Here is a 72,089-nt window from a genome sequence, read left to right as displayed (position 1 = left end):
TTAGAAATTAGATTTCTATCTTTTCTTTTGTTCTGGCACAACAAGGAGTAGCATTTCTAAAGCAAACGAGTCTTGAATTGAAATCACAACACTAGCAGATTAGCAACGAAGAAGATTAGTTCTATTTGTGGCAACCTCAAGAAATTATGGGCAAAATTAGGGTTTATGTGTTGGTTGAAACAGAGCTTTGTGGTTGATCCTGTGGGTTTGATGTTGGAATTCGTGCTTTGTGGCTTGATCCCCGAACTCCGTGACTTGTCTGTGGGGAGTTGTGGTGAAGTCCAAAGGTCTGTGGATTGATTTCGCTCAAATCAGAGGTTTGTCATTTAATTCTGTGTTGGAAAATTCGAATTTGTGGATGAGGGAGACCCCCCGAAGCTGGGGCCATTTAAGTGTGGGGACATCCGAGCTCATAGAGTGGTGAAATACCTCTGAACCAATCATGTGGACATCTATTCCTGTAGCAGAATCTTCTTGAGGCTCAAGTCGAGGTCAAAGATAGTAGAGGGAGGGCGAAGTAAATTCCTGAAGCGGACTTGGTAGACAAAGGGTGGTCGAGGACTATAGCACCCTCAGATCAAACATAGCAAGTAATCTAATATATGTCTGAAGTTGTTTGGCAGAATTTACTTAGGTTATTTTAACTGTGGAATTTGGCTAGGGCATCAATCTATTGACCAAAAGCCTATCATTGTAATGTATGGTTTATATCTATTCTGGATTGGACTACGAACTATATGAGATTGATCTTTTTGGGTTTACCACGTTCTTGAATAATACAGTGTCTCGCCAAGGATTTTTCTGTATTGTCATTTATATAAAATAGAATTGTTAGATGGTATTTTGTTCATTGCTTCATTAAAAAGTTGGGTTGTTCAACAAGTATATTGAATTGAGCTATGTACTAGAGAAGGAAATAAAATTGCTACAAGGAACACTAGGGTAGAATTACCCTAGCCTACTACAGTCCATGACATCCCCTTCCTATGGCTTGGGTTGATGACATGGGCTAATTTTCATGTTGACATCATGTTGAGGGAACCTTGATGATTGAACAACTTCCTGAGGAGATGTGGCTTTTGGGATGAGATGATCATAAATGGCACATTTTGATGAGAGACACCTTTTAGAGGATGACATCACCCTTGGAGGCCTTTTATATCACGTGGGTTAAAAAAGGCTTGTTTTTATGTTTTATCATTGAGTTGCCTATTTTTAGGAGTCAATCTGTGACCTATCCAACTTGTAATCACATTTTATATTATTTTTAGGGCTTTAGTCTAATTTTGTAATCATAACTAGCGAAGGTGTTCTTGGAAGTTACAAGGGTTCCCCTCGTTAAAAGAATAATAGTTCGAGGTTGGCCTAACAAGAGTGGGATAGGGAGAGGAGAGGGATTAGCTAGGAGGGAGGAGGAAAGAAGGGCATGGTTAACTAAGGAGATAGGGGTTACTAGGGAGATAAGGTATAAAGCAAAGCAATGCTTAACTATTCATTACCTAATCTAGCACAGTGACCTCCCACCATGACCAAGGCATGTGAAGTGGCTACAATTTAAGAACAGAAGGAAGTCGTTCAAGATCAAAGGCTCATGTTGCACAGAGTGCTTTCCATAAGTTGTACGAGGCCCCATAGCATCGTCAAATGTCTAGTGGGGTCCAACAAAATTTGGAAATGTCTTCTAGATACAAAGCACAACCTTGGACCTATTAACACCAAATCCATCTACATGAATCCAAGTGCCATCTTTTATCATATGTTTGTCGACATTATACGTAATGGACTCAACATTACAATGTTTGTCATTTTTCATCGACAATCCATCAATACCTTAGCCATATAGGTATTGTTGCCGTAAAATCTAGCAGGCCTAGTGCAAAGCCTCACTAAGCAAATCCAGACCTCAAAGCAACAAGAGATCGGCTACCACTATCACCTCAACAGCGTTTCTCTAGCTAATTAGTGGTGTTTAAAACCACAAGGGAGGGTTTCCCATAGATCACTTAAAGGATATTCAATAACCAAAGTTCAAGGTGATGGGTAAGCCTGAAACGTGTCCTAGAAATAAGGTTTCAGCATGCAATAAATGCTATATTTTACTTTTAGACAATTATTTAATGCAATTCCTACTTAGAGATCAATGACATGTCAAACAAAATTAGTTTTTTAACAATATTTCATAGAAACCCTAACCCTAACCATAGATATCTAGAATTTATGAGGGAAGAGGGAAAATTTAGCAAAAGTAAAGGCACCACCTAGACTAGTGCCTTGATCTAAATGGGCAATGGAGTCATCTAGCACAAATTCAATGAGGATGGCTTTGTTGAAGAGGGTGAGATGGCAAAGACATCTACTTACAAACCCTAGCAACGTCCTTTTCAGAGATATTTTAAATTTAAGAAATGTACAACTCGGAGTTCTCTTAAAGGATTCAAGGGAAAAAAGTTTGCATACCATAGAGCAAGATTACTAGATAAATTTAGCGATTTTAACCATGGCACATGTAGAAACCCTACTTCAAACAATATAACATGTAGCCTATAGAAAATATGTAGTACACAAGTACACTAAATTCAATGAAGATAGATTTGTTGAAGAGGGTGAGATGGCAAAGGCATCTACTTACAAACCCTAGCAACTTCTTTTTTAGGGATATTTTAAATTTAAGAGGTGTACAACTCAGGGTTCTCTTAAAGGATTCAAGGGAAATAATTGTGCATATCATAGAGCAAGATTTCTAGATAAATTTAGCGATTTTAACCATGGCACATGTAGAAACCCTACTTCAAACAATATAACATGCAAACTATAGAAAATATGTAGCACAAAAGTACACTAAAGTGGCGCCTTCCTCTTCTAGAATTCATGCACCCTCTTTGAAGAGCCTTCTTTGACATTTAGGGAGATTTATTCTATTTTGAAAAGCTATGTTACCTTGCAGACATTTAGCCCTGCTCTATAAAGGCAAAAAGGGTAGTGACGAAAAGGTTTGGATCTTATTAATGGTGATTGTTTTCTCCTAAGTTCTCGTTGGATCTTATTATTGGTGATTGTTTTCTCCTGAGTTCTCGTTTTCACACCCCCATCATCACTGGAGTGAATGTGAAGGTCCATAAATTTTCAGTGAAAGGTAGTTATTCCCAGTTAGTTCATGTGAATCCATTCCTCAACTAGGTGTGAGAATGTGCTGCAGAAGAGATTTGACACCCATTGGAAGTTGTAAATGGAGTTTATATTCCCCCAAACTTTATACTTGCAAATTGGAAATAAAGTAATATCTATTTGGCGGTCATACATGACTAGTTGATTATGTATTTCAATTTACTTCAATCCATGAATCAGTTAACATCTGATATTAATCCCTCTTAATCAATTTTCTAACTCTATACCCCATAATATTCAATGCACTGCAGTCATCATTTATAATTTCCATCCTTTAAATCTCTGTTTTTTACATTCTCACATGCAGACCTATCCTTTCTAAGGAGGATTTCTGTGTCCTCTCCACAGACATGCACATTTCCCAACGTAGAAATTTGTCCCTAGGGGTAAATCTGTGATTCTGTTTGCTCTTTTAGTGTTTTACAGGTCTATTATTTCAATTTACAGCAAGCAATTAATACAGTATAGCAGCATTCCAGGTACCTTAACCTCACAGTTTGCTTCGAGATTGCAGAGGGATTCTCCCGTGGTGAGAAAGCACTACTGTGAAGTGCAGAGAGGTTCCATGAGGTGACAGTGTGCATTATCTAGCTACCTTGGAACCCTTCCAATTTCTAGCATTAGGACTGATCATGAAAAGGAAGTTGGCAAGCTGTGGTGCATGCATTGAAATTATCAATGAGGATATATCGCCCATCATGAGAATTGAATTATGCCAACTTACAAGTCTAGATAAGGGTCCCAAACAGAATCACTATAAATGGCAAAATAAGAAAATGTTGGGGACAAGTAGCAAACTATAGGATGTTAGTAGAGCGGGAGAGAATGGCCTCGAACATGCAGAGCTACTCGAAAACCCTTGGCAGGGACAGCAAGAAATCGATAGTGGACATCAATTTGTATGAACTCGGTGGTGGCATGAACATTTCCCGTCAACGCGCAAGGATTTACTATGATTTTGACAAAAAGAAATTCGCTCTGGAAGTTTTGGAGAAAAATGGTTGTTATATCGAAGGGGTACTGTATCTTCCAGAACACCATCCTATTAAGCTCGATTTGCAGGATTTGTTGCAGATTGGGGACAAGAAGTTCTATTTCCTGCTTCCGGTTAGGAGTACTGTGAATCCCCATGGCAGCGTTCATGCAGGTGCTTTTACTCCTCATGTTTTGATCCCCGGTCCCATTGTTGTGACTGTAATGGCAAAGAAGAGACCTAGGAGGCCGAAAGGAGTCGGCGACGAGGACAGAATCAACCAAAAGTAAGGTAATGGTGTGGAAGGGGTGTGGGCGGTGCCTAGTAACTGGCCTTCACATGAAATGGCCTACAATGCTGCTAAGCAAGTGTTTGCTTTCCGGAATGGCAGCCCTGTCCGGGAGGTTACAGCGCTTGATGGCCAGGTGTTCCTCATCAGGCCTGCTGGATTGAAAGGTCGTCCGCAGAAAGGAATCAGCTGAATGCTAAGAGATTTGGAAAATGGAATTTCAATTTTAGAAGATTTGTCGCCTTTTAACCAGAGCCCGGATGTGTACAGCTATGAGCGTATATTTGGGGTTTCGCCTTCGTGGGGGGCTCCAAATGAACTTGTAATTGTTGTTCTTGGAACCTTCAACAAGGGGGAAGAGACGCTGAAATTTTGTTGCGTTTCCAGAACGGCTCTGCTTACTGCCCTATTGAACAAGCTCGACACTGTCAATGGCATTGATCTGCTCATACATAGGTTGGATCTAGAGTCATGCCTATCCTCTAGGTTATACTCTAGACCAGATCTCACTGCTAATATGAATATGGCCTTACAACAAGGGGATCTGTTCTTGAATAGGCTGGCACTAAAGATCTGCATATATTCGAACATATACCCAGGAAGGGTTTCATCTATCGGCATTGAGGAATCCCTATTGCCATCCCAACAGGCCGAAGACAAGAAGGGGACAAGGAACACACACAGACCCAAGAAGCAGGGCAATGTTGATTCACCACTGCAACTACAAGAAAAGTATTATGATTCGGAACACATAGATCCAACAGCTTCAGCGCCCCATATAGCAGATGGACCCTCGCCAAGAACAGCTCTATCCACCACGGACTCCGATCCAGATCTAATACAAATCTTCATCAGAACTCTGTCAGGAAGAACTATTTGCAAGCGAACCTAGAAGGGGAGGCTGATAAAAGATATAAAGTATGAAATCCAAGCACATACAAGCATATCAGCAAGCATGCAAAGCTTGATATATGCAGGACAAATTATGCATGACCAATACACAGTACAGGACTATGGAATTGTGTCAGACTCAACCATCATCCTAAACACGAGACTGAGAGGTGGAAGCTTTGGATCTAGCTCAAAGGGCACAGGTTCTTTCAAGGATGCAGTCAAAGGGAAGGGAGAAGCCAACACCAAACCAGCACCACCACCAGATCTACCTGGACCCTACATTGTGGAGCAAAAAACGCAGATTCCAGTACTAACAATCTCTCTGCCTGAGGTAAATGATTTTTATATTGATTTTTATACAAAGGCTATCATATGCAGATTCAATGGCTTTTGGCCCAAATCAGATGCATTACAACAATGGATCTACTCCACATGGACAACAAATTGTGACATCCATTTATGTTCCAAAGGTTTTTTTATTGTCAAATTCGACACAGTCAAGGAAAGGGAATATGTCCTCCATGAGGGACCATGGTTCTGGGGCAATGCAGGACTCTTCATGATCCCTTGGTTCCCAGGTTTTGATGCCACTACTATGGTGGTTTCTAAAATGCCTGTTTGGGTCAGGATACACAACCTCCCACTACACTTCTGGCTACCCAAAGTCTTTGAAGGAATGGGGAATGCGATAGGAAAATTCCTCAAGCTAGACGTGGAAAGAGTCTCAAGAGGCATACACACCTTTGCCAGAATTTGTGTAGAGGTAGATCTTAGTCAAGGCTTACCTGACAACATAATTCTGATCCATAACAACACACAGTGGAATCAACCACTAGATTATGAGAATACGGCATTCTGGTGTCGTGGTTGTCAACAAACAGGTCACCTTCTTAGTACCTACCCACAAGCCAAAAAAGACACCAGAAGAAATAAGAAACAATCACAAAAACCAAGAGGCTGGCAACGCACAGTGAATCAATATGAAACAGTAGAAGATGAGGAGACAACAAAGAACAATGTAGACATCACGGAACAGACTGCACAAATCAATCCACAAAGGGACATCACAGAGCACAACGCTGCCCCATTACAGCAAGACAACAACCTTCCGCAGCAGCATGAGCAACATACAACAGGGAATGAAATTAGTGGCAGCAAACAAATCCATGGATCAGAGGGATCGGATTTGGATAAAGAATATCTCACAAACATCAATGAGAACCAAATGTCTATTGTAACTCCCACTCCCAACACTGGTGGTTGGCGAAAAGTGGAAAAGAAGAAAGGTAGAAAAGAATAGTTTAGGCCTTATGGATCCTGAGAAATTAGGACCTGCTATTACTGCATATGTGCATTAGCATCTACAACATGTAATTTTGCTCTTTTTGAATAAAATTACGATATTTTCAAGGAGAAAAAAAGTAGCAAACTATAGAGTAAATGTCTCTGGAAAGAAGAATTAAACCATTGGTCTGAATCCAAGTGAATCTCGCAAACTTCTCAGTAGCTACCATAGTGACACAGCCTCGAAGAGAATCTCTAATTAAACAAGCTATCCCATTTGGACCTCAAATGCCACCACAACACTTCATCACCTATCTGCAAATAGAAAACTAATGAAACCCAAGAATGCTGAGAAGCAGTGGGGACTCGCATGGATCTCATTAACAAAGAGAATATCTAATGGACTTAGTGCACTAAATATCATTCCCAATGATGACCAAAAGACCCCATTGCCATTTCAACACCCCACTAAGATTCAAGTGCCCTGCCTCCTCTCCCAATGGGTCCATCATTTGGAAAACCCCAGAACAACACTTCAAGGAAATGGCTAATTGCATGCTCCAATCGAAAGATAGTAAGTCCTTATTTCTGGAGACTATCAATTATGACAACTACATAGGTAGTTGCACTCTCACTTGAGATTTTAAAAATATAGCACCAAGCAAAGCATGAAGAATCATTAGAAAGGGCTCCTAATGAATTCTATCCCCCTCATTTGCTACATCACATTGATGGGAGGTCCATCAAATCAATGCTAAATCCACTTTCTTGCACGGGATTTACAATAAAAAATTCATGAGGACCAACCTCTTAGATTTGTTTAGAGTGACTCAAGTCTTGTCCCCTGCCTCAAGAAATCCCTCTATGGCCTCAAGCAAGCTCCTCAAGCTTCGGATGAAAAAATGGACTGATTCCTTCTAGATGCCACTTAGACCATAATATCTATACCAAGTGAGTCAGAGACCATATTATCATATGTTTACTTTATGTTGATTACCTTATAAATAGTGACACCAAGCTTATAACCCATGTGAAATTTAGCCTCAAGAAGAAATTTGACATGACAGACTTAGGACACTTGCATTATTTTCTTGTCTTCTAAGTTTTGCAAACCCATAAAGGGATTTATCTTTCCCAACCCAAGTATAGATGTGATCTTCTTTGCCTCTTTAAATTTTCTGCCATTTAAACCTCACCCAGAGTGGACATCACTTTGTATAACAATTAGTTGGTAGACTTTTATATTTAACTCATACTCACCCTAACCTCTGTTGTAAATTTGCATCCACATGATACACAGTTCTGCACTCAAAGAATTTGTCCTACAATTAAAACAGAGAGACTGAAACATCACACAATGCCTTAGATCTGTATAAACAAAGGTGTTAAATGGAAGAGTTAGAAGTGTTGCCACAACATCAATAGATGAGATCAGTCCTATGAAAGATGGAACTCTGATGTAAGAATTCTGCAGCATGAATATAATGGACAACAAGCTGGAATTCTGTAACAGAAACCATTATCTTCTCATTAACAAAATATAAGGATTACAATGCTGTCAAAGACGGACTACAATGGCTTCTCTCAAGCCTCAACACTCTCACTATATGTTTGCACCTCTCACATGTACGAAAATATAACCCTAATTAGTGCACCCTCCCTCATCTAATCAAACTTCACAAGAGGGAAAAGTGGTTACAGATCTTCACTGCTAATTATAACTCTTACACATTTTTGCATGAAAGGAATCTGTCAAAACTGTACCATAACGGTGTAAGGAATCTGTAATAAAGTTGTCCTCATTGTGTAAAAGGAATCAGTGAACTGTCATAGAATGTCATAACCTTACATTGACCAAAAGTAAGATGCCAAACTCAATAGTGTAAGGAATTGTTAAGAGGGGTGTAAGGAATCTCTCCTGCACAATACACCCATTCTACAAGGAATGACCTCTAACACTCATGCACCCTCTTCCTATTGATGTTTGTAACATCAGACAGGAACTTCCGCACAGGTCTAGTGTCCTATTGATGTTTGTAACATCGGACAGGAACTTCCGCAAAAGTCTAGCATCAAACGTGTGAAATTCATCCACATAGGACCATTCTTACCTTTGTAATTCACTCTATTAAAGTGAACAGTCATTTTAATTATTGCATTAGAAAAGTCTAATAAACTGTAATTTCATTACATTAGTGATTTAGACGAATCTCAAACATTGATCTCCAGTGGGATGAGATTTAATCTCAGTTGCCAATCACTTTGGAGATTAGGGTTAAGAGATTCAACACAATGCTATAAAAGAAGACAAACTGAAAGGAAAAAACATTGTGATCCATAGAGAGTGTTAAGAGTAACACAGTTGAGACATAAAGAAAGTGACAAGGATTTTCACTCAGTGTGCAGGTCCAATGAAGGAAACAAAAAAATAGTAGCAACAAAAAAAGATTAACCCAGCTCCCAAAAATTGAAGGGGACATACACAGCAGGTGCAAAGGCAACTTTAGGAGGCCGCAAAAAAAGAATATTAATTCAGCTCTAAAAAATTGATGGGGTTGTACACAATGGATGCAAATGCAACTTCAGAAGGTTGTATGACCTAGCAAAAGAGAGGGACGATTGTAGAAATTTTGGGGACAAATCTGGGTAGCAGCTGGAAGTTTTGGCAAGGTTGTACAGGTCATACAGCAACAGAGAAAGCTCGTGGAACGTATAGCACTATGCAAGTCGTGCAGATTGTATGTGGGTCCTACACTTTGTACAGCAAGGAGAGAGGCCACAGTCATACAAGATCGTACTATCCCATTAGGTGACAGCAGTAGTAGGAGGGATTTTCAACAAAATTTGGTAGGGTTGTACAGGTTGTACAATGCACCAAATCAGTTAGGTTTTGGGTGTAGCTTGTAGTTTTTATATTTTCTCAAGGGGCTATTTTCCCAAGTTTGGAGCCCTTATAAACTTGGAGTCATTTTTAAAGAAAAACTAACAGTTGAAGGGCAGAAATTTATGTTTGCATTTTCAAAATTGGTTCACTATGCTTCCACTAATTTTTTATTTCCAGTTAAATTTCCAGCAAGTCTATTTTATTCTATGAACTGAAGAATTCAATTTAAATTATTTACCTCGATTGTTGGAATATGGATTTTAACATTGTATCAAATCTTGGACTCTAAAAGGGAAGCCTAGTTCAATTTTATAGCAGATATTCAAACCCCTATGGTAATGTTTTTCTGGTGCTTGATGGACTACGCATATTTCTTCCATATTGTGCTTGAAGGACTAAGCACATTTCTTCTGTATATTGTGCTTGAAGCACTAAGCACATTTCTTCAACATTTGGTTTAGATCTAAAAGACTGGCGCATCAGGTTTGAAGACAGATTGGTTGAATCTTCAAAATTCCTTCCCTGGAAACCAAGGGTTACTTTAGAAGGAAAATGATCTTTGGGAGATTGTTGACAAAGTATTTCCTTCACTGACAGATCCACATCAATTGGCAACCCATGAGAAGGAGATCATGCAGTGAAGGATCATTTGATTCCTCAGTTGTCCGAGAAGAAGATGACTAAGGAGATGTCCACTGCCTTTGTAAGTCTCTACAAGGGCAAGAACATAAACAAGATGGTACTAAGGAATAAGCTCAAATCTACACAGACGTCCAAATCAGACTCAATTATCAATTACAAAATCACCCAAATCCATGATAAGCTTGCAATATTTGGAGAGAAGGTGACCTATGCAGAATTGGTAAATATGACACTGAATGGATTCTCAAAGCCTTGGGAACCATTTGTTAAAGGTACCGGTGCATGAGAGAAACTTCCCATTTTTTAGAGGCTTTGGGATGATGGTGTCCAAGAAGGGACTTAGGAGGAGGAAGGAGATGAGAACTTGACCCTTGTCATTGAGAGGATTGACGGCAAAGGAAAGGGTTTCAATAAGGGAAAGAGTGGTGAGTCAACCTCACTGTCGGGGAAGAAAAAAGACTTAAGTAAAATCAAGAGTTTCATATGTCATAAGCATGGACATTATGCATCACAGTGTCCAAAGAGGAAGAAGGGCAAAAGGAAATTGCAACAGCAGAAGGTAGCAACTTTAAAAGAAACTTAAATGAGTGAATTTTCTATGAAATTTGTGAAATATTTCTCATTAGTCTATTACATTTCTACCAGCTTATTTCCAGGAGTGCATGGTACATAGAAAGTGGTGCATCTCACCATATGGCATCAGCATAGGAGTTGTTTACCAATATGACAAAGTGGGGCTCAGGAGTACATGTGGAGCCTGGTAATGATGCCAAGTATGCAATAAGAAGAATCAGGTCAATCTCGCTTCAACTTGAGTCAAGTAGCTCATTGGAGGTGAAGGATGTGTTGTATGTTCTAGAGCTCAAGAAAATCCTGCTTTCAGTCTCTGTCACAGAAGATAATGGCTCTACCGTTGTGTTCCAGAAAGGTCAAGCACACATTAGACCAAAAGGATCTAACCCTAACACAACACTAATAATTGAGTTTACGTAGGGCAATTTATATAGGTTACGGGGCGAGCCTGTTCGAGCCTTGATTCATAGTAGTGACAACCTATGTGAGTTGTGGCACAAGACATTGTCTATTATAAGGGAGATTGTCATTGGTCTTCTAGATCTCAGTATTGGGCAGTCGAGGGCGTGCAAAGGGTGCACACTTGACAAATATGCCAAGGCTACTTTCACAAGCAGAGAATCTAGATCCAAGGATATTCTGGATCTAACACATTTGGATGTATGTGGGCCAATGTCAATAGCATCAATACAAGGAAGCATGTACTACATGTCTTTTAATGATGACTTCTCTAGGAAGACATGGATCTACTTCATGAAGACCAAGCATGCGGTTTTCAATCGATTTCAAGAGCTCAAGACTAGAGAACCAGATAGTGAAGAAGATCAAGGTCCTCAAGTCAAATAATGGGAGTAAGTATACCTCTAATGACTTCAAGAGGTTCTGCATGAAGGTAGTAATTAAGAGGGAGGTGACAATATCTTACAACCCATAGCTGAATAGGGTTGCGGAGAGGAAGAATTGATCAATCATACAAGCTACTAAGGCCATGATCCACAATCAAGATTTGCCCATATTCCTTTGGGAAGAGGCATGCAATATGACAGTGTGCATTCAAAACGATCCTCACAGGATCTTGGAGGACAAAACACATAAGGAAGAATTCACTGGTGTGAAGCCAAAGGTGATCCACTTACGTATCTTTGGCTATCCAGCATACATACATGTACCAGAAGAGAAGAGGACCGAGATGTAGCCCTCCAACACAAAGCATGTGTTTGTGGGATACAACGAGACTTTGGAGGCTTACAAGATTTTCATTCCAACACAACGAAAGATTGTGGTGAGTCAGAGTGTGAAGTTCAAGGAGGACGTTGCATCCAAGAAGTCACATTAAGAAGAGACGAGGAGGGAAGAGCCCCTTCTAATTCTGTCAGGAGACCTCGATGGTTCATGCAAACATTGAGGGATTCTCAAGAGCATGTTAGGGGTCTTAGGGCAGCGTTCAAAAAGAGCAAGCCTTCAAAGAAGTTTCCAAACTATATGGCACTAATGAGTAGCATTGTTGATTCTGAGGAAAAAGCAGAGCAACAGGTTTGGGGGGCATGCCATGGTGGAGAATTATGTGTGGGACACTGTGCCAAGACCGAAGGGAAAGCCAATCCCAAGTGGTTCCTCAAGAAGTTCCTTCTCCACTAAGAAAGATTGTTAATGTTTATAGTATCAAACAGGGACTTCCGCACAAGTCTAGTGTCGAACATGTTGAAGTCATCCACAAAGGAACTTTCTTACTTTTGTAATTCACTTTATTAAAGTGGAGAGTCTTTTTAATTATTGAGTTAGGAAAGTGTAACAAAATCTAATTAATTGCATTAGTGATTTGAATGAATATCAGCCATTGTTGTCAAGTGAGATGAGATTTAACCCATTTATCAATCGCTTTGGAGATTAAAATTATGAGATTCAACTCAATCTTATAAAAGAAAGACAAAGTGAAAGGAAAGACATAGTGCGATACAAATAGAATGTTAGAGTAACACAATTGAGACACAAAGAAAGAGATAAAAGATTTTCACTTAGTGTACAAGTCCTAAGGAGGAAATAAAAAATAGTAACAGTAAAAGAAGATTAAGACAACTCCCAAAAATTGAAGGAGTCGTACACACCGCAAGTGCAGAGGCAACTTCAGACCCAAGTGGTTCCTCAAGAAGTTCCTTCTCCATTAAGAAAGATTGTTAATGTTTATAGTATCAAACAGGGACTTCCACACAAGTCTAGTGTCGAACGTGTTGAAGTCATCCACAAAGGACCTTTCTTACTTTTGTAATTCACTTTATTAAAGTGAAGAGTCTTTTTAATTATTGAGTTAGGAAAGTGTAACAAAATGTAATTAATTACATTAGTGATTTGAATGAATCTCAACCATTGTTGTCAAGTGAGATGAGATTTAACTCATTCATCAATCACTTTGGAGATTAGAATTAGGAGATTCAACTCAATCTTATAAAAAGAAAGACATAGTGCAATACAAAAAGAATGTTAGAGTAACACAGTTGAGACACAAAGAGAGAGATAATGGATTTTCACATAGTGTACAAGTCCCAAGGAGGAAAGAAAAAATAGTAAGAGTAAAAGAAGAATAAGACAACTCCCAAAAATTGAAGGACTTGTACACACCACAAGTGCAGAGGCAACTTCAGAAAGCCATGCAACCCAAAAAAAGAGAGGGACAGTTATACAAATTTCGGGCATAGATTTGGGTAGCAATTACAAGTTTTGGTAGGATCATACAAGTCGTACAATAGCAAAGGGAGCTCATGGACCATACAACAATACACAGGCCATGCAACCATACACGGGATGTACAAACATATGCAAGCCGTACAAACCATATAACAGGGAGACAGACCGCAACCATAAAGGGCCATACCAATCCGTGCAAGTGGCAACAATAGCAAGAGGGTTTTCAACCAAATATGGTAGGGTCGTACAGGCCATAAGGTGCACCAAATCAATCGAGTTTTCGTTGAAGTTTTCATATTTTCTTAGTGGGTTATTTTCCCAATTCAAGAGCCCTTGTAAGCTTGGAGTAATTTTTAATAAAAAGTTGATATTTGAAGGGAAAAAGTGTATGTGTGCATTTTGGAGATTGGCTTTCTATAGTTCCAGTGATTTTTTATTTCAAAGTCAAATCTCAAACAAATGTATTTTATTCTATGAGCTAAAGAATTCAATTTAACTTATTTTTTTAGTGAGGAAATCATAGGGAAGTAATTTACCTAGGTTGTTGGAATATATATTTTAACACTTCCTAGGAGAAACCCTCAAAGAAACCAAAAAATAACAAAATCTCCTTCATTGTTGATTTCTTCATCCAATATAGGCAAAAGTCCTACAAAACCATTTGAAAGAAACAAAGAGGATATTTTAATAATATCCCACGTATTATATAGTTTGGTTTGGTATATAGCATTGTATTGTTGGTTGGTTTTACATAGTCCAACTAGTTTGGCAACCCTGATGACCTTGAGTCTGTTAAAAGAAATGTTTTCAACCTTGGTTCCAAACCTGCCACTTGGGTTTGCAAAAAACAAAATGCCCTCTCTTTCTTTCACAAAAGCAGCATATCAAACAGTCGTGTCCATATAAGTGAAGAAGTTATTTGGCTTGAGAAGTTATCGAGGGATCTCTCTGTGCACTAAGAAGAAAGGTGGGGAACCCACAATCTATAAGGCTCTGAAGCAACATGGCAGTTGCAAGGGAAGGAGATCTGCTCATCATAATATTCTAATTGACAAAGGGAAAGGTATCCAAGGGGGGACTGGAAAGTCTTCTAATAAGTCAGGCGAGATTGGTTCTAGAACCAATCAGGCTCAGGCGAAAAACACAGAGGTAGACGACACAAATCTCGATGCACGAAAAGATGCAAAGGCAACAGAGGAAAGGCGATCTAAACAGTCAGTACCAAAAGGAGGTTGTAGATCTAAGTCAACGAAGGCACCAAACGCAATCCTCATGGACTAGCAAACCAAGCCCACATGAACCACATGAAGACATGCATTAATTTGCAAATTTATGGGGCTCTGGCCCAATGAGAAACTTCTTAGATCTTGGATTACAAATGTTTGAAAACACAAAGGGGAGGTGGACCTTCACCTGAGATGTAAAGGTTTCTTTACGGTTGTATTTGCTAATCTTGAAGATAGGGGTAGAATCTTCGAAGGAGGCCCCTATTTCCTGTCATCAGCAATATTATACATGCACCTCTAGAAGGAGAACTTCACTCCAAAACAAGAAACTTTCACATCGGTCCCAGTGTGGATCAGGCTATATTCGTTACCACTTGATTATTGGCTCCCAAAAACCCTTGAAGCTATAGGTAATTCCCTGGGTCACTTTCTCAAACTCTCAGAGGCAATCCAACAAGGCAAATACACAGCATATGCTCGAATCTGTGGAAATGCCGACAATGCCATGAACACGGGCACCTTATTAGAGAATGCCCACTAAATGCTAAGCCCGAGCAAACTAAGCCCAGTCCAGAAAGAGATGTTGATGGTTTCACAAAAGTTGGATCCAGGGGGAAAGCAGGAAGGAAACAACAACAACGAAACCACAGTGGGAATAAGGAGTCAAAGAACAGATATGAAGTGTTGGCTAAGGAAACTATTCAAGCAAAAGCAAAGCATCATCCTGAGTAGGAGACCTTGGAGAAACAAGTAGCAAAGAGTGATCCTCCTGCAAATGAAGAAAGACCAATGGCACACCCACGTAGTCCCCTAAGAAGGAAGGTGAGCCAACTGTTCCTCTACAGTCGGACGAGGATTTGGATATGACACCTAGCGAGACAGGGATAGAAGATCCAGAAATGACAGAAATAATGGAGCAGGAAGTACTGGACCTCCCTCAACTCCTAGAACAATGGAAAGCTCAAGGGTTGGACGTGATTCCAAAGGACCAAATCAGTCGGGTGCAATACTTGTTTCTAACCAGGGAAGAAACCTAGATGAGAGGGTCCAAACGAACACATGGGGAAGCTAAAGGCCTAGGAGTCAAGCTAAAGATCTAGAACAGCTAGATCCCAAAACAAACCCAAGGAAGCAAGGTCGGAAAACGAATAGTGTTGCACTGAAGGAATTGTGGGCTCTCCTGATAAATTCAGGTAAGATGAAACCCCAGAACCCAAACTCCCCCCCTCTCCCTCATTTCCAATGAAAGTTCTAACATGGAATGTAAGGGGCTTGAATAGCCCTCAAAAGAAAAAAAAATCTGAAAGAAAAAATGAAAAAAGAAAATCCGATGTTATGTTCATCCAAGAAACTAAATGTATCGCAGCTCATATGAAAATAAGCAGTGGGAAATTTTGGTCTCAGTGTTATTTTGTAGATATAGAATCTAGAAATTCGGCAGAGGGCTCTTAACCTTATGGAATCCCCAAACAATCCATGTTGTGTCCTTTGAAGCCTCTCGGAATGCGTTGTCTCTGGTCATACAATATATAGGGTCGCTAGATCTGGTTCTTTGCACCAATGTTTACGGCCCTCAACAGATTGATGAGAAGCTTTATTTTATCCAGTCCTTAGAAGCTCTTCGAAGAAGGTTTAACTTGCCTAGGGATTTCAACATGATTCTTTCCCTGGTAGAAAAGAAAGGAGGAACCAAGAAACTAGATAAGGACTCCGAAAATTTCCAAAATATGATTGACGACTTGAAGCTAGTGGATTTAGAGACCTCAAATGGTATATTTACCTAGACAAATAAAAGGGGAGGTAAATGCTTGGTAGCTTCGAGGCTAGACAGATTCCTAGTCTCAGAAGAGTTGATCTTGCAAGGAATAACCATGGAAATTAACATCCTGTATAGCAACAGATCAGATCATTGGCATGTATCCCTGACTGCCCAGATTACAGGAACCCCAAAAAACAGACTCTTTTGGTTTGAAGGATTCTAGTTGGATCATCCCAATTTTGTAAACAAAGTGAAGCAAGGCGGCAAAAAGCTAGAATTACGAGAGGCTCCAAGATGTTCAGGCTACAGTAAAAGTTAATGTTTATTAAAGAACAACTTAAATTGTGGAACAAACATGAGTTTGGGAATATTTTCCAAGAAAAAAAACATAGAAGCTAAACTAGAAACTCTACAAAGATCAGCGGTGGAGGAAGGCTTCACAAAGGAAAAGAAAAATCAAGAACTCTCCTTGCAGCGAGAATGGGAAGAACAATGTAAACAAGAAGAAAAATTATGGAGACAAAAATCTAGAGTATGATGGCTTCAAGATGGGGAGAAGAACACCAAATTCTTCCATCATACCATGATCGCTCATAGAAATCACAACAAGATTTTAAGATTGAAAGATAAGGGAGGGAAGGAGGTCCATTCCCATCAAGAGATCGAGCACATACTGGTCCAGCACCTATAGGATATTACATCAGAACCGCCAAGAGACAGATCAGGGGCCATCAGGAAAATCTTGAGGAATATTCCCAGACTAATCACAAAGGAGCGGAATGATAATCTCAACAAGCCAATCTCGATGGAGGAAGTAGAACAGGCGGTACAAGATATGCCTAATGGCAAAGCACTTGGCCCGGATGGATTCACAGTCGACTTTTTCAAAGCATGTTGGGAGATTGTGGGTCATGAGATAGCTAAGGTAGTCGAAGACTCACGCAAATCGGCATTTGTGCTAAAAGCCCTGAATGTTACTCTCATAACTTTGATCCCCAAAGAAAAAGAAGCCAACACTCCAGATAGGTTCTGACCTATTGCTCTCTGCAATGTAATCTATAAAATTATCTCAAAAGTCATTGCAAACAAGATAAAACCCCTACTCCCAATTCTAGTATCGGAGGAACAGGTTGGATTTGTGGAAGCTAGGCAAATCCTCGACAATATAATCTAGGCCCATGAAATCATTCACTCCCTCAAGGCTCAAAAAAAGGTGGGGATAATTATGCAATTGGATATTGCTAAAGTGTATGATAAGCTAAATTGGGAATACCTGGAGAACCTTTTAAAAGCCCTTGGATTTAGGCATCATTAGATCCAGTGGGTAATGTCCCTTGTCACCTCCACCAGTTTTTCAATCTTGGTCAATGGGGCCCTGACGCAACCTTTCTCCCCCACAAGAGGCCTAAGACAAGGAGATCCTCTATCTCGCTTCCTCTTTGTTCTAGCCATGGAGGGCCTCAGTAAAGCCATTAAAACCGCAACTGCTACAGGGGAGATTAAAGGATTACAGCCTTACACAGAATGCAAGCCGACACAATGCTTAATGGAATTCCCTCAGTCAAGGAGGCAAGAACCTACAAACAGATCCTTGAGGATTTCGTTGTTGCCTCAGGTATGGAGGTCAATCATTCCAAGTCCATGGTTTTCTTTTTTAATACTCACATTGTTGTGCAAAGAAACATGTCCCTCATTTTAGGCTTTCAAAGGAAATCTTTGTCGTCAAAGTATTTGGGAGTTCCTCTAATGGACAAAGCAGGCAAGAAATCAACCTAGGAGACACTAGTAGAAAAATTACAACACAAGGTCAGTCAGTGGACCTACCATGCTCTAAACCTCGCAGGTAGGCTAGTGCTGACCAAATTGGTTCTGCAAGAAATCCCTATGTTTTTATTATCGGTGCTCCCAACTCCTAAAGGCATTCTCAATAAAATTAGAGAAATCCACAGGAAGTTCCTATGGAATGGGGCAAAGGAAAAGAACAAATGGGCATTAGTGAGTTGGGATAAAATTTGCAATCCAAAGTCCTGGGGAGGGTTAGGCCTTCTAGACCCAGAAAAAATGAATGTTGTATGTGGAGCCAAATTATGGTGGCGATGGATTAAAGATGTCAATCTCCCTTGGGCATCGTTTTGGAAGGATAAATATGCTCCACATTGGCACCCTCAAACTTAGATCAAATTTAACGACAGGGTGACAAGATTCGCCTCATGGAACCTAGTCTGGAAAAACAGGGGAGTGATACAGGAGCATTGTTTTTGGGAAGTAAGGAATGGCAAAACACCACTATTTTGGGAGGACGCGTGGCAGTAGGAACCAAAACTAGATGGACCGAAACGAATTGAACTCCAGGAGGCGCTGCAAGCAGAAGGCAAAAGAACAGTTCATCAGTAATGGGACCCTAGGGGAATCAACCAAAAATGGAGACAGTGGACCATCCTAAACCAATTTGCACAACAATCGCTCGCCCAAATTGCCCAAGGTTTGAACGAGGATCTTCAGCTACAAAGAATTCTCCATTCAAAGGATGAGGATCAACTTCGATGGGGGAGACATGAAGGCGGTTATTTTACCTTAAAGGAAGCCCGAAGATATCTTACGGAAGACCAACTGGATATCAAAGGGTTGAACTGGAGTAAGATCTGGTCATCTTAGCAGTGGCCAAAAATCAAAATCTTTATTTGGTTGGTAATGCACAAAAACATCCTTACTTGGGAAAACCTCTGTCGTAGGGGTTTTTCAGGCCCCTCACGATGCAACCTATGTCAAAATAAGGAAGAAACTATCAACCACCTACTAAATAGCTGTGAATACATAGCTACGCTATGGGACTGGGTTGCTTGGGTCTTTCGACAGTCAAACAGACAAAGAGACAGCATCCAAGAGACTTTAAATAATTGGAGAGGAGAAATACTGAAAGACGGAGTGGCCAATCGTGCCTAGAGCCTGAGTCTTGGAATTGTGATTTGGGCGGCATGGAAAGAGCGAAACCGCCAGATATTCCAGGACAAATTTGCCCTGGCTTCGTCATTGATCTCCCAAATACTGCAACAAATACAAGAAACAATCCTAAGTTGTTAGGCACGAAAGGAAAATAATAATCCTACAGTGCAAGAAAACAGAATCCTAGAAACTTTAGGTCTAAAAGGGATTCAACCTCCGCTTCACAGGAGAAAGGAACCACGCATGTTGGGATTGACAACGTCCTAGACACCACTGGTGGCAAGGTTTCTGAAGTTAAATTTTGATGGGGCCTTGAAGGGCAACCCAGATCGCGCTGCTACAGGAAAGGCAATTCGGGATAGCAACGGTGAAATCCTTAGACTCTACTATTCGAATTTGGGAACGACAACGAACAATGCAGCAGAACTCCTGTCTCTGGAACAAGGGTTGGACCTACTAATCAAAGCCAATATCCACCATCGCATAATAGAGGGAGACTCAACTTTGGCAATCAAGGCAGCTAGAAGGCTATAGTGTGGCTCCAGTTTGGGGAAGGTGACAAAGCACTATCGCCTGTGCCAAATCTTTCAGAGGATTCATGGACACTTGGCTCACAAGCTGTTAAGGTCCCACCCTAACCCCCTTATTTATGTAGTGGGATCGAGTCATAGTAAAGAGTCAATAAAGCCCATATTAATAATTGTAAGTGGTTAACCCGCAATTAATGACAGGACCACAGTTAGTTGCAAATGGGCCATGGTATTAGATAGATGGTATTAACAAAACCCATGGTATTGATCCATGGTATTGTATGTATGAGTCATATATAAAGGATAGAGACTCCCTGCGAGAAGCATCATGTCTTATTTTTGTATCGAGCTCTTCTCTATTGGAGGTTGCCCCCTCGAAGAGGCCAGTGAACATTGCTTTTTGAATAATAAAATATTTGATGTTGTCTCTCACTATTCTATGTTCTGGGTATCTTTCTTCGCATATTCTGTATTTGGGTATCTTTTTGCAGGTTAAGAGCATAACAAGTGGTATCAGAGCACTTTCCAGGGCCGGTGGGATCTCCATTTCTTAGCAAAAAAAAAATCTGGCTAGAGACGTGTTCCGACGTCTTTAAACCACGGGATCTGTCGTTGAGCGCATAAACTTGCAGATTTGGGAGGCATGCACGCAAGAAATACAAGAGGTGGTCACGCTTGTTGGACTCCCATGTAACCCCTGTGGGTACACCTTCGAGTGGTAGCGCATTAGACAGAACCACGTACGAATTGTCTTCCAAGTACCTTCTGGGTACATCGGAAGCCCCTTAGCTCCTCTGCAACCTCGCCATAGATAAATCGTCGGTCGTATTGCTGCTACAATACACCGAGAACAGCACTCGAAGAGATTACTCGCCCGTACGATAGGGTAGTCGGGTTGTACGGCTAAGGGTACGGTTGATCCTCCTTAGTTAGAGCCCTGAAACATTGGGCCGAGTACTACTGTCAGACCCTTATGTATATTGCGATCTGTAGCACCTGACACTCCTCGAGACCATAGTTCCCTTTTCTATCTTGGGATCACACATCATCTCTGTCAGATCCGCTCGCGCAAAGGGGTGCAGCAGCAGCAGCAGACATCAGTCCCGCAATTCCGACCAGCCATTCCGATCTATTAGATCCATCAAATCCGCAGCAACAATCTGTTCCGCCACTCAGAGCTATCTGATCCGCCATTCAGATCTCTCAGATCCACCGAATCTGAGTAGTTGTGTTGGGTTCCTATACCGGGGCATGATTTTCGCAGGACTTTTGGCAGCATTGACAATTTGAGGATTCGGTTACTGCAGATCCCCCGGGGCGCATATTGGTGATCTAGCCCATCAGAATCAGGGCGACGAGCTGAGCACGGTGGTACAATTCTTAGTGAAAAAAAAAAAATTGGGCGGTCCCAAATTTCAAGAACATCAGGTCGGTGCATGGTAGAAACTAGAGCTCAAGCTATGGCCAATGAGAGGATGGACAAACTTGAACAAACCTTGCAATCCCTCCAACTTCAGCTTGACAGACTAACTAGCATAATCCCGAAGGGCAAGGAGGAAGCCCACGAGGAGGCGTATATTGGCAATGGACATAGTGAGGGTGAGTCTAGCCACTCTCTTCACCTTTGGGGCCCCCACCAACAATCTCGTCCGCGACCTCCCAAGTTGGATATGCATAAATTTGATGGTTCTCACCCGGCAGCATGGATAGCACAAATGGAGCAGTATTTCAATCTGAATAACATCTTAGATAATGAGACTCAGCTTATGGTGGGGAGCATGTACTTGGACAATGAAAGGTGGCAATGGTGGGAATGGCATCAACGTTGCAATGGAACTTTTGTGACTTGGACCACCTTCAAAAAAGCTCTTACAGAACGCTTTGACCAGGAATCTTCTTTTTTGGGTCGTCTTACTAAGCTCCGACAGACTGGCACAGTGGATGAATATGTTACAGCCTTTGAAGCCTTAGCCTTCCGCACTAGGGGTCTCTCAGATGTGTTCTACACGGAATGTTTTATCAGCGGTCTTAAAGAAGCCATAAAAGCCCACGTCCTACTGCACCACCCTCCCACATGGACGGAGGCTTGCAAGGTAGCTCGTAACGTGGAACGTGCGTTAGCAACCCAGTACAGTCGCCCAAATTTCACCGCTAAGGTTCACCCCCCACAGGCGCACAACACGACTCAAACACTGAAGGTTCAAAAGGTGTCACCTGCAGAAATGACCGAAAGAAGAAAGCAAGGATTATGTTACTACTGTGATGAAAAATACTCCCCAGGTCACAAATGCAAGGAGCCCAAATTTTTTCAAATTGATGCCACTGATTACAGCTCATCAGAGGAAGATCCACCACTAGAGGAACATGAGGCGGTAGAAGAGGACAACCAAAAGGACAATGTCCCTGACGAACCAGTTATTTCGCTGCATGCTTTGGCAGGGATTTCTTCACCTCAAACTCTCAAAATCAGAGGTTTTATTAAACATCTCCCAGTAGTAGTCTTGATTGATAGTGGAAGTACACATAATTTCATCCATCAAAAAGTCGCGGAAGCAGTGCATTGTTTTGTACGAGCAGTTTCTAACTTCCAAGTCCAAATTGTGGATAGGGGCACAATGAAATGTGAAGGCCGCTGTGAAAATGTCAAACTTCAAATGGGGGATTATCAATTGAAGACCCACATGTTTGCCATACACATGGGAGGGTGCGACATTGTCCTCGGTGCTGAATGGCTTCGCACCCTTGGGCCAATCACAATGGATTTCCAAGAGTTATATATGAGTTTTAAGCAGAACAACTCCACACATACCCTCCGTGGACTCCAGGCGGGAGCTCCCTCTATCATCAGCTCGCATAGGATGGAAAAATTGCTAAAAAAGGGCCATCATGGAGTTATAGCTCAATTTAATGCCATCCAGGCAGTCGAAACCAAGTCTCTGCCGATTCATCTTGAGATGCAACAAATTTTAAATAACCATCTGCCGGTCTTTGACAAGCCTCATGAGCTTCCACCCTCGAGAGGGGAACATGATCATAGCATCACCTTGGTTCCAGGGGCCCAACCCCCAAATGTGCGCCCATACAGATATCCGTTCACCCAAAAGAATGAAATAGAAAAAATAATCAAGGAACTTTGGGAAGCAGGTGTCATTCGTCCCAGCATTAGTCCTTATTCATCACCGATGGTCATGGTGCTCAAGAATGATGGGGAGTGGCGGATGTGTCCAGACTTCAGGGCCCTCAATAAGTTGACAGCCAAAGATAAATTTCCCATCCCGGTGGTTGATGATTTGCTGGATGAACTCAATGGGGCTCAATTCTTCACTAAGCTGGATCTTCACTCAGGCTACCACCAAATTCGCATGAAGGAAGTCGACATTCCAAAGACTGCTTTCTGAACTCATGAAGGCCATTATGAGTTCCTGGTCATGCCATTCGGTCTTTGTAATGCCCCATCTACTTTTCAGAGCCTTATGAACCACCTTCTCAAACCATATATCAGGAAATTTGTCCTCGTCTTCTTCGATGACATCCTCATCTATAGTTGTACTTGGGCCGCACATCTTCAGCATGTAGATCTACTCTTGCAACTGCTCCGCAAGCATAAATTATTTGTTAAGATGTCCAAGTGTTCGTTTGGCATGGAAGAAATTGAGTATTTGGGCCACATTGTGGGGCGTGAAGGTGTCAAGGTGGACCCCAAAAAGATCCAGGCAATACAGGATTGACCTCAACCTAAGACCTTGAAGAGCCTGAGAGGATTTTTGGGTCTCACAAGCTATTATCGCAAATTTGTCCGCAATTATGGTCACATAGTGAAGCCCCTCATGCAACTCCTGAAGAAAAATTCATTCTTCTGGAATGAGGACGCACAACAGGCATTTACAGCTCTCAAAAATGCCATGTGTTCCACTCTAGTCTTAGCACTCCTTGACTTCACCAAATCTTTTGTCATTGAATGTGATGCTTCGGGTACGGGTATTGGGGCAGTCTTAATGCAAGAAGGGCGACCTTTGGCCTTCACAAGCCAACAACTAAGTGGGAAGAATCTGGGCCAATCTACCTATGACAAGGAAATGATGGCCAGTTTACATGCAGTAGAGACCTGGCGGCCTTACTTATTGGGGTGACGTTTCCAAATCCGCACAGACCATCACAGTCTTAAATATTTTTTGGAGCAATGCCTATCCTCCCCACAACAAAATAAATGGCTCGCCAAAATGCTGGGATATGATTATGAGATCATTTACAAGAAAGGGCAAGAAAATAGTGTAGCAGATGCATTATCTCGCCAATTTGAGGGAAGTACCCTGTTAGTAATTTCCCTTCCCATTCTAGAATGGATTGAAGAGGCTCGCAAGGAATGGTTTTCACATCCCGGGCTCTCCCAACTCATTTCTCAATTGCAGGTGGATCCAAATTCCACCGAGGGCTACTCGTGGCAGGATGAGATTCTTCGCTACAGGGGCAGAGTCGTAATATCACCAACATCCACCCTCAAAAGTCGCATTTTGGCAGAATTGCACTCATCCCCCATTGCAGGACATTCAGGCTTTCAAAAGACGTATGCTTGCACCAGATGATCATTTTTTTGGACAGGCATGAAAAAGGACATCCTTACTTTTGTAGCAGAATGCGATGTCTGTCAACGCCACAAAGGGGAGATCGTCAAAGCACCAGGCACATTACAATCGTTGCCCATCCCGACAGCAATATGGACGGAGGTTTCTATGAATTTCATTACAGGTCTTCCAAAGTCAGGAAACAAGTCAGTCATCATGGTGGTTGTGGACGGACTTCGAAGTATGCTCATTTATGCGCCCTACCCCACCCGTTTACACCGACTTTGGTCGCTCAACCTTTCATGGATCAGATCTTCAAATTGCATGGCATGCCCACTTCTATTGTGTCCTATCGCAACCTGATCTTCACCAGTAATTTTTGGCATGAACTCTTCAGGCTACAAGGCACCCAACTAAAACTCAGTACTCCTTATCATCCACAAACAAATGGTCAAACTGAAGCCGTCAACAAATGTCTGGAAACCTACCTTAGGTGTTTCACTTCAGAAAAGCAACATCTTTGGGTACAGTGGTTACCTCTGGTTGAACGGTGGTATAACACCAACTATCATGCCACCACCAAAATGACTCCCTATGAAGCAGTATATGGTCAACTCCCTCCTTCTCCTACTTCTTATATCAAGGGGTGCTCAAAGGTACAAGCAGTGGATCAACTCCTACAAAACCGCACAACCATGCTCGCCCATCTTAGAGAGAATCTTCATCAAGCTCAAAACCGCATGAAGCAACAGGTAGACCAGCATCGCTCAGAGCGCCAATTTCAAGAAGGGGATCAGGTCTTTTTGAGGCTGCAACCATATAAGCAAACATCACTCAAAGACAAGGGTTGTCAGAAACTATCTCCAAAATTCTACGGACCATATCAAGTACTTCAGCGCATTGGAGAAGTAGCCTACAAGCTGGCTTTGCCGCCTACTGCAAAAATCCATCTAGTTTTCCATGTCTCATGCCTCAAGAAAGTGATTGGGAACAATTGCAGAATTCAAACCAGTCTACCAGAATTGGACGAGGAAGGGTCAATCTGGCTCCAACCTGAACAGGTCCTAGACACACGAGAAAGGCACCTACGTGGCCGCATGATTAGGGAAGTTCTCGTCAAGTGGCAAGATACCTCTCCGGAAGATGCAACTTGGGAACCAGCCACTATTCTTCAGCAGTTTCCGCAGCTTCAGCCTTGAGGACAAGGCTATTCTTAAGGGTGAGGTCATGTTAGGGTCCCACCCTAACCCCCTTATTTATGTAGTGGGATCGAGTCATAGTAAAGAGTCAATAAAGCCCATATTAATAATTGTAAGTGGTTAACCCGCAATTAATGACGGGACCACAGTTAGTTGCAAATGGGCCATGGTATTAGATAGATGGTATTAATAAAACCCATGGTATTGATCCATGGTATTGCATGTATGAGTCATATATAAAGGATAGAGACTCCCTGCGAGGAGCATCGTGTCTTATTTTTGTATCGAGCTCTGCTCTATTGGAGGTTGCCCCCTCGAAGAGGCCAGTGAACATTGCTTTCTGAATAATAAAATATTTGTTGTTATCTCTCACTATTCTATGTTCTGGGTATCTTTCTTCACATATTCTGTATTTGGGTATCTTTTTGCAAGTTAAGAGCATAACACAAGCGGACCGTTGAGTTCAGCCTCGTTCTTCAATCAACCAACAAGCTATCGAACAGGTTGGCGAATGAGGGGGCAAAGGAGCTGGCAGTCCAGGGTGAATATGAATGGGAGGAGGTCCAACTTGGGCAACTCAAGGATGATTGCGATAACATAGTTGAGTTGGACATGAGAACAAGCAATCAAACTCGGAAAAACATCATGGAGTGGGTACTCACCCTGAGGGGGCCAAACCCCAAGAAATGATTAATGACCATCAGGAATCGAACCGCACGGCTGGCTAGTAACCAACGCAAGGGATGGTCGTTACAGCAAAGTGGCATTGGAATTATCTAGAGATGTGGTACGTGGAGTTTAAAGGCCGGTGAGGTGGCAACAGAGGAGGGTACAATCCTGGGTACAAAATCCCCTCTCCCCAAGGACAATAGTGATTATCAACCGAAGTGTCAATGCTCACAGTTAATTCCCATGTCAAATCGTGCAATAACGAAAGGATATCGGCCTAAGCAGACTCAGGGTAGGAAGTCGTGTGCATGGATAAATTTGTGCGAATTATTACACCTCGTTCTAAAAATAATGGCCTAAATAAGCAAGTTGCAAAGTAGTGGGGACTCCGAGTTTGGGCGCTCAATGTTATTTATTACCCCACTTGTCATTTGTTCCTTCACAATGATCTACAGTTCCTCGAGGTAGAGAATATCCATTTGGTGCTGAGAAGAACGGTGGCTCGCAAGAGTATGGAACATGGCAAGAAGGTTTATTGTCGAGGAAGGCCAAGAGGAGGGCAATCGTCATCCACCCCTCGCAAAAGAACAAGAATGGAGACTTTCTGCACAGGAGGTTGCACAAGCTTATGTGGACTTGTCCCAGAAGGGGGAAGGCCATTCTAGAAGTTAAAGAGCAAGAAGTCCGGGAGCAAAGAGCAAACAAATCAGAGGATCGCGTGGCAAAGGAGGTCAATTGGGTGATAGATAAAGGCGTCACTTGAACCCAAGAAACCCTGTATCATAAAACCGTGGACACAGCATGGCACATGAAAATGTTGATGGGCAAAGTCCGGGATTATTAATTATTCGTTGGCTTTATTCAGGACATTTACCGTTGAGTAATTTGTATGAATCATTCATGTTCCTTTCCTGGAGTTCATCCGTGTTCCATATACTTCTAGAAGTACGGAGTCGAGATGATCGGTGGTTAGGTGCAATCACCGCGCCAAGTGCTATGTTAACTCATGGTTTTGCTACTTTAGGTATTCCGGAGCAGAGACTGGTTCTCAAGGTACCTAGTCGCGACAGTTTGACATCCTTCAGAGAAGAGTGGAGAGACTGGAAACCCACCTGTGCACGCTAGTGCACATTGAACGTCGTCACAAGGACCGTAACGACTCCTTGACAAAAAAATTTAATACTTTCTTGCACTATGTTCATCACCTGGACATCCTTCATGGTAATGGGGACGATCAATTGGCTGTTATGCGCCATGTCTATGTGCATAGCACAAGAGGGGAGCCATAACGTCAAGGCAGTAACCAGGACCCTCCTAAGCAACCAAGACCCTCCTAAGCAAGAGGACTCCAATCTGGCTAATGAGTCAATGAACAAATAGTAGATGACTTGGTATCAAGTTTCAACCATGTTGGATATAAATTTTGCAACCAACTTTATCTTGTGTTGTGATAGCATTAAAAAGAGTATGTGGTGCATTGAGAAGACATCAGAATGGACAATTATGAACATTACTCTATCATTGATCGGTTTCCTACTTATACCTTGCTCAAGATAAGTTGGTTATATTTTGCAACAAGCAGTTGTATATAATATGGTCATTAAGATGGGGTATTAGAATATAGTTAAAGGTCATATCTACAGCTTTAGATAGTTAACTCAGAAAGTATGTTTTGGAATAACGTCAATTTATTATGACCTTTTTTTGTAATTCAATATTTTATTCATGGTTCCAAAAAGAGGTACATCAAAAGAAAAACGCAAGTAGTCTCACCTCAACCAGGTTTGTTAACTACCGTTGAAAGCAGATGACAATGAAACAAAAAAACATAAAGAGACACAGTCCACAACTTAAGAGGCCATATGCACCAGTAAACAGACAGAACATATAAAACACTTGTATCCATGCTAGTCATCAGAAGTGATGGAGGTTGACTTGTCAGGGGTTGTTCCAATAGGCAGCGAAGGACGAAAGGAGCATTGGACATGCTCCTTGAAATGGGCCATCCAGGCCTCCAGCTTCTCAACCTTATCCAATAACAAATCATGGCCTCGCCAGACCACCACCACACGCTCCCAGACATGGCACTGGAAGTAATGCATTTTGTTCAAAGTTGTTATCAATTCAGTATGCTCCTCTTGTCAAACCCACTCCAAAGTCTCCAAACGCTCCAGAATTGACTAAATCAAGTCCCGACATCACTCAACACAACAAACTTGTCGTTGACCACCATGATGCACCGGCACACAACGCCCAGAAACACCACGACGAGTCGAGCCCCCTCGTTGCTGGATAGGCAAAGTGTGGCCAACCCAACCTAATGTCGAGCCCCCGCGCCTACCACCCGAGCAGCAAGCCCTGCGCACCCAAAGCGCCCAACCACCCACCTCCTTCACCCCCTGATGTCGCGCGACTCGACCCACCACCGCTCCGACCACCTTGAACCGAGCCACTGCTGCCACTCACCATCTCAAGCCTAGACCTAGACGTGTCCGCGCCAGAACTGCCCGAATTGGGCTACACCTAGGCGAAGGAACACGCCAAGCGAGGAACAGGGCGCATGGTTGGCTTCCCGACACCACTAGAATGAACAAAGGACCACCCGCCCGATACTGCCCGAACTTCCCGCACAGAAGGAGACACCACTGGCCCCGGCTAAACCTCCACACCCCACGGCGCCGAAAACATACAGTACACAAAACAACCACCTACCATGAGCCAGAAATATGCACCTCCCCTAAAGCAAGCACCCATGAGCCCCACTAACCAGAGCCCGAGATTGTCTCTCCAATGGCTCCACCCAACAACACAAAAGCCTGTAAATGGACCAAAGAGGACCACTACTACTCGCCCGTTCCAAAAAAAACTAGTTCCCACCCGACCCCGAACTAAAACTACGCAAGATGAAACAGAAACAGCATAATACCACCCCAAACAGGCAATCATACCCTGCTTTCCTTGCACACTCACAATGACGAAGCCCAATTCGGCAATTAACAACGACGCACACCCGAAAGCAGGGGAGGAAACATTGATGGCAATGTCATCCCCTCGCCTAGACAAGGGAACCTCTACAACTCCTGCTTCTTCCCACAATGCCCACACCACAGACACCAATACTCACGCATACGCAGAATGCCCAACGAACCCCCGCCACCCTCCATAACGCTCAGACGCTCGCCACCACCCTCAAGACCCAAGGCGACATGAAACCTCACATGCCAAAATTTACTCTCTCGTACTTACAATGTTATGGGAGGGTAGGGAGGCTAGCCCGCCCACCTAAGGCCACGTGCCTAACATGAACGCCCATGCGTTCCCTCAGGAACGCCATCCTCTCCGCTTCTCACCCCCATCGGGGAGTCAATTTATTATGACTTTAAATTAATGTAGACATTTAATTAGTTTCTAGTTATGGGAGTATGAATAGTAACTCACTCCATAGATAAAATATTTGATTTCAAAAATTTGAAGCATGTCCTTAAATGGTTCTCTCTCTCATTTTGATTGTGTAAACTTTATGCTACCATTGAATGCAATTACTAACAGAAACATATCATTGCAAACCAGGAGTAATCCAATTATCCAACTAAACAAATAGAGTCCAATAATCCTCAACAAATATTTTCATGAACAACAACAATTATTTTCAATATTATGACTTGGGTCAAAGAGCTGTTAGAAAGCAGACATAAACACTTGACAAAATACATATTTAGGTTTGTCATTAGTTGTCTATAGGATATGCATTACCAATGACCATGCCCACTCTATAACAAACTTCAATGTTGCTTTACCAAGAACACGAGGGAAACGAAGCAAATAAAAGAATAAAATACCTGTCAAAACACTTCGTTCCAATTACATCAACCTCGTCTATAAAGATAATACAAGGAGCTTTCTCCTTTGAAAGTTGAAAGGCATTGCAAAAAAGTTTGGCACCATCTCCAATGAACATCTAAATTGCCCAAAAGGGTGCAGTATTATATTTTATATCACAATCTCCACTGAAAGAGTATCACATTTGGTATGCATCTATTTTATGCTATTTTTAAATAAGGGAAAAACTATTTCATACCCTTCACCACTAATAATAATAACACAAGTTCCCTTTCTAAACTTACTTTCTGCAACAGTAAAATGTTTGCAGCAGTGTGTTGTCAAGTTGCCTACATCACTAATTTTCCAGGAGAAGATGCAAATATGCCTTTAATCATCTTATGCAATATTTGAAAGCTTTTATTGATTATAGTGATTATTTACTTTTTAATTATCCTCTACTAAACAGGACTAAAGATGTTATCTTAGTTTATCAACCACCAACGTGAAAGAAGTTTGAGTGGGGCTTAGTTCAGCTGGGCTCAAAAAAAGTAAGACGCCTAGGACTTAGGGTTTCTTTGACAAAATCAAAAACTTTTGAGATGGACTCTTCAGACTAACATTAAGCAGATGGTACAGAACATCTAGTCCAAACTCAAGGACATTACTAACATGAAAAGAAAAAGAAAAGAGGATTTATGCAACATGCAAATGTGAACATATCAAATTTTAAGAAATGGAACAAACACAGCCAAGAAGGTTAATCCCAAAGTATTCAGATAATTGTTTTGTCAATGTGCAACATGCAAATTGAAACAGTGATCAAATAATAGTAATCCTGAATTACTCAGATGGTTGTGTTGTGAATCTCTTTATCTGCATTATACTTTGGTACAGCTCAAGAGGTCTATGGATAGTGGTTTTTATATTCACTTTAATGTAGCTCTCCTTCATAGGGTCTGTTGAGAATATGTGGCTAATATTCACTTGTGGCCACGTGCTAGCCCACTATGTGGGTAGTTGAGGTCCATAATGGACTGACCTGTCTATAGTGTGATAATAAAGCGTGTTGAAGATGGTAAAGAATCCAATTTTCCATGAGAGGACATAACAAATTGAGATAGATAGAATAGGTTTCAGTGGATCAAGTCAAGTTGGAATATTGTCCTTCAACACATCAGTCAATAGATATTCTCACAAAACCATTGTCAAAGATACATTTCAAAAACACATGACTCCAATGGGTAGTTAAAATGTTGATGAACCACATAGTTGAAAAGTTTTCCTAGAGAAATAGAAAGTATAGCAGTTGGAAACGCATATAGCCTAGTGGACATATACTTGTTTATATGGACATTGATAAATAATTGCATCAAGCTAGCCATAAAATAGTACAAGTTTTTCATAAAGGAGAAGTGTTAGAATAAGTAATAAAAGGCTTGACTCTATCTAATGTCAACATGAAATCACACCCTCTAGTTAGTTGGGTTCGTTGACTTATGTATGGCAGCTATATAAGATTAACTGATGAAAAGACTAACAACTCATTTGTTAATTAAGACTAGTAGGCCAAACAATTAGACATGACTGTTAAATATGCTGATGACTTGCTGCTATAAATAGAGTATGAATATATGTTATGTTTAAACTTTATGCCATGGATTTCAACATGAATATTATTTTGAGCACAGTAAACATTGGAGGAAAAATAAATACAAACCTGGAATGAGAAGCTTATAAGCAAACTCCATGCAATGAGTCGTTTTGATGCCACTGCTTAGCTAATCAATGAGGTCAACTTGATATGTCGTGCTTCATGTTGAAGCTACACAATAAATGCATACCCTATCTTCTACCTTCAAAAGCGTTGAACCTACACTACATAAAACAATAATCATTTATCTCACAAAATAAACAAAAATTTAAAAAGTATGAGAATGTGAAGTCCTATCAAAATTCTTATGAGAAACTCTAATAAAAAACCTAAAATCTATGACAATTTTAAAAACAAATTTAATACAAAAAACTAAAATCTTATGAGAAATCCCATAAGAAACCAAAATATTTCGAAAAATCTCAAATAGCAGCCAATGATCTTGTGAGAACTCTTGAAGAGAGACCTAGAAATACCACAGAAATACATGCAAGAAGTTTTAAATAGGGACCAAAGAAATCTGATATTCAGTGATCAGAAATCTTATGAGAAATTTCAAATGAACAGCAAAAATCTTAGCAGCCAATGATCTTGTGAACTCCTGAAGAGAGACCTAGAAATACTTGCAAGAAGTTTTTAAATAGAGACCAAAGAAATCTGATATTCAGTGATCAGAAATCTTATGAGAAATTTCAAATGAACACCAAAAATCTTATGACATTGATTGATATGGCATGTCTCCTTTAGATTGTACACAATACATGTATAATTCATCTTCCATTGTCCACACTTTTGCAGCTATAGTGCATAAATTAATAATTGCCATGTTCGTCTCTCAAAAAATGCATAACATATGGAAATCAAAAGTGATGTCAAAATCATCAAACAAAGATCTAATTTCTTATGAGAAATTTTAATTGCATATCAAAAACAAGAGATTTTATACGAATACCTAGAATATCCTATGAAATGTTACAGAAGGAAACCTAAATATTATGAAATATATTAACCAACTACAACAAATTTTCAGATAACTTTTGAAGAGGGACCGAAAAACATTTATGTCAAGTGTTAATTAGAGACCAAATAAATCTTATGGGAAATATTAAATACAACCCTAAAAACTTAGATACTAAATACTTCAATTTGCAAGTTGAGTGAAAAGTACTTTTACAGTCTAGGTGAAAGAAATACATTATTGAATTAATATACTCCTACAATGATGTTTCCCTCTGACATAAATCTATAGTCGTAATTACTGTTAATTTGATGGCCATCATGTAAGATCCAAATACAAAAGGAAATCCTAAACCATATCTATTTTAGGCCGATGGAAATTTGTTATGCTTTTAATCCTAGGTTAAGAAGAGAATATTCCCTGCACCTTGATTTTCTTGGCTATAAGCCCCTGTGCAACGATACAATGCTAGTGAAGACAGTCCTGATGTTCTGCCATGATAATCTGTTTGAAAGGTGCGCTTCCCATTTTGAGTTGGTGTATAGAGCCTTTATTGATCATGAAATGCCCAAGTAACTGCAACCTACGCAAAAGCCAGAAATCACAAAATCACAAATATCCAACAGGAGAAATAATTGCATGCATGGTTAAATAAGTAAGGAGAACGATTTGATACAAAAGGTAAGACAAATTTTCTAAGAAAGAGAACTCGCCCCTGCCTCTCCCTTTACCTTGGGGCTCTACTACACTGCCCTGCTTTTCTCCCTTGGGGCTCTACTACACTGCCCTGCCTCTCTCACAAAAATATTTCAGTATTATCATGAAAGATCCTCCGCCTTCTCCGCCTTCTTTCACCTGCATTCACTCACTTGCATTGTATTGCAATCAGTCAGTGTTGTATTACAATCAGTGCATAAATGAATAGCAAATATTAAAAATGAGCCTATATTTATAAACAGACATGAGATGATAATGTGCAGCAAATGTAACATACATACCTATTTCTCATTTTTGTGATGTGCTTCTGTGAATTATGCACCCGGATATGACACTCAATCTGCGGTATCCGCGTTACTAATCAAAGGACTCCGCCTATGGGTTTTATCCGTCTCCTCATGTCCAAAACAAATATACTTTGGTTTGGAAGACTTTCGGGTCAACGCGAATTCTATATATAATATGATGCCAGCTGACTATATGATTTATAATGGGCTTCCTCAGTTATCGGCCTGGGCTTCGCTCAGTAGCTAAGACAGAGGTTAGCTCTGTGCCCTGATCCGAAAACATGGTTCCAAACGGTTAACACTCTCCACGGGGAGGAGATCATGACATTTCTCTCGGAAAATCCTATTGATCATGGACCAAGCAGAGCTAGAAAAAGGTGGAGCCATCTCAAGGCGAACCTACCGATTGTCTAGCAGCTATAAAGAATCTATCTATCGTCGTTTCTCTCGTTTGCCTTTTGTTTAGCTCCTTGATGAAGGAGGAACAAAAGCAAGGTCCGTTCATTTTCACTCACTATATCAACCCTAAGCTTACAGGCTGTTAAGGCTTTCCTTAATATTATTACCACCAAAATCCAACAAAGAATAAACCATAACATGATCAGAGATGAGAAAAATATAAGGATAAAAAAAAAAACAAACAAACAGGAACAACAATTATCAAACAAATCATAAAATCTCATAGCCATTCTCACATAAAATACAACTCAACAAATTAACAGTGAGAGGGAAAAAAACAAGAAGGCCAGCAAAAAGCTTTAAAAGAAAATTAAGCAAAGGAAAAAACAAAACCAAACAGAGCAAAAACAAAACAACTGTTCAAGGTATTTAAATCAGTCCGATGTTAGTCACTCATCTCCATCGAATTCTTAGGTGTTGATAGAAGCGTCCCGGGCGGTTTATCGCGTTCGTTCCGCGCCTGTCTTCGCTACGGATGGATAAATTACTCGATATCAAAAGACAGAAGCACGACCACGATCACTACGGACACTTCAACGCTCAACCAACCTTTCTTTAGAATGAGAGCCCATCCCATGCATGGATGCATGGATGCACATCGACTCACTCACCTGCAGACGGTTCCTGCCCGCCTCCGGTTTGAAGACATAATGGCAAGGCTCCACGGTTCAGCGTAATCAATGCAAGTAATCACGCCATTAATTTTATTCAAATAACGAGCCCATTTGAATTCGAATTCAAATTTGAATTCAAGCGCCCAAAATTCAGCGCTCATCCATATTTCAGCAACCACGCCCGCTCTTTTGCATATTGATTCCCTGTTCAGTGTTGTTTTGTCAATGAAGTTGCAGACGATAGAATATCATGACCTCGCCCTTCAAATTCGGTATGCACCTGGAGTACTCATCTGTTTTCTTTATAGGTTTTATGTTGCGGCAAATTCTTCAATGGTATCATGCCTATTGGGACCTCAGCAGCTCCAACATATCTTCCTCCTCATTCCTTCAAAACACAAGATTCCCGGGGAAATCCCAGAAACTTCAATCTAATAGACGGGGGAGTTGCAGCTAACGATCCGGTAAGTCGCGGTGATATATTTTTCCATTGCCATCTCAATATGGTTTAAATTTCAGTTTTCAAAGTCACAGCGTAACAGTTTTGGTAAGGGGCCGTGAAATTAATTTGTTGCCCTCTAAAATAATCTTGCAAACATTACTTGCAGTAAACCATGTGTCGAAAGAAATTGTATTTCAGTTTTCAAAGTCACTGCGTAACAGTTTTGCCTAATGGATTGCGCAATTAATTTGTTGGCCTGTAACATATTCTTGCAGACATTACTTGCAGTAAACCATTTGTTGAAAGAAATTTCCGCTCGCAATTCGAATCCACCATTGTCGAAACAAAGTATTGATTTAAATTTGATCGAGAACGAGTCTAGCAAGCTTCTGGTTCTTTCTCTTGGAACAGGACAAAAAGTAGCTCGTTACAAGGCCACCGACGCTGCAAAATGGGGCTTATTTGGATGGTTAACTAAGGACGGTAGATCACCTTTAATTGATATTTTATTGCAATCAAGTTCGGATATGTCGGACATTCACGAATTCTTCTGGTTCAAAACCATTAACATGCATATGTATCTCAGAATCCAGGTACTTTTCTTGCACCCTCCATATATAATTCACCCATAGATTTTGTGAAGTTGAACAAATCTATATTCGAGATATCTAACACAATGCCTCATTGTGATCAGGAACCGCAGCTGGGAGATCACACTAGCTCCTTGGATCTGTCGACGGAGGAGAATCTAAAAGCCTTGAAAACGATAGTTAGCGATCTCTTGGCCAAGCCTGTTTCAAGTGTCAATATCGAGACGGGCTACTATGAGCCAACGCCAGAGCAAGACTGGAAGACCAACCATGATGCATTGATCAGGTCATTTTAGTTCTTATTGAATACGTCAATTTCAATGAAAATTGCTAAATCAAGTTTTATGACAGAAAATGGTTCATGTGAATTGGTTTCACCGTTAATATTGTATTGATTTGGCAGGTTTGCGCAGCTACTTTCACGTGAAAGAAAGTCACGATCAACTGCTGCTCCTAGTGGCTAAGACTTAGAGTCCTGAAACTTTATGAATGATAGTTTTCCTCAGTTTATGAATGTTAGTTTTCCCTTATGAATGTTGTACTTTGTTCGAAGATGATCTTAACTTCGATATGTAATGTAACTTTGATATCCAATTTGAAAATTGAGGCTTTCTGCATATTTCATTAATATATTGATTTTGAAAATAATGTTATTTACCATGCCTTTACTAATATTTAAAGAAAAAGTCACACAAGAATTAACATAGTAATATTTACATTATTAATGAAATCATTGAGCTCAAACTTTTAAGGTATATATGTAATTTCGTTTTCATTTTAATTATTAATATTATTAAAATTTTCAATCTTATTATCATTAATTCGGTCATGCAAACCATCTAGACCCTGTGTGGACATAGACACATCTTAAACGCCATTTAAATATGAAAGATCCCCACTCTGCTTTTTATGTGGACATCCCCACTAAGATTTTGGTAGAGTAGGATATCTTTGTGATACATATGGCATAGAATATAATATTAATGGTATGGAGATTTTTGTGGGGGTGGGAATAGCCTATGTTCCCATGAGTAAATTTTTCATATCATTCATTTAGTTGCATGGATTGCATTAAAATTTTTATGGTATTCTTTGTTTTTAATTAATATTTTTTTAATTTTGGATTAATATTTTTAAGTCATTTGATTCTACTTATGTTATTAATATCACATTTTTTACACCTTTTTAAGAAAAAAATTTAATATTTTATTTTTTAAAGTAAGAATGTCCATTTTCACTTTCTTTTTCTTTATGTTTTCTAGCCATTAAACATTTTGCTATGATTTATGATTTTGTTGATAAAAATGTAATTTTTAATTTTCTAAATTTAATTGTTGAATCTATAAATGGATTTAATTTCTTGAATAATTCTAATTCTACCTGCAAAAATTCTTCTAGCTTAATTTTTGTTAAAACCAATTTTAAAAATGTAATAAAAAATGTTTGAAAAGTATAATATATGGACTACTAGAAAGAAAAAGACAAGTATAAACATTTTATATTTTATACCTTTAAAATATGATGATCTAACTATGTGTGACATTGTAATTGTCAATTTATAAACTACATTTTTGAATGCGTAAATGGATTTAGCACCATTAAAAACAACCATTGCACTTTAATGAAAAAAAATAGTGAAAAAATACTCCAATAAAAGTTAAGAACAATAATGTTAAAATATTACAAAGAAAACAAAAATTCCTACACATTTTTATTTTTTATTTTTTTCTTACTATCAATGGTGAAATCTAGCTATCCATTTGATGGTAAAAATGTAATTTTATCTTTCTTTAATTACATTTTTGCATGCATAAATTAATTCATCACCCTTAAAAATATTTATTTGATCACTATTATGTAATCTCAAACATTAATATCTTGAATTTTAGCAATTATTTTAATTTTTCCGCCAGAAGTTGTCAGCAAAAAAATGTCTAAGCTGTTACAAATCAAATGAAAATTTAAAACATTTTATATTCTAAACTATTTTAACTATTATTTTTGAAATCCAACTAAATTTTTATTTTCCATTGTTTAAATTACATTTATTATTATTAGTAGTATGTATAAACCAATTCATAATCCTAAAAATCCTCTATTTTACCAAAATTTACCTTCAACCACAAATATCTACAATTATGAAAATTTATATAATTTTTGGACCTAATTTTGAGAAAACTTATGTAGAAAAATATTCCCATAAAAAAATTCAAAAAATAAGATTTTTATCTTGCTACAAAGAGAAGGAAAAATATAACATTCTATTGTATAACATTTTATAATGATATATAATGAAATCCTGCTATTTTCTAACCATATATAATGAAATTCGACTATGTAACAGTTTGAAATATGATAATTTTCATTGAATAAAGTAGACCTTCTTTCACTTATATTATCTAATCTCAACCAGTGATATAAGTAAATTCCAAAAACTATTTTCACTATTTTCGACATTTTGGAAAAACGTAGTTGGAAATATGATGTATGAGGTTGGTGAAAATGGGGTGGTAGTTTGGAATTAGACTACTGGCTAACATTGTAACCAATGAGATGCGCGTTGATGGATCTTATATGTGGAATTTCCCCCTGAGGGTCCCGCTTATCTGACCAATCACTATCAGCCCTTCTCTCACTTTCCCTTTTGTTAAGAGCTTCAATCTGCGCCATTGATCTCACTTCACGAGATCCAATAGATATCGCATCGTTCTCTCACCAACTTACTTGAATGATATCCACCGTAGATGTCACGTGGATTCTTGCACGAATGATATAAGGACGAGAGTGCGCAAGAAAAGTGGTTTTCTTGTGCTACGTGTCGACCGCTAAGGTTGATTGCGTGAATTTTCCAAATACCATTTACGATCTTTTGGGCGCATGAGATGCCACTTCCCGTTTATCAAATACAACCCACGTGCTTAATTCATACTTTAAGGAAGATGCGTAAGGAAAGGTTTAGCGCTTAAGCTCAATATTAACTCTTAATACTAATTGACTGTGAATTATAAATAAAATGTTTAAACAGAGGAAAATACCCAATTAGGGTCTAGAATTCCATTACACAGTCATAAGAGAATTTATACACCAGAACAATGCTTCCACACCACACTTCAATCAATTATTCAACAAAATCAAAATTAGAGAGTCTTGGCCCTCCTGGCTCGATTACAATAGTCTGTTTGACTTATGTTCAATCTCAAACCCTATCTCTCACTCAAAAACTCTCGCTTACTCACCATGTTATCGATTATCTAATCTCTATCATTACATTCTTTCTTCTTTTATGAATCAAATCCTATCCTAACTTCATTTACAACTCGATCCCTATTTTTAATAGTCTAACAATCAAATCCCTATTTGCAAGCTTAGTGACACACCTATACTAACAACTTATCTCCTATTCTAAAAATAATACAATAATCTAATTATTACAATAATTGAGATAAAGATTAATTCAAGAGTTCCAACCCTCTCTACTTATAATTGATTTTGACCACTCAGGTCAATGAAATTCATTTCTTGTTAGCCACAACATGTGAACATACAATCATTTTGCTAGCTAAGTCCATATGCTCCTGCATTAGACTCCCGAGGAAGGAAATAATCCTTCAGACTTTTAGGATTTAGTCCATACTTTTATAACTTTGGTGCTGTCAACCAGCTAACATCCTTTATTGGTTGTCCATTCCATTTGACTAAATACTTAAAATAAACATGTCCTTTTGTTCTTTTAGTAACTATTTTCTCCAAAATAGCTTCCACCTCTTTCTTGACTGTCTTTGGCATTTGTTCTTCCCAATTTAAAGTTTGAACTTTATCTCCTGCATGTTCCTTTTATAGTTCTGACTCTGTCTCCTTGTACGGATATAAATCTACAACATTGAAGGTAGGTGATATTCCAATCCCTTCTGGAAATTCAATTTCATAAGCATTAGTTGAAAGCATCCTCACAATTCTACATGGCTCTATCTTTTTCATCTTTAGTTTATTGCAAGTCCCAACAGGAAATCTTTATTTTCTCAAGTATACCATCACTAGATCTCCCACTTGGAATTCTTTTACTTTCCTCATGATATCAACTCTCTCTTTGTATTTGCTGCTACTTTGCTGCAATCTAGCTTTCACATCTTCTTGTAGTCTTTGCATCTGCTCTGCAAACTCTTCAAAATTTTCATTTCTTGTCTCCTGTTTTCCAAAACTTTTGAGCTCATATGCGCCTCTTGGATTCATTCAAAAAATAATATGAAATGGCCTCATCCTAGTACTGCGGTTTGGAGTGTCACTATAAGCAAACTCATCTTGAGCGAGTGCTAAATCCCAATGCTTAGGATTGTTATATGCTATACTTATCAATATGTTTCCCAAGCTTTTGTTTACCACTTCGGTCTGTCCATCTATTTTAGGGTGATATGGTGAACTAAAACTAAGGTTGGCACCTAGTTTATCCTAAGAGTTCTCCAGCAATTCCCAACAAACTTTGTATCTCTATCAGACACAATACTTATAGTTAATACATGTAACCTTACAACTTCTGAAAAAAATAGATTGGCAAGATGTGTTGCATCACTTGTCTCTTTACATTCAATGAAACGTGCCATTTTAGAAAATCTATCTATCACAACATAAATGGAATCATTCCCTCTTTGGGTTCTAGGTAATCCAAAAACAAAATCCATACTAATTACATCCCATGGTCGGTCTGGTATTGGAAATGGTTGGTACAATCTTGTATTTTGGCTTCTCCCTTTAGCATGCTGACAGATCCTGCATTTCTCGACAAATCTCTTAACATCAGTTTTCATCTTTGGCCAATAGTAAAAATCATTTACCTGCGCAAATTATTTGTCTTATCTAATGTGACCAGATAATACTCCACTGTGTTTCTCCTTGATTATGTTTTCCCTCATAGAACATTTGGGAATGCACAATTTGTTACCTTTAAACAATAAACCTCCTTGGATAAGATAATCTAACCACTGGCTTCTATTATCAACTACCGGATTTTGTACAACTACATAAATATCTTTGAATTCTGCATCATCTTTATATGTATCAACCATTTCTTCAAATCCTACAATGCCAACTCTTAATTCTTACAAAATGAAATTTACCCTGCTCAAAGCATCAACAACTTTGTTCAACTTAACACTTGTGTGTTTTATCACTAAAGTAAAACTTTGTAAAAACTCTACCCGCTTGGCATGATTCTGGTTAAATTTTGGTTGATTGTTTATGAACTATAATGCATGATTGTTAGAATACAATACAAACTCCTTTGGTAGCAAATAATGTCTCCATTTTTTTAAAGCTTGCACAATAACATAGAATTCTTTGTCATAAGAAGAATACATCTTCTTAGGTTAATTTAGTTTCTCACTAATGTAGGCTATTGGTCTTCATTCTTGACTCAAAACTGCTCCTATTACAACTCCACTAGCATAAGTTTCAACTTGGAAAACATTCCCAAAATTAGGTAAAGCTAAAAATGTTTTCTCTATAATTTTCTTCTTCATCAACTTAACATTTTAGTCTACTGCTTTTGTCCACTTGAATGGCGAATTAGTCTCTTTTATTGTTTCAAAAATTGGTGCACAAATCTGACTAAAACTTCTGATAAACTTTTTATAAAAACTTGCAAGACCATGAAAGCTTCTTACCTCAAATATGTTTCTTGAAATAGGTCAGTTCCAAATTTGCTTGGACTTTCTCTAGATCCATTTTCAAACCTTCTTTAGAAACTACAAATCCAAAATAGATTAATTCTTCTTTCATGAAACTACATTTCTTCAGATTTATCAGCAATTTCTCTTTCTGCAGATTTCTTAAAACCAACTTAAGGAGCTCCAGATGTTCTTTTATTTTAGTAAAAAGTAAAATATCATCAAGATAAACAATGACAGAATTTCCTGCATATTCTTTCAAGACTCCATTCATCAATCTCATGAATGTGCTATGTGCATTGGTGAGTCCCAAAGGCATCACTAACCACTCATATAGCCCACTGTTTGTTTTAAATGTCGTCTTCCATTCACCTCCTTCTATAATCCTTATTTGATGATACCCACTCTTCAGGTCTATCTTAGTAAAATATGTTGACCCATTTAAACAATCCATCAAATCATCCATGTGTGGTAAAGGAAAATGATACATGATTGGGATTTTGTTTATCACTCTGGAATCTGTACACATATGACATTCACCACCTTTCTTTTTACTGAGTATTGTTGGTACAGAACATGGACTGAGACTCTCTTTGATTAATCCCTTATCCATTAGTTCATGTATTTGTCTTCCAATTTCTACATTTTCTTGAGGAGTTAACTTGTATGTTGCTCTATTTGGAAAACTTTCTTGAGGTATTAGATCAATATGATAACTAATACTCTTGACTGATGGCAATGCATTTGGCAACTCATGCACAATAATATCAACAAAATCATTCAACAGAGTTTTGATTTCTTTAGATAAATCATCTATGTTTGTGGAAGTTAAAATTACCTTAGGTCTCATCGTGATAGTAAAATGCATTTGTTCATCCTTCTTGACTTCTTGCAGCAATTCTTTCCCACTCATCATGATAACATTGTTTCCAAGTGCTTCTTTGTCTACCACATCCTTCAATGGCAGTAGTGTGTGTTTATTTCCATCCTTCTCGAGAGTGTAAGTATTTCTTCTCCCATCATGAATAGCTTTTTGATCAAACTGCCAAGGTCTTCCCAGAAACACATGGCATACATCCATTAGCGTTACATCACATAATATCACATCCTTGTAAGTACCAATCTGTATCTCTACCTTGCATTTTTCTGTCACAATAAGTTGATGTCCTTTTTGCGACCATGATACTTTGTAAGGAGTAGGGTGTATTGTTCTCACTAGTCCTAACTTGTCCACCATTTTTGTAGAAATAAGGTTATCAGTGTTTCCACTTTCAATTATCACTTTACAACATTTTCCCAGTTTCCGTATATGCACACATCTTCCGTATATGCCCAGTTTCCGTATATGCGCACATCTTCCGTATATGCCCAGTTTCCGTATATGCACACATCTTCCGTATATGCCCAGTTTCCGCATATGCGCACATCTTCCGTATATGCCCACATCTTCCGTATATGCCCAGTTTCAGTATATGCCCAGTTTCCGTATATGCGCACATCTTCCGTATATGCCCAGTTTCCGTATATGCTCACATCTTCCGTATATGCCCATTTTCCGTATATGCACACATCTTCCGTATATGCCCAGTTTCCGTATACGCCCAGTTTCTGTATATGCACACATCTTCCGTATACGCCCAGTTTCCGTATATGCACACATCTTCCGTATATGCCCAGTTTCTGTATATGTGCACATCTTCCATATATGCCCAGTTTTTGTATATGCGCACATCTTCCGTATATGCCCAGTTTCCGTATATGCACACATCTTCCGTATATGCCCAGTTTCCGTATATGCGCACATCTTCCGTATACGCCCAGTTTCCGTATATGCCCAGATCTTCCGTATATGCCCAGTTTCCGTATATGCGCACATCTTCCGTATATGCCCAGTTTCCGTATATGCGCACATCTTCCGTATATGCCCAGTTTCCGTATATGCACACATCTTCCGTATATGCCCAGTTTCCGTATATGCACACATCTTCCGTATATGCCCAGTTTCCGTATATGCACACATCTTCCGTATATGCCCACATCTTCTGTATATGCCCAGTTTACGTATATGCGCACATCTTCCGTATATGCCCAGTTTCCGTATATGCGCACATCTTCTGTATATGCCCAGTTTCCGTATATGCGCACATCTTCCGTATATGCCCAGTTTCCGTATATGCACACATCTTCCGTATATGCCCAGTTTCCGTATATGCGCACATCTTCCGTATATGCCCAGTTTCCGTATATGCACACATCTTCTGTATATGCCCAGTTTCTGTATATGCGCACATCTTCCGTATATGCCCAGTTTCCGTATACGCCCAGTTTCCGTATATGCCCAGATCTTCCGTATATGCCCAGTTTCCGTATATGCGCACATCTTCCGTATATGCTCAGTTTCCGTATATGCGCACATCTTCCGTATTTGCTCAGTTTCTGTATATGCGCACATCTTCCGTATATGCCCACATCTTCCGTATATGCGCACATCTTCCGTATATGCCCAGTTTCCGTATATGCACACATCTTCCGTATATGCCCACATCTTCCGTATATGCCCAATTTACGTATATGCGCACATCTTCCGTATATGCCCAGTTTCCGTATATGCGCACATCTTCCGTATATGCACACATCTTCCGTATATGCCCAGTTTCCGTATATGCGCACATCTTCCGTATATGCCCAGTTTCCGTATATGCACACATCTTCCGTATATGCCCAGTTTCCGTATATGCACACATCTTCCGTATATGCCCACATCTTCCGTATATGCCCAGTTTCCGTATATGCGCACATCTTCTGTATATGCCCAGTTTCCTTATATGCTCACATCTTTCGTATATGCCCAGTTTCCGTATATGCACACATCTTCCGTATATGCCCAGTTTCCGTATATGCACACATCTTCCGTATATGCCCAGTTTCCATATACGCCCAGTTTCTGTATATGCACACATCTTCCGTATATGCCCAGTTTCTGTATATGTGCACATCTTTCGTATATGCCCAGTTTCCGTATATGCGCACATCTTCCGTATATGCCCAGTTTCCGTATATGCACACATCTTACGTATATGCCCAGTTTCCGTATATGCACACATCTTCCGTATATGCCCAATTTCCGTATATGCGCACATCTTCCGTATATGCCCAGTTTCCGTATATGCCCAGATCTTCCGTATATGCCCAGTTTCCGTATATGCGCACATTTTCCGTATATGCCCAGTTTCCGTATATGCGCACATCTTCCGTATATGCCCAGTTTCCGTATATGCGGACATCTTCCGTATATGCCCAGTTTCCGTATATGCGCACATCTTCCGTATATGCTCAGTTTCCGTATATGCGCACATCTTCCGTATATGCTCAGTTTCCGTATATGCACACATCTTCCGTATATGCCCAGTTTCCGTATATGCACACATCTTCTGTATATGCTCAGTTTCCGTATATGCACACATCTTCCGTATATGCCCAGTTTACGTATATGCGCACATCTTCCGTATATGCCCAGTTTCCGTATATGCGCCCAGTTTCCGTATATGCCCAATTTCCGTATATGCGCACATCTTCCGTATATGCCCAGTTTCCGTATATGCGCACATTTCCGTATATGCCCAGTTTCCGTATATGCACACATCTTCCGTATATGCCCAGTTTCCGTATATGCACACATCTTCCGTATATGCCCAGTTTCCGTATATGCACACATCTTCCGTATATGCCCAGTTTCCGTATATGCACACATCTTCCGTATATGCCCAGTTTCCGTATATGCGCACATCTTCCGTATATGCCCAGTTTCCGTATGCCCAGTTTCCGTATATGCACACATCTTCCGTATATGCCCAGTTTCCGTATATGCACACATCTTCCGTATATGCCCAGTTTCCGTATATGCGCACATCTTCCGTATATGCCCAGTTTCCGTATATGCACACATCTTCCGTATATGCCCAGTTTCCGTATATGCACACATCTTCCGTATATGCCCAGTTTCCGTATATGCGCACATCTTCCGTATATGCCCAGTTTCCGTATATGCACACACCTTCCGTATATGCCCAGTTTCCGTATATGCACACACCTTCCGTATATGCCCAGTTTCCGTATATGCACACACCTTCCGTATATGCCCAGTTTCCGTATATGCACACATCTTCCGTATATGCCCACATCTTCCGTATATGCCCAGTTTCCGTATATGCCCAGTTTCCGTATATGCACACATCTTCCGTATATGCCCAGTTTCCGTATATGCACACATCTTCCGTATATGCCCAGTTTCCGTATATGCGCACATCTTCCGTATATGCCCAGTTTCCGTATATGCGCACATCTTCCGTATATGCCCAGTTTCCGTATATGCGCACATCTTCCGTATATGCCCAGTTTCCGTATATGCACACATCCTCCGTATCTGTCCAGTTTCCGTATATGCGCACATCTTCCGTATATGCTCACATCTTCCGTATATGCCCAGTTTCCGTATATGCCCACATCTTCCGTATATGCCCAGTTTCCGTATATGCCCACATCTTCCGTATATGCCCAGTTTCTGTATATGCGCACATCTTCCGTATATGCCCAGTTTCCGTATATGCCCAGTTTCCGTATATGCACACATCTTCCGTATATGCCCAGTTTCCGTATATGCGCACATCTTCCGTATATGCCCAGTTTCCGTATATGCGCACATCTTCCGTATATGCCCAGTTTCCGTATATGCCCAGTTTCCGTATATGCACACATCTTCCGTATATGCCCAGTTTCCGTATATGCCCAGTTTCCGTATATGCGCACATCTTCCGTATATGCCCAGTTTCCGTATATGCGCGCATCTTCCGTATATGCCCAGTTTCCGTATATGCACACATCTTCCGTATATGCCCAGTTTCCGTATATGCACACATCTTCCGTATATGCCCACATCTTCCGTATATGCCCAGTTTCCGTATATGCCCAGTTTCCGTATATGCGCACATCTTCCGTATATGCCCAGTTTTCGTATATGCGCACATCTTCCGTATATGCACACATCTTTCGTATATGCCCAGGTTCCGTATATGCGCACATCTTCTGTATATGCACCATGTTCCTTTCACCATAAATCCGATGTATGATACTAATTACCAATTAGAATGATATCATAATAGTCAATTGATTCATATGCAACAAACACCATTAGCCTCTATCATGCAAAGCATAACTTATACTAGTTAATGATACCAATTCTCAATGCATAATCTCATACTCAAATATTGACTTGAGTATACTCCCCTTGTGGTCATGCTCCCTCTTTGTGTTAGGAATAAGACCTCTTTGTGTTAGGTCCCTTTTGTTGGCACCTTTCCTGTTATCCACCATAAGACCGAGTCATGGCGACCATTGGCTTAGGCCCTAGGCACTAAGCCCTTTTAAGTCCTATAGGAGGCCTTTTTGCTTTGTTAATGGCTCCACGTCATTGGTCACGTTTTTAGGCGAATGACCACCCATCAACCCAAAGGACGGAGCTCCCTATTTGATAGCCCCTTTGTTTATTATGTGTTTCACTCCTTCCTTTCTACGCGAAACAATCCAAGGAGCTAGTGCTTAGATGCTCCTAGAGCCTCTGCGACTCTTTTCTCTATGCCCAAGATATTATTTCTATGTGAAACAAGTCGAGGGTAGTGTCCAGGTGCTAAGCTCGAAACTCCCTTATCCACGCACTTCCCTCTTGTGCATGTTAACAAACTCATCGGGGTTTGCCTTCCGAGTTGACATGTCCCATGGGGACCGCCCGAAACGCTCCCCATTGGCCATCATTGTTGCATGTTGGTGCTGACGTATCCCAATGCCCTTTCTCTTGACACTTTCATTTTCATGACCTCCATACCTCCCTTGGGGTCGATCTGTGGGTCGATGTGTCCAATGGAGACCGCTTGGTGATATGTGATTGGTTGTCTCCCTCCGTATATGTCAATTGTCGTGTTTGGTTATTCTACCAACTTTGGCTATGCGCTAAAGGATCCTCCATTCACCTTTAACCATGTTATTTTACTTTGGGTTCATATAGCTTTGGCTCGCTCTATCTTTCAATCCAAGAGGCCATTTTAGGGCTTCCAAACCACTGGAAAGCTCCTTAGAGATCTATCCAACTTGCTAGGTTACACCTGCATTTGAGATGATATGGTGCTAAAAAACTGGCTCTGAAGTATATGTACTATTCCTTTGCCACCAATGATTACCATGCTTTCCTCTGCCTTTGCTTTGCCTATGCCACCTCTACTATGCTTCTGCGTGAGCATAGTACTGTAACCCATTACTTGCCTTGGTATATCTCTTGAATTTCTTGTTCACATGGGTGGCCCACTATGGCAATGAATGTAGAAAAGGCATGTCGAGTGGCACCTTGCAATGACAATTTTGTTATACATCGCTTAATTGCTATCCAGGGGGCATGTTGTCATGCCCTACCAAGTCGTGGGCAAGTGGGGGTCTACCTGGATTCCAACGCTAGTGTTTGTGGAAGAGGTGGTGCTCCCGTTCCTTTGCTCCGGCAAATCACAATCCTCACGATCTCCGTTACTCAGTTTTTCCACCCGGCGACCTATGGTACATTCCCTCACTTTCCAAAACGCAGATTGGAAATAATGGTTGCCGTTAACTAACATCTCTTTTGTGGATGCTCCGCGCCTGCAGAATTCATTCCCATCATTGCGTGAAGGCCTTTAAGTTTCCGGGAGCCCCAGGATCGAATCTCGTCGGCCTAAATCGATTCATTTTAAGTTTCGAGAGCCCCAGGATCGAGTCTCGTCGGCTTAAGTCGGTCCAGTTTATGCTTCAGGGACGCCCAGGATCAAATCTGGTTGGCCTAAATCGGTTCATATGTTACATGGGAATCGGGGCAAACAAAGTTGCCCCGGTCGACTTAGAAATTATCACCAAAAGGATACCGACTTAGAATTTGTATACATACTTCTTCATTTGAAGTATTTTGGGTGGATTAAAAAACATTTCTGTTGACTTTTGTTTTGAACTAAAGGAGCTATTGTAATCAAGGCTGGGACTGGTTTACTGGATTGAATAAAGCTGAAGACATTTCACTCGATTCATGTGCACTGTGGGAAACAAGTAAGTATCATTTCTCTGAGTTTGATTATTTTTTTCCTTTATGTTATGAAATATCACATGTGTTTCTTATAAATAGTAAAAGAAAACAAGTAATATCATCAAAATTAGCTTAAGTTCTCTCTATTTTAACTATTTGATTATTTAATGTTTTCTACTAAATTGATTAAGTTTCGAAATTCTTAGTTTCTCTCTTACTTCTGTAATTCATTCCCTATATTGGCCCCTAGTATAGGATTCTTAATTTCCCTTGCTACTTGCCAAACCTCCCTTCTTCATCTTAACCCCTATTAAAGATTCTTCATTGCCTTTAGCCCTGGTTAAGATTTTTATCCATTAAGACTTTCAGATTTGTCCTTGTTGTGCTAGCTTGCCTTGTGAACTCTTACCTCGGTGATTAATAAAATCGTGATAAACCTTTCCTACTTGACTCCATAGCCCAATGGCCTAAATATTTGCTCTTCCCATCTATTCCCTTAATTCCACCAAACAAATCAAAACAAATTCATTAAGCATTAATAACTAGCCTAATATCATATCAAAACAACACTAAATCATAAAGAGAGAACCCTCTCTGAGTGTATATTGGCTAGGATATATACTCAAAATATTGGTTTGTGGTTACCTCAGAAATTTCTTTCTTTAACCTTGAGAAAAATCTGAGTGATAACAGGGTATTGGTTAAGGAAGAGAAAGAGATAGGAGAACCAGCTCAGAGGAAGAGTTTATTCAGAACCACATGCAAGTCCAATGGAAAATGTTGTAAAGTGATAATTGAAAGTGGAAACACTGATAACCTTATTTCTACAAAAATGGTGGACAAGTTAGGACTAGTGAGAACAATACACCCTACTCCTTACAAAGTATCATGGTCGCAAAAAGGACATCAACTTATTGTGACAGAAAAATGCAAGGTAGAGATACAGATTGGTACTTACAAGGATGTGATATTATGTGATGTAACGCTAATGGATGTATGCCATGTGTTTCTGGGAAGACCTTGGCAGTTTGATCAAAAAGCTATTCATGATGGGAGAAGAAATACTTACACTCTCGAGAAGGATGGAAATAAACACACACTACTGCCATTGAAGGATGAGGTAGACAAAGAAGCACTTGGAAACAATGTTATCATGATGAGTGGGAAAGAATTGCTGCAAGAAGTCAAGAAGGATGAACAAATGCATTTTACTATCACGATGAGACCTAAGGTAATTTTAACTTCCACAAACATAGATGATTTATCTAAAGAAATCAAAACTCTGTTGAATGATTTTGTTGATATTATTGTGCATGAGTTGCCAAATGCATTGCCATCAGTCAAGAGTATTAGTTATCATATTGATCTAATACCTCAAGAAAGTTTTCCAAATAGAGCAACATACAAGTTAACTCCTCAAGAAAATGTAGAAATTGGAAGACAAATACATGAACTAATGGATAAGGGATTAATCAAAGAGAGTCTCAGTCCATGTTCTGTACCAACAATACTCAGTAAAAAGAAAGGTGGTGAATGTCATATGTGTACAGATTCCAGAGTGATAAACAAAATCCCAATCATGTATCATTTTCCTTTACCACACATGGATGATTTGATGGATTGTTTAAATGGGTCAACATATTTTACTAAGATAGACCTGAAGAGTGGGTATCATCAAATAAGGATTATAGAAGGAGGTGAATGGAAGACGGCATTTAAAACAAACAGTGGGCTATATGAGTGGTTAGTGATGCCTTTGGGACTCACCAATGCACATAGCACATTCATGAGATTGATGAATGGAGTCTTGAAAGAATATGCAGGAAATTCTGTCATTGTTTATCTTGATGATATTTTACTTTTTACTAAAAGAAAAGAACATCTGGAGCTCCTTAAGTTGGTTTTAAGAAATCTGCAGAAAGAGAAATTGCTGATAAATCTGAAGAAATGTAGTTTCATGAAAGAAGAATTAATCTATTTTGGATTTGTAGTTTCTAAAGAAGGTTTGAAAATGGATCTAGAGAAAGTCCAAGCAAATTTGGAACTGACCTATTTCAAGAAACATATTTGAGGTAAGAAGCTTTCATGGTCTTGCAAGTTTTTATAAAAAGTTTATCAGAAGTTTTAGTCAGATTTGTGCACCAATTTTTGAAACAATAAAAGAGACTAATTCGCCATTCAAGTGGACAGAAGCAGTAGACTAAAATGTTAAGTTGATGAAGAAGAAAATTATAGAGAAAACAGTTTTAGCTTTACCTAATTTTGGGAATGTTTTCCAAGTTGAAACTTATGCTAGTGGAGTTGTAATAGGAGCAGTTTTGAGTCAAGAATGAAGACCAATAGCCTACATTAGTGAGAAACTAAATTAACCTAAGAAGATGTATTCTTCTTATGACAAAGAATTCTATGTTATTGTGCAAGCTTTAAAAAAATGGAGACATTATTTGCTACCAAAGGAGTTTGTATTGTATTCTAACAATCATGCATTATAGTTCATAAACAATCAACCAAAATTTAACCAGAATCATGCCAAGTGGGTAGAGTTTTTACAAAGTTTTACTTTAGTGATAAAACACACAAGTGTTAAGTTGAACAAAGTTGTTGATGCTTTGAGCAGGGTAAATTTCATTTTGTAAGAATTAAGAGTTGGCATTGTAGGATTTGAAGAAATGGTTGATACATATAAAGATGATGCAGAATTCAAAGATATTTATGTAGTTGTACAAAATCCGGTAGTTCATAATAGAAGCCAGTGGTTAGATTATCTTATCCAAGGAGGTTTATTGTTTAAAGGTAACAAATTGTGCATTCCCAAATGTTCTATGAGGGAAAACATAATCAAGGAGAAACACAGTGAAGTATTATCTGGTCACATTAGATAAGACAAATAATTTGCGCAGGTAAATGATTTTTACTATTGGCCAAAGATGAAAACTGATGTTAAGAGATTTGTCGAGAAATGCAGGATCTGTCAGCATGCTAAAGGGAGAAGCCAAAATACAAGATTGTACCAACCATTTCCAATACCAGACCGACCATGGGATGTAATTAGTATGGATTTTGTTTTTGGATTACCTAGAACCCAAAGAGGGAATGATTCCATTTATGTTGTGATAGATAGATTTTCTAAAATGGCACATTTCATTGAATGTAAAGAGACAAGTGATGCAACACATCTTGCCAATCTATTTTTTTCAGAAGTTGTAAGGTTACATGTATTAACTATAAGTATTGTGTCTGATAGAGATACAAAGTTTGTTGGGAATTGCTGGAGAACTCTTAGGATAAACTAGGTGCCAACCTTAGTTTTAGTTCACCATATCACCCTAAAATAGATGGACAGACCGAAGTGGTAAACAAAAGCTTGGGAAACATATTGATAAGTATAGCATATAACAATCCTAAGCATTGGGATTTAGCACTCGCTCAAGATGAGTTTGCTTATAGTGACACTCCAAACCGCAGTACTAGGATGAGGCCATTTCATATTATTTTTTGAATGAATCCAAGAGGCGCATATGAGCTCAAAAGTTTTGGAAAACAGGAGACAAGAAATGAAAATTTTGAAGAGTTTGCAGAGCAGATGCAAAGACTACAAGAAGATGTGAAAGCTAGATTCCAGCAAAGTAGCAGCAAATACAAAGAGAGAGTTGATATCATGAGGAAAGTAAAAGAATTCCAAGTGGGAGATCTAGTGATGGTATACTTGAGAAAATAGATATTTCCTATTGGGACTTGCAATAAACTAAAGATGAAAAAGATAGAGCCATGTAGAATTGTGAGGATGCTTTCAACTAATGCTTATGAAATTGAATTTCCAGAAGGGATTGGAATATCACCTACCTTCAATGTTGTAGATTTATATCCGTACAAGGAGACAGAGTCAGAACTATAAAAGGAACATGCAGGAGATAAAGTTCAAACTTTAAATTGGGAAGAACAAATGCCAAAGACAGTCAAGAAAGAGGTGGAAGCTATTTTGGAGAAAATAGTTACTAAAAGAACAAAAGGACATGTTTATTTTAAGTATTTAGTCAAATGGAATGGACAACCAATAAAGGATGTTAGCTGGTTGACAGCACCAAAGTTATAAAAGTATGGACTAAATCCTAAAAGTCTGAAGGATTATTTCCTTCCTCGGGAGTCTAATGCAGGAGCATATGGACTTAGCTAGCAAAATGATTGTATGTTCACATGTTGTGGCTAACAAGAAATGAATTTCATTGACCTGAGTGGTCAAAATCAATTATAAGTAGAGAGGGTTGGAACTCTTGAATTAATCTTTATCTCAATTATTGTAATAATTAGATTATTGTATTATTTTTAGAATAGGAGATAAGTTGTTAGTATAGGTGTGTCACTAAGCTTGCAAATAGGGATTTGATTGTTAGACTATTAAAAATAGGGATCGAGTTGTAAATGAAGTTAGGATAGGATTTGATTCATAAAAGAAGAAAGAATGTAATGATAGAGATTAGATAATCGATAACATGGTGAGTAAGCGAGAGTTTTTGAGTGAGAGATAGGGTTTGAGATTGAACATAAGTCAAACAGACTATTGTAATCGAGCCAGGAGGGCCAAGACTCTCTAATTTTGATTTTGTTGAATAATTGATTGAAGTGTGGTGTGGAAGCATTGTTCTGGTGTATAAATTCTCTTATGACTGTGTAATGGAATTCTAGACCCTAATTGGGTATTTTCCTCTGTTTAAACATTTTATTTATAATTCACAGTCAATTAGTATTAAGAGTTAATATTGAGCTTAAGCGCTAAACCTTTCCTTACGCATCTTCCTTAAAGTATGAATTAAGCACGTGGGTTGTATTTGATAAACGGGAAGTGGCATCTCATGCGCCCAAAAGATCGTAAATGGTATTTGGAAAATTCACGCAATCAACCTTAGCGGTCGACACGTAGCACAAGAAAACCACTTTTCTTGCGCACTCTCGTCCTTATATCATTCGTGCAAGAATCCACGTGACATCTACGGTGGATATCATTCAAGTAAGTTGGTGAGAGAACGATGCGATATCTATTGGATCTCGTGAAGTGAGATCAATGGCGCAGATTGAAGCTCTTAACAAAAGGGAAAGTGAGAGAAGGGCTGATAGTGATTGGTCAGATAAGCGGGACCCTCAGGGGGAAATTCCACATATAAGATCCATCAACGCGCATCTCATTGGTTACAATGTTAGCCAGTAGTCTAATTCCAAACTACCACCCCATTTTCACCAACCTCATACATCATATTTCCAACTACGTTTTTCCAAAATGTCGAAAATAGTGAAAATAGTTTTTGGAATTTACTTATATCACTGGTTGAGATTAGATAATATAAGTGAAAGAAGGTCTACTTTATTCAATGAAAATTATCATATTTCAAACTGTTACATAGTCGAATTTCATTATATATGGTTAGAAAATAGCAGGATTTCATTATATATCATTATAAAATGTTATACAATAGAATGTTATATTTTTCCTTCTCTTTGTAGCAAGATAAAAATCTTATTTTTTGAATTTTTTTATGGGAATATTTTTCTACATAAGTTTTCTCAAAATTAGGTCCAAAAATTATATAAATTTTCATAATTGTAGATATTTGTGGTTGAAGGTAAATTTTGGTAAAATAGAGGATTTTTAGGATTATGAATTGGTTTATACATACTACTAATAATAATAAATGTAATTTAAACAATGGAAAATAAAAATTTAGTTGGATTTCAAAAATAATAGTTAAAATAGTTTAGAATATAAAATGTTTTAAATTTTCATTTGATTTGTAACAGCTTAGACATTTTTTTGCTGACAACTTCTGGCGGAAAAATTAAAATAATTGCTAAAATTCAAGATATTAATGTTTGAGATTACATAATAGTGATCAAATAAATATTTTTAAGGGTGATGAATTAATTTATGCATGCAAAAATGTAATTAAAGAAAGATAAAATTACATTTTTACCATCAAATGGATAGCTAGATTTCACCATTGATAGTAAGAAAAAAATAAAAAATAAAAATGTGTAGGAATTTTTGTTTTCTTTGTAATATTTTAACATTATTGTTCTTAACTTTTATTGGAGTATTTTTTCACTATTTTTTTTCATTAAAGTGCAATGGTTGTTTTTAATGGTGCTAAATCCATTTACGCATTCAAAAATGTAGTTTATAAATTGACAATTACAATGTCACACATAGTTAGATCATCATATTTTAAAGGTATAAAATATAAAATGTTTATACTTGTCTTTTTCTTTCTAGTAGTCCATATATTATACTTTTCAAACATTTTTTATTACATTTTTAAAATTGGTTTTAACAAAAATTAAGCTAGAAGAATTTTTGCAGGTAGAATTAGAATTATTCAAGAAATTAAATCCATTTATAGATTCAACAATTAAATTTAGAAAATTAAAAATTACATTTTTATCAACAAAATCATAAATCATAGCAAAATGTTTAATGGCTAGAAAACATAAAGAAAAAGAAAGTGAAAATGGACATTCTTACTTTAAAAAATAAAATATTAAATTTTTTTCTTAAAAAGGTGTAAAAAATGTGATATTAATAACATAAGTAGAATCAAATGACTTAAAAATATTAATCCAAAATTAAAAAAATATTAATTAAAAACAAAGAATACCATAAAAATTTTAATGCAATCCATGCAACTAAATGAATGATATGAAAAATTTACTCATGGGAACATAGGCTATTCCCACCCCCACAAAAATCTCCATACCATTAATATTATATTCTATGCCATATGTATCACAAAGATATCCTACTCTACCAAAATCTTAGTGGGGATGTCCACATAAAAAGCAGAGTGGGGATCTTTCATATTTAAATGGCGTTTAAGATGTGTCTATGTCCACACAGGGTCTAGATGGTTTGCATGACCGAATTAATGATAATAAGATTGAAAATTTTAATAATATTAATAATTAAAATGAAAACGAAATTACATATATACCTTAAAAGTTTGAGCTCAATGATTTCATTAATAATGTAAATATTACTATGTTAATTCTTGTGTGACTTTTTCTTTAAATATTAGTAAAGGCATGGTAAATAACATTATTTTCAAAATCAATATATTAATGAAATATGCAGAAAGCCTCAATTTTCAAATTGGATATCAAAGTTACATTACATATCGAAGTTAAGATCATCTTCGAACAAAGTACAACATTCATAAGGGAAAACTAACATTCATAAACTGAGGAAAACTATCATTCATAAAGTTTCAGGACTCTAAGTCTTAGCCACTAGGAGCAGCAGTTGATCGTGACTTTCTTTCACGTGAAAGTAGTTGCGCAAACCTGCCAAATCAATACAATATTAACGGTGAAACCAATTCACATGAACCATTTTCTGTCATAAAACTTGATTTAGCAATTTTCATTGAAATTGACGTATTCAATAAGAACTAAAATGACCTGATCAATGCATCATGGTTGGTCTTCCAGTCTTGCTCTGGCGTTGGCTCATAGTAGCCCGTCTCGATATTGACACTTGAAACAGGCTTGGCCAAAAGATCGCTAACTATCGTTTTCAAGGCTTTTAGATTCTCCTCCGTCGACAGATCCAAGGAGCTAGTGTGATCTCCCAGCTGCGGTTCCTGATCACAATGAGGCATTGTGTTAGATATCTCGAATATAGATTTGTTCAACTTCACAAAATCTATGGGTGAATTATATATGGAGGGTGCAAGAAAAGTACCTGGATTCTGAGATACATATGCATGTTAATGGTTTTGAACCAGAAGAATTCGTGAATGTCCGACATATCCGAACTTGATTGCAATAAAATATCAATTAAAGGTGATCTACCGTCCTTAGTTAACCATCCAAATAAGCCCCATTTTGCAGCGTCGGTGGCCTTGTAACGAGCTACTTTTTGTCCTGTTCCAAGAGAAAGAACCAGAAGCTTGCTAGACTCGTTCTCGATCAAATTTAAATCAATACTTTGTTTCGACAATGGTGGATTCGAATTGCGAGCGGAAATTTCTTTCAACAAATGGTTTACTGCAAGTAATGTCTGCAAGAATATGTTACAGGCCAACAAATTAATTGCGCAACCCATTAGGCAAAACTGTTACGCAGTGACTTTGAAAACTGAAATACAATTTCTTTCGACACATGGTTTACTGCAAGTAATGTTTGCAAGATTATTTTAGAGGGCAACAAATTAATTTCACGGCCCCTTACCAAAACTGTTACGCTGTGACTTTGAAAACTGAAATTTAAACCATATTGAGATGGCAATGGAAAAATATATCACCGCGACTTACCGGATCGTTACCTGCAACTCCCCCGTCTATTAGATTGAAGTTTCTGGGATTTCCCCGGGAATCTTGTGTTTTGAAGGAATGAGGAGGAAGATATGTTGGAGCTGCTGAGGTCCCAATAGGCATGATACCATTGAAGAATTTGCCGCAACATAAAACCTATAAAGAAAACAGATGAGTACTCCAGGTGCATACCGAATTTGAAGGGCGAGGTCATGATATTCTATCGTCTGCAACTTCATTGACAAAACAACACTGAACAGGGAATCAATATGCAAAAGAGCGGGCGTGGTTGCTGAAATATGGATGAGCGCTGAATTTTGGGCGCTTGAATTCAAATTTGAATTCGAATTCAAATGGGCTCGTTATTTGAATAAAATTAATGGCGTGATTACTTGCATTGATTACGCTGAACCGTGGAGCCTTGCCATTATGTCTTCAAACCGGAGGCGGGCCGGCGCCGGAGGCGGGCAGGAACCGTCTGCAGGTGAGTGAGTCGATGTGCATCCATGCATGGGATGGGCTCTCCGGGTTACTTGGACTATAGCATTAATGATGCTATAGTCCATGAAACAGCACTTGCCTTCAACGCTCTACCAACGTTTCTTTAGAATGAGACAGAATGAATGTATGCACCAACCGTAATAAATCGCATGTGGCAGATGCCGACCACAACTATAGCGCACCTGCCCGGACATCTGTCATTTGCACTCCCCCGGACCTTCGCTTCGCTTTCTATAGGCAGGCAGAGGGGCGAGGAAAGAGAGATTTCTTAGGGCCTTCGATCCACCTATGACCGGAGGCCAGGCTTCTAACTAACGCTAGGACAGGCTCTTAAAGTCCAATTAAAATATCCATATATCGATAAATACTTGACAATAGCTACAGAAGCTCCAAAAATAATTCATCTCTACGAGTCCCGAAAGCCTCCATGACCATGGATACCTTGAAATCTCCATCTAAATACTTGACAATAGCTACAGAAGTTTCAAAAATAATTATAATCGACTTTGGTCTGCGAGTCCAGAAAGCCTCCATGACCATGGATACCTTGAAATCTCCATCTAAATACTTGATATTAGCTACAGAAGCCCCAAAAATAAATCAAATCAACTATGCTCTGCGAGTCCCTAAAGCCTCCATGACCATGGATACCTTGAAATCTCCCTCTAAATACTTGACAATAGCTGCAGAAGCTTAAAAAATATTTCGAATCAACTTTGCTCTGCGAGTCCAGAAAGCCTCCATGACAATGGATACCTTGAAATCTCCGAAGTGTTTTTTCCTTGACTGGGTCCTCTTCCGCTTCTGAAATGTCTGTCACTTGGTACTCGAGCGGCGGCTATTTGAACCTCTGGCGGAACGTCGACAACACATTCTCGTTATCGTGTTGCGCTTCTTGCCAATCTTGCAGTGCGTCTGAATCATAAGAACTCATACTGAGCCAGCTCGACAGCTCCATCAACGGCACACAAACAGAGCGAAACCCTCCATAATCCCTCCATATTTTATGACTTTTTATGAATTTACGAAAGACTTTAAATTTGAATTTCAGTTTCAGTTTTTCTTTTTTGTCTTTTTGCTTTCAAGCCTGACACGTTTGGGCGCGCGGCTTTTGTTTGTGTGCTTTTTCTTGTAAGAGACAAGATAAGAGACATGACAATGACACTTGTAATGAACCATCTTTATTTTTTAATAAAATGAATCCAATTTTCAGTACACATTACCTTGCAATCATTACTTACCATTTGTACCAAAAAGTTGCAAAGACAGGTTCATAAAAATGTAGAAGAATGTAGTGCAATCGGCATTAAACTCATAATTAAATTAGAAGGAATCTTTGAATGTAGTGCATTATACAATCTCTATCAAACTCATAATTGCATAAGAAGTAATTTTTGAGGAGATATCACTAGATTTTCTCTTTTTTTTAAATAACATTTTAGAGATTATAATAAGAAGTTATTTAGATGGGAGAAAAAAGTAATTGAGAAATGTGGTGCTCAGCGTAAATAAATTGAATTGGTGTCTTTCTATGTTGCAATTTAAAGAATCCTGAGTATTTGTATCATGTTGTGATTTTGGATGGGCAACAAGTGGATTACATGCTCCCATGACGAAGATTTTTTTTACAACACTATCTAAACTGGAATAAATATATTAATTTCATTGTAAATAGAGAATTACAAAGAACCCATTGCATTCTCCCATAATGATATTAATAGCAGCATTCTTTTGTGCATGTCCTCTTCTTATTTAGCACTTCCCATTCTAACATTTACAACGACCTCCTTCTGGTAAGTATTTTTGGTGTGGGTCAACCATATAGTAACATTACATTCACCTTCATTGCTATTTTACTTCCAGAAATACATGAAATAAAGGAAATGAAAACCACACAACTAATGAGTTGAGAGAGTTTGTGCCATATCATGAATTTCCCTATAGCAAAGAAGGCTACATAGAGGAAGATTAGACTTTGAATCTCTCTATTTGTATGTCTTGTTACAGGATGGCCCTGCACATTTCTCACGGGCAGGAGGATACCTGCATGGTATAGAATTGAATATGCCTAGAAATTCTGCATCTTCAAAAAATGAAACAATTGTTCCAGATGGCCCAATAACCCATTTTATCGTATTTGGAGCAATTTTCTTTGCAACATCCCTTTTCTCTTGTGTCATTTCATCCCTTTGTCTGCGAAGCTTTTCCTCTCACTTTTGCTTAAGAGTGTCTTGCCCTAATATTTTCTTAATTGCATCATCCTTAATCTTTTGAGTTGCCTTTTCAGCTTGCATCCTGTGTCTCTGAGTTGCATCTGCTTTCTTCAATTGTTGTTCAAATTCTGGAATCTTTTCTTGACATTTCCTTAGACTAAAGTCAAGCAACCCATCTGGAAATTCAATCAAACTTTCTCTAGCTTCTCGAATTGTTCTTGAGAATTGAACAACCCTTTGCCGTGCAGTCAAAGGAACTTTTTTACTGTCAAATATAAAAGATGGAATGTTTGCTTTCCTCATCTTGACATCATCAATCTCAGAATCTGAACTTTCATAATCTTCATTACTTAATGGAGGTCCTTTTTCATCCTCATCATCCTGATACAATTCTTCTAATCCCCTCTTAGGTTTCAAATTTCTCTTAGATTACAGTGCTTCGTAATCATCCTCATCCTCAACATATTCATCTTCTAGCAAATATTTCTTTGGAATCCTAGAGCGCTTTCGCACTGGTAGGGGTGGACTACCATTAATTGTATCAATCATTCTAAATATTCCTCCATCTAAATGTTTTCTTCAAATATCGTTTACAGTGGAATCAGAATGCCTAACAACGGCGGGTATTTTAATTGTCACTAAATGCTTTGGTGAGTCTTGGAATCATTGTTCTGTATTTGGAGAAAAATCATCTGAATTTTCCTAGAGAATTAGTCTTTAGTGACGGTGAACGCCTTTAGATGTTCGTGGAGACTTTGCTAAAGGGGAAGTGTAAAAATAAAGATAACCTCCATGATCAGAAAAGGGATGGGACTCTGATCTCGGCCTTCTAGTGGAAGCACTTCCACGCTTGTGTGCACCCTCAAAATAAAATCCTTCGTCGTTGTCCATGGCCTTGGAGATACAGCGACATTGACGAGATTTTGCAGCTCTTGGAAGACGTGATGGAGAGAGTTTAAAAGGGGGTGACACTGTTGAGATTCGCGACCCCTGTTGAGGACGACGAATCTAAACAGTGTCACCAACAACAACCTCATAATACAATGCCTATCAGCATAACTATAAACCTCCTCGGAACCATTTGTCAAAAATTTAACAAAGTGCCAATATAGACTATGCCCAAGTGCTAATACATATTATGCTTGTGTTGTTCACCCAAGTTTAACACATGTCAATTCACATTATGTGATTGTTTTTATGTCATTGCATAGTAGTGACATCTATGAGCCATGGCTTTGTATTAGTTTTGTACGTACAAAAAAATTTGCAAAAATTCCATGGAGTTTCAATAGTAAACATTAAGTTTTTATTTTCTCAAGAGAATGTTATGAGCACAGTAGCCACATCAGGGCTACAGAGCTTGATGCAACGTTGGGTCCTTTGTATCTTCCTCATCACTAAAACTGCAAGTCGATGGCTAAGGATACATAAATAGGCGGCGTAGAAAACATCATTGACTGACAAGTCAACATGGCACAAGATGTCGATGGGCTACAAAGCCCAAGCAGGTGAACGAAACTCTTGGTCCATCCACTTGGACAACGACCCATATGGATTATAGTTCGCAATCCGAATTAATTAACCAATTTGGGTTGCTCAAAACAAGAGGGGCATACTTTCTACCACGTCAAGAGGACGGTGAAGATCTTCGCAGATTTGTTTCGTGACAAGCACTTGTTTGAAAGTCGACCAACCTAAAACCAACTCTACGAAATGAAAAGATTGAACGAAAAGCATGTCAGAGAGCTCTTATATTATCACGCCTTCCACCTTGGGCATGTTTTTGTACTCATAGTGTTCTTTGTGTATTTGTATTACAATCATGTGAAGAGCAACAAAATCAATCCCTGTGATTTTTTGGGAGTTAAGCTTCAGTGGTTTAGTTACAGGAAATTGAAGGGTGCTACCAGCTTGTTCGATGATTCAGTGAAGCTGGGGAAAGAAGATTTGGGGTTGTTTATTTACAAAGGAGTTTTGAGCAGTGCCAAGGAGGTGCCTAGTTGTTATTGTCCATTCTTTCCAGAAGTTATAAACTTGTTTTGCATAAAAGTTGGTAAGTACCCACATTAATTCTTAGACAACTTCATGACTTTCCATCAACTTTCATCTTACTTCATGCAAAACTACGGGTTTGTATACATTTATTTGGTCTTCTTGAGGCTTGTGAGTTATTATTTCAATGAAACACTCTATTTTGTAGATTGAAGTAATGATTTGCATATATTTGTTGCAAAGTACCAATTACTAGTTGCAGCGCATATGTTTGCAAGAAGTGCAAAATTTCCTGTATTTAAGGTTCTAACTCAAATACGTGCTCAGTCGCACATTTTCCTAGCTCTATCTTGCAATAAGGTTACATTGCCCTTAGGCCACGTCCTAGAGGCAACAAAATCATTTTTAGATTTGAACTATTAACAGAGAAATTTAGTATTTTTTTTTTTTGTAAAAAAAAAAATCATGAATGTCACTTATGATAGAAATCGTAAGTTCAATTTTTGGAATTCCCCTTTTCTCATGAATGTGTTACACTTGACGAGAGGTCCCGCGTTCAATTCTCTGAATGCCCCTTTAATAAGATCAAGTACTTTGTTGCTCTAATTAAGAATGTCGCTTGTGATAGAGATGGCGAATTCGATTTTATGAATGTTGCTTATGATAGAGATCACGAGTTCAATTTTTGGAATTCCCCTTTTCTCATGAATGTGTTAGCTCAACAAGAGGTCCCCAATGCAATTATCATAATTCCCTTTTAATAAGATCAAGTACTTTGTTACTCTGATTACGAATGTCGCTTGTGATGGAGATGGTGAGTTCAATTCTATGAATGTCGCTTATGATAGAGATCGTGAATTCAATTCCTCCTTATTGAGAAGTTGTTCATCTATTGTTGTTGATGTGATTCAATATAGATTTCACTTGCCTCGCATTGAAAGCAAGGCTATCATTTTATTTAATGTCGCTTAATAGAGGTCCTGAGTTCAATTCTTGAATTCTCGTTTTTCTCATGAATGTGTTATGCACACAATACCATTGAGTAGATTACAACTTCTTGAAAAACAAAATATTATTTCGAAATCTAGAAACAAGACTTTCGAAAACCATGGAAAGGGTTGCTCGATGATCAGTCGACGTATGTGCCCCTCTACTTCTTGAATCATTGGATTAGGCTATAGAGAATGTAGGTGCAGTGTGAAACAAGAAACCCAATAGTAACGTAGCTTCTAGTAGCAATCCTCCTTTCCTTGTATATGTGTACGGATGCTTGCACTTGTAAGGTTACTGAACTAGAAGTCTGAACAACAATGTACAAATTAATTGAGAGAGGACATAAATTATAGAGGGTTTCTTTTACTCTGAGTATATTTTGGTTACTCGTGCCAACTTAACTAAAAACAACCTTTGAGATTCACAAGAATTCGCTACATTTTTACTTCTTTTTCATAAATCTTCACAAGCTATATATCTTCATAACATTGGTATTTATTTTATGATTTTCATTTCATACCTTATATATATTGTGACATGAAAATTGATTGATGTTGTAACACCCTCCTCCCACATCTACCCAAGCAACTGGCCAGCCGAGGTAAACATGTGACGAGAGGCCACGATGATACAATTTGACCTCCTAAGTCACCTTAAGGAAGTGGAACTGACGTAAACACACCATACATACATCCAACATCATCAACAGAACCCTCAGAGGACAAGTCAACCACTCAGACAACATATCCCTGGGTCCCACTGTTGTTTTAGGTCTCTTGTGCCATAGTCGTTCTCATGTTATGGACAAGGGAGCGACCAGCAACCTAAAGTCGCTCTGATAGGCCTGCTTGCTAGCGACTATGGACTAAAATTGTTAGTGTTGTGCCAGTGACCCTAGGATTTAAGCCACTTTTTCAGGCTCAGAGCCTAGGACACTGCCCAGAACTGATCCATCTCTTCAAATCAGTAAAGTAATAGGGAAATGAAAGTAACAAAGCAAATACTTATTCAAGACCTTGACTGGATACCTACTAGCCATGACAAGCATTTCGTCAAACATATCATCAACATGTAACCTACAAGTGTAAACAACATAATTAAGTGTAGGGATCTCGTACTTATCTAAGAATCGCTATGAACCATTGTTCCCTCATGCCATTTGCTGCATTATCATCTATTAGGTCATAGGCACTTTATCCATTCACATACAAGTAAAAACATGTTGAGGGCCATACATAGTTGTTGTCATAAAATGTGCATATAACCAGCATAATAGGAACAAAAATACAATAAACTTTTCAGCCATCAAATCCATAAATACATTAGATTCTTTACACATGAGAATCAAGGGAATGGATTTCTCATTAATGAATGCAATGAACCAGCCGGAGATGGGACTACCACGTTCCACCCGACCGTAGAATGGCTTAGCCAAATCTCTCTTCAGCCATTCACCCCCGTGTTGTATTCCAAGCATGAACGTGGGATCTCATAAATCACATCAATCAAAACTAATCCACGGATTCTAGAGTCCATCCACCTCAACTTATCAAACATTGATTCCACCTCAGTGTCGGACATCACAAAACCATCATCAGATCGGTCTCTATCCAAACCTTCCAGGGCTTGAGAGAGTTTTCCCAACCAAGGCTTCAGGACTAGTAACTCAACCCACAGCTTTTACCGGGCTCCAGAGCGTTTGTCCAACCAAGGCTCCAGGACCAGTAACTCAATCCACCAAGGGCTCTATGTTGAAAATAGCAACAAGAAATGCTAAAAATAGAAATGATAAAAATAGCATTGTTATAGATAGCATTTCAGCATATATTCTAATTTTAATTTGTCCTTGAATTAAAATTTGAATTCAGTCTCACGAGTGGTTTGAAAAATAACTAATTAACTCATCTTGAGTTAATTAGTTGGAGAAATTCAAACATGAAGTCTTTGTGAAGGCATGCAACAATTATTCCTTTGATTGAGGAAGTTATCCCTTAATTAAGGAGATAAGGATGAGTTGTATTTGAGTTGTAATTAGTTAGCTCAGTTAACTGAGTTAAGTCTAGTTAAATTAGTTCCAAACAGTTTGTGGAACTAATTGTGAGTTCAATCAGTTAATGCATGCATGAATGCAACTATTGTTCTCCAGATAACTTAATATTCTCTCATAAATAACTCATGCATGTCAGTTCAGACAAAGACCCAGTTGAGATTAAAGGCAAGGACAGTGTACTACTAGTTGCTAGAATATTCCTATGAGAATATCTCTTGCATGCAGAAGGAATTCATTCCTTGAGGATTGCGGAGTTTCTACAGAAGTCAAAGCAGTGTGTGAGGTGAGAATCACACAGGTTACAGCTGGACGACCCAGGGAAAAATGCGCAAGGAAATAGGAGGCTTGGAAGACAGAGGAGAAGGCATATGCGTCGTCTATTATGCCTTTGAGCAGCAGTGAGGGATTGTACTTAGAGCTGGATAGCTTGAGAGCTAAAGCTTTGTGTAATCCTGAGATATTTCCACTTGTGTGATGATACAGATAGTGAGGTTTTTAGCTAAGGCTTTCGCCAGAGTATTCTTCTGCTTTTCATGTGTGATTGAATCCTCTTCTCTGTTATATGCGTTTTGTTTGATCTTGCTCAAAATCAATTAAGATTCTGCAAGTTTGATTGTAGAAGTAGATTAAGTATTTTGCTTTAGTACATTGCATAATCAGTTTAATCTACATTGAGAATTTCTACATGGTATCAGAGCAAAGGTGATCAAAGCGGAGAACAATATACAAAGAAGGGAAAAGTTTGAAGTTTGAAGTTCTTGATTGCAGGTACAAAATCAATTTCTTATCACATCTCAAAGTTCACCAATGTCGTTCAATGGCTTGAGACTCGAGTATGCCATGGATGACAGCTCGAATTACATAGCATGGAAGGATTGCATGGAAGCGGTATTAGAAGACAATGGTTTGAAGGACTTCATTGATCAAGAAGTCCCCAAGCCAACAACAGTTAATGCCCAAGAATTGGCGGAATGGAAGAAATGTGTGGCGAGAGCGAGGATTCTTCTGGAGGGAGTTCGAGACCATATTGTCTCGAGTCTCCATGGGAAGGAGACTCCATTTTCAATGTGGAAGACATTGAAGGACCTATATCATAACAACAACGACCAGAGGAAACTGGCGCTGAAGGACAAGCTTCGGAAAATCAAGTGTGAAAAAGGCGACAAGATTTCTACATATCTGAATAAGCTCACCACCTGCAGAGATGAGCTTGGAAGTGTAGGAATCACGACAACCGATGATGATATGGTGAGTCTTGCTCTCCTCAGTCTTCCTAAGAGTTGGCATAGCTACCAAGACTCAGTGAATGGAAGAGAGAAACTGCCGGATTGGGAACGACTGTGGTCAGATCTGATGTAGGAGGAGATCAGGAGAAGCACCAAAGATGGTTCTTCATCTAAGCATGATGATGAAGAAAATCTAGCCTTAGCAAGTAAGGCAAGGAAAGGGAAAGGGAAGGCATCCCATTCCAAATCGAGTTCTTCCCATGGTGGGAAGAAAATTGACAAATCTAAAGTGAGATGATTTAATTGTCATGAGGTTGGCCATTATGCAACTAATTGTCCATTGAAGAAATCCAAGAAGGGATCCTCAAAAGGATCAGAAGGCGAGGCACTAGCCTCACAGTTTGAATTGGATTTTACCCTCATCGCATGCATGGATTCATCGATGGTGGGTTGTGTTTGGTACCTGGATAGTGGAGCCTCATTCCACATGATCGACGATAAGAGTTTATTCAGTACCTTGGAGGAGAAAGACCTCAAGATGCGCATAAAGATGGGCGATGATGGAAAGTACCGTGTTTCAGGTGAAGGTACAGTTTTGTTTCAGAGGGAGCATGGAGCTCCTCTCACCTTGATTGATCTAAAGTATGTACCTAGACTGAAGAAAAACTTGGTATCGATCGCGATGCTGGAAGACAAAGGATATGATGTAGTCTTCAGTAAAGGAAAGGCGTTCCTGAGACACATAGCCATGGGTCAGACCAAGAGGATTGGGATTCGAGTGAAGAATCTCTACAAGCTGGAGGTAGATGACTATGTTGCATTGAGTTCCAAATCAGAATTGGTGCAAAGCCAAGATATTGGCGAGTTATGGCATAGACGGTTGGGCTACTTGCATCATGAGGCCTTGAAGATAATGCAGCAAATTTCTACCGGACTTCCCAAAGGTAAACTTGAGAAAGTGGACACATGCAAAGGTTGTACCTTGGGCAAGTATGCAAAATCTTCCTTTCATGGTCGAGACAGTCGAGCTGAAGCAATCTTGGAGCAAGTTCATACTGACGAGTGTGGACCATTCTCGACAACCTCCACCACTAAACAAAGGTATTATGTGATTTTCATTGATGATTTTTCTCGTAAATGCTGGATCTATTTCATGCAGAAGAAGGATCAAACCTTCTCAAAGTTTTGTGAGTTCAAAGCTTTGGTTGAGAAAGAACCAGGGAAGAATATCAGGGCCTTGAGAAGTGACAATGGTGGAGAGTATGTCTCTCAAGAGTTTAAGGACTTCTATGTAGCAGAAGGAATTAAACGGGAGTTGATGGCACCTCATAACCCACAGCAGAATGGGGTGGCCGAGAGGAATAACAGAACGATTATGGGGGAAACTTGGGCGATGCTGCATGACCAAGGCCTACCACTTCATTTGTGGGCTGATGCATGCAACACAACAGTTTATTTGCATAATAGAAGCCCACATTGCATACTTGGGATGAAAACACCAGGGGAAGCTTTCTCCCAGAAGAGACCAAATGTAGGTCACTTCAGGATCTTTGGCTCATCGATTTATTGCCATGTGATCAAGAATGCCCGGAAGAAACTTGAGCTGACAGCTGAGTTGGGGATACCTGTGGGGTACACTGATTCACCCCACAACTATCGGGTGTATTTGCCTACTAGTCGGACGACAGTGGTTCGCAGAGATCTTAAGTTTAATGAGCAAAAGGCCATGTGAGTTTCCCTTGAGAGGGAGCTCCAACTACAGGCTGTGGAGAAACTTTTGGTTCCTAAGGAGGAGGAGCCTCAAACTGATGTGGAGCATATGCACGCAGAGGTTCCAGGAGTGGAGACATCCACTGAAGTAGAGTCTTCCAGAGATGGGCAGAAGCGCATGAGAGAAGCTGACAAATTTTTGCAGGATGTGAGAGAGAATGTGGGAGAACCATCTTATCAGCGCAGACAGAGGAGGTCACCTGATATGTACACTGAATACATGGCCCTTGTTGGGGAATGTGTGAGTGCAGCAGCCGATTTGGGTTGATGCTATGGTGGAGGAGTATGACTCCATAGCTCGGAACAGTGTTTGGGATGTGGTTCCAAGACCGAAGAACAAGTCAGTTGTGAGTTCCCATTGGCTTTACAAGGTAAAGCATGCTGCTGATGGTAGTGTGGAGAAACATAAGGCAAGGTTTGTTGCCCGTGGTTTCTCACAAGTCGAAGGGATCGACTATGATGAGAATTTTGCTCCTGTAGCAAGGTACTCATCTATCAGATCGATGTTGGCACTATCAGCACATATGGGTTGGAAGATCCATCAAATGGATGTGAAGACTGCATTCCTTAATGGAAAGATTGAGGAAGAGGTGTACATAGAGCATCCGAAAGGTTTTGAGACCTTTGATCGTGAGTCGCATGTGTGCCAACTCAAGAGAGATTTGTATGGGCTGAAGCAAGCACCTCGTGCTTGGTACACCAGGATCAAAAACTACTTCACCAGGTTGGGATTCACAAAGAGTGAAGCAGATGTGAACTTGTACCACATCATGGTGGAAGGTAAGCAGTTGATCATTGCTCTTTATGTTGATGATCTGATATTGACAGGTGATGATCAGTTGATCATGTCTTGCGAGGAGGACCTTGCAAGAGAGTTCGAGATGAAAGACATGGGTCTCATGCACTACTTTCTAGGCATGGAAGTGTGGTAGAAGCATGGGGAAGTGTTTGTGTCTCGAGGCAAGTATGCTAATGAGATACTCAGGAGATTCCATATGGAGAAGTGCAAACCCATGTAGACTCCTCTAGCAGGTAACTGGAGGAAGGAGGATGCTACTTCTGGAGAAGTAGTAGAAGTTATTATGTACAGGCAGCTTGTGGGTTCACTGATGTACTTAGTGAAAACATGACCAGATTTGTGCTATGCTGTGAACCACCTGAGTCAAGCTATGGTTCAGCCTACCAAGCTATTTTGGAAGGCAGCAAAGCATGTTTTGAGATACCTCAGAGGCACATCTCAGTATGGATTATGGTACAGACGGACAAAAGGAGTGAAGCTACAAGGCTTCACTGATGCATATTGGGTAGGGAGTCCATCAGATTGGAAGAGCACATCAGGAGGAATTTTCAATCTTGGTTCAGCTGCAGTTTCTTGGTACAGCAGGAAACAGAGGCTAGTTTCACTCAGCTCAGCAGAGGCTGAATACATGGCTACAAGTCAGGCAACATGTGAGGCCATTTGGATGTGGAAAATTCTAGTTGATTTATTTGATCAGAGGATGGATCCAACTGTGATCTATTGTGATAATCAGAGTTGTATCAAACTCTTTAAGAATCCAATATTTCATGACAGGTCCAAGCATATCGACATTCGGTAGCATCATCTGAGAGACTGTGTGGCAAGGAGGATCATGTTGTTGCAGTATATTTTGACCGAGGAGCAAGATGCTGACATTTTGACTAAGGCATTGTCAAAGTGTAAATTCGAGTTTCATAGAGACAGGATCGGGGTGGCAGATAATCCCTTTCTTGTTGAGAGGGAGTGTTGAAAATAACAACAATAAATGCTAAAAATAACATTGTTATAGATAGCATTTTAGGATATATTCCAATTTTAATTTGTCCTTGAATTAAAATTCGAATTTAGTCCCACCAGTTGTTTGAAAAATAATTAATTAATTCATCTTGAGTTAATTAGTTGGAGAAATTCAAACATGAAGTCTTTGTGAAGGCATGCAACAGTTATCCCTTTAATTGAGGAAGTTATCCCTTCATTAAGGAGATAAGGATGAGTTGTATCTGTGTTGTAATTAGTTAGCTTAGTTAACTGAGTTAACTCCAGTTAAATTAGTTCCAAACAGTTTGTGGAACTAATTGTGAGTTCAGTCAGTTAATGCATGCATACATGCAACTAGTTTTCTCCAGATAATTGAATATTCTCTCATAAATAACTCATGCATGTCAGTTCAGACAAACACCCAGTTAAGATTAATGGTAGGGACAGTGTATTATCAGTTGCTAGAATATTCCTATGAGAATATCTCTTGCATGCAGAAGGAATTCATTCCTTGAGGATTGCGCAGTTTCTATAGAGGTCAAAGCAGTGTGTGAGGTGAGAATCACACAGGTTACAGTCGGAGGACCCAGGGAAAACTGCGCAAGGAAATAGGAGGCTTGGAGGACAAATGAGAAGGCATATGTGTTGTCTATTCTATCTATCAGCAGTAGTGAGGGATTGTACTGAAAGCTGGATAGCTTGACAGCTAAAGATTTGTGTAATCTTGAGATATTTCCACTTTTATGATAATACAAATAGCGGGGTTTTTAGCTGAGGCTTTCCCCAGAGTATTTTTCTGTGTTTCATGTGTGATTGAATCTTCTCTGTTATATGTGTTTTGTTTGATCTTGCTCAAAATCGATTAAGCTTCCGCAAGTTTGATTGTAGAAGTAGATTAAGTATTTTGCTTTAGTACATTGCATAATCAGTTTAATCTACAGTGAGAATTTCTACACTTTAGAGCATTTGTCCAACCAAGGCTCCGGGACTAGTAACTCAATCCACCAAGGGCTCCAGAGTGTTTGTCCAAACAAGGCTCCAAGACTAGTACCTCAATCCACCAAGGGCTCCAAAGCGTTTGTCCAACCAAGGCTCCAGTACTAGTAAATTAACCCAAGCTAAGGAAGCACGAGAACCAATAAAAAACAAGCAATGAAAGTAAACCCACAAACACCATGGCTATCCAGGAAATGGAAAGGCTAGGCAATCCACTATCGATCTAGGCAATCCTCCATGCCAATAATAGATCACAAGCAAGAAATCACATGCATATGCCATGCATGCCAAAACTAGTGAAAAAAGCATACGTGCAACTCAATACCTACAAGAAAATCTGATGTAGTTATTGATGTCGATGCCTTCCTGCGCTTTCTTGCTACAAAAATCCAAGTATGCCACACCCTCCAAGAGTGCTCCAAGAAAACTCTAAGTATCCAAGAGTATGAGAGAGAGAGAAAAATGAGAGAGCTCCAACACTGAAATTGATAAAAGGTTACTAGCTTATCCTAAGAAGCCTTTTTATGAATGAGGCTTCTATTTTCTTCATTTTCCATTATTTTCCTTCATTTTCCTCCCCACATGAAACCTGTGACCTTTCACCTTATGTTTCTCTTAATTTATATTATTTTCATAAATAAATGTGCCAAAATGACTTTTAATGTCTTAGCCATTTTCCTTAGCCATAAATGATCAGGTGCTCATGTCCTAAGTGTCGTAAAATGCTCAAAATTTAAAGTGCTTAGAACTGGTTCAAAGTTGAATGGCTGGAAAGTGCTCGTCTTCCCGATTCCGGCGCCGCAAAACGGTTCGAAAAACGGTCGTCGTATGAGGAAGTTATGGCAAAAAGAAGAATTTGTCCATAACATTAGAAATTTTAATTTTTCAAAAAAAAATTAAAAAAAGAATATTCCGCCGAGCACGAAATCCGAGGCAACCACCAAACATTAAATGTAACTGCAGTTAAGTTGGCGGAATTTTTGCAGGAGCACCAAATTTGGCAGACCCGCCATAATTGGCGGAGCTATTTGGAGTTAACTAAAGTTAGCTGGAGTTTTTCTAGGGGCAAACTGGAGAAACTTTAAATGGCCATAACTTTGGCTAGGAAAGTCGGTTTTGGACGGATTTTATTTTGATTTTGGGTATTTTCGACCTTCAGAAGCCATTGGTGCAGGTCTTACAGCCATCTGAGGTCATTTGCAAAGGTTTTGGAGCCGTGAAAGTTCTAGGAGCCACCAGGGCCCAGTTTTGTGAAGACTGGATAGGGTTGCAGGTATCCATTGGAGGTGATCCAATAGTCAATCCTGAAGGATTCAAGTGTTTTGAATCCATTTTTGCCATATATTTCACCTGTAGATGCTTCTATTCAGTTGTATTTTCAATTTGAGCATTTAATAAAAACAAGGACAAGCCCGGTTGGGAGCTTTGGACCCAGCAGATGTAGCCCTGGAGGGGGTGAACTGTTTTATCAACTTCTTTTGCATTTGCGGTTGATTTATTTTGCAGATCAAATTCATTTTAATGTGTTAAAGAGTAAAAGGAAATAACTCTGCTATGCTTGAATGGGTCATGAACAACTGAAAATTTCATTTGTTTTCTTTCTGCAAGACATGGAAATCTTTTAAACATGTTTAATTCTGAATTGAATACCTTGCAAACAAATTTCAAGTAGTTTCAAATTCAGATCAAGTTGGTATCAGAGCTCAG

General features: G+C 39.2%; 2 protein-coding genes and 2 pseudogenes across 2 annotated transcripts; 2 read left to right on the top strand and 2 right to left on the bottom strand.

The window, feature by feature from the left end:
* Nucleotides 1-3,990: 3,990 nt before the first annotated feature.
* On the top strand, nucleotides 3,991-4,620 carry LOC149249319 (uncharacterized; annotated as a pseudogene).
* Nucleotides 4,621-17,821: 13,201 nt separating this feature from the next.
* On the top strand, nucleotides 17,822-36,371 carry LOC149249318 (patatin-like protein 5). Its single transcript, XM_089452644.1, has 5 exons — nucleotides 17,822-17,986; nucleotides 35,091-35,246; nucleotides 35,500-35,817; nucleotides 35,919-36,100; nucleotides 36,218-36,371. Exons 1-5 carry the CDS (start codon nucleotides 17,822-17,824, stop codon nucleotides 36,276-36,278), a joined length of 882 nt encoding a protein of 293 aa, XP_089308770.1. The 3' UTR covers nucleotides 36,279-36,371.
* A 19,461-nt stretch (nucleotides 36,372-55,832) lies between these two features.
* LOC149249317 (patatin-like protein 5) lies at nucleotides 55,833-57,905 on the bottom strand. Its single transcript, XM_089452642.1, has 5 exons — nucleotides 57,807-57,905; nucleotides 56,865-57,020; nucleotides 56,294-56,611; nucleotides 56,011-56,192; nucleotides 55,833-55,893 (listed from the first exon to the last, which is right to left on the bottom strand). Exons 1-5 carry the CDS (start codon nucleotides 57,903-57,905, stop codon nucleotides 55,833-55,835), a joined length of 816 nt encoding a protein of 271 aa, XP_089308768.1.
* Nucleotides 57,906-59,263: 1,358 nt separating this feature from the next.
* LOC149249316 (uncharacterized) lies at nucleotides 59,264-60,469 on the bottom strand (annotated as a pseudogene).
* Nucleotides 60,470-72,089: the final 11,620 nt, after the last annotated feature.

The sequence above is a fragment of the Pinus tabuliformis genome, chromosome 7 (assembly GCF_031772625.1).
Source record: "Pinus tabuliformis cultivar Carrire ecotype Pingquan chromosome 7, CPIR1, whole genome shotgun sequence".
Classification (NCBI taxonomy): domain Eukaryota; kingdom Viridiplantae; phylum Streptophyta; class Pinopsida; order Pinales; family Pinaceae; genus Pinus; species Pinus tabuliformis.
The sequence above is the reverse complement of the archived record's forward strand: the minus strand, read 5'-3'. Positions and strand labels throughout refer to the sequence as shown.

Excerpts from the sequence above, each read along its gene's own strand:
- LOC149249318 (XM_089452644.1), top strand. The coding sequence starts at position 17,822 with ATGGAGGGCCTCAGTAAAGCCATTAAAACCGCAACTGCTACAGGGGAG. Across the intron at positions 35,247-35,499 it reads GAGTTGCAGCTAACGATCCG|ACATTACTTGCAGTAAACCA; the intron begins GTAAGTCGCGGT and ends ATATTCTTGCAG. Across the intron at positions 35,818-35,918 it reads ATATGTATCTCAGAATCCAG|GAACCGCAGCTGGGAGATCA; the intron begins GTACTTTTCTTG and ends CATTGTGATCAG.
- LOC149249317 (XM_089452642.1), bottom strand. The coding sequence starts at position 57,905 with ATGGTCATGGAGGCTTTCTGGACTCGCAGACCAAAGTCGATTATAATT. Across the intron at positions 57,021-57,806 it reads ATTTAGATGGAGATTTCAAG|GTTTTATGTTGCGGCAAATT; the intron begins GTATCCATGGTC and ends TTTTCTTTATAG. Across the intron at positions 56,193-56,293 it reads ATATGTATCTCAGAATCCAG|GAACCGCAGCTGGGAGATCA; the intron begins GTACTTTTCTTG and ends CATTGTGATCAG.